The following is a 72,089-nucleotide window of genomic DNA, read 5'->3' as shown; positions in this document are numbered from 1 at the left end:
ACTTAATTTATTATTAATTTATATAAGTGAAGATTTCCAACACATTGATCTTTGAAATTTTGTATTTATATTTGTTGATCCTCAAACTTACAGGAAAAATAAGTGCCATACTGTTACAAATCGTTTGACTTTCGCTATTTTCCGACGAGTTCGACTAACGCCCACGCGACTAAGCCGCCGGTACCAGCGTTCACGCCATCGTTTTTCTTTTTGTCATTGCGTACTAAGACCCCTGTAGAACCGCCATCCTGTTACAAATGACTCGAAATTTTGTGTCAGTATCTCCCGGTCTATGTACATTACCAGTTATAAGAATAGAACAGAGAAATTGTACAATAGGCGGCCTTATTGCTTAAAACAATCTCTTCCAGGCAACCTAAAAATAAAGAACATGTACGATGTTTGTTTACTTGTAATAAGGGTGATATAAACGACTAAACGTGATTTTGTATTATACAGACGGAACGGGATTATTAAAATTAATAAAGTCGTCCTTTTGTTATCATATTATTTTTAAGCTATTGCATAGCTTCTATCGCGGGCCTTAGGCGCGGGGACCGAATCCAGAAATTGTGTAACGAAAAACCTCACGCTCCCCACTCCGACGGGCGCGGAGGTGTGGCTTGAATGCATAGCATACAATAGCCTTACTGCGGCAGTCCCCGAGTGCCACACGTCTTTTTTTTTATTAATCTGTGAATGCAAAACTAAAAGGCCCTTTCGGCTTAGTACACCGATGCTTTATGAAAAGGAGCTAAATCTTTAATTAAAAGTTAGGTACTTACTAATAATATCTACTTCAATTATTTTCAATACCTTGCAGAGTACACAAATTATTCTGGCCATAGGTACATCGAATGGTGACATATTATTACCTATGAAATCTTATAGCCTATTTTAAACTAAAATACGAAAATACAAATAATATTCACCATATCGAATGTGAAAATGTTAAAAAGTAATAAAGAGTTTAACAAATTCTGTAAACGGCGACCTTCTGCCCTATTTTCATGTAATGAAGTATTCATCACTTGCTCGGAGGATATTAACTTTTGGTCTAAGTTATGGACTTATTTTCATAGCCAGAGGTAATATAGTAGGATGAGACAGAAAATACATTAGGTATATATACTGACATGAAATTACTTTTGTCTCATAAATGGTAATTTTTTATTAAAATAAGTACATAAGTAATTATTTTTGACAAACAACTAAATTGTCAGAATAAGAACAAGTCGCATATTACAGCAGCTTTTTGATAAAAAAAGAATCATCAAAATCGGTTCGCCCAGTCCAAAGTTCTGGTGTAACAAACCCAAAGATAAATACATTCATATTGAGAGCCTCTTCATTTTTTAATGGAGTTGTATAATATATATCTTGTATAAAATTCTATCTACATAAACCTACATGTTTTAACGTTCCACAAAACGTCGAAATATATAAAATTATTTCCCATCCATACTAATATTATAAATGCGAAAGTAACTCTGTCTGTCTGTCTGTTACTCAATCACGCCTAAACTACTGAACCAATTTGCATGAAATTTGGTATGGAGATATTTTGATACCCGAGAAAGGACATAGGCTACTTTTTATTCCGGGAAAATGACGCAATCCCGGAAATCCCGCGGGAAGGGGAACTATGCGGGTTTTTCTTAGACTGCGCGGGCGAAGCCGCGGGCGGGTCCCCCGGTGCGGGTCAAGCTCGCACCGGGGAAGTTACCACACCCTCACAGAAAACCGGCGTGAAATGGTGGCATATTAACAGTATGCTACCGTGTTTCGTACGGTGAGTGAGGGGTCCGGAGGCCCAAAAACAACCCCCAAATATGAACGCGGTATTATCAGGCAGAATACCCCAGGAGGGTACCGGCACCTGCGGTGCCGGAGAATCCCTCCCGCAGCGCCTGCGCTGCGGCAGCCCGTCGTATTCTGGGGCGGGCATAATTCCGCTCGGTCATGTGCCAAGGGGTTCGCAGAGCAAGCGAAGAAAATCACCCCCCTCCACTCTCACGGTGGACTTTTGTAACATCCGGGGGCTGCACACTAATTTAAACGCCGTCCACTACCATCTTGAGACGGCTAAGCCGGCCTTGCTCTTCCTGACTGAGACTCAGATATCAACTCCGGCCGACGTATCTTATCTCACATACCCTGGTTTTAAGCTGGAGCATACTTTTGCACCGCGTGCCGGGGTATGCGCATACGTTAGGGAGGATATCTGTTGTCGACGTCTTGGCACCCTTGAAGGTGAGGATCTGTCCATTATCTGGCTGCATATTGACTGCGGCGACCACCCTCGCGTCTATGCTTGCCTGTACAGATCCCACAGCGGGAATACTGGTACCGACCGTTTATTTGAGCACATCCAAGAGATGATCGACACTTTGCTTGTACAGTTCCCTTCTGCAGAGCTTGTGGTTTTAGGCGATTTCAATGCCCACCACGTTGAATGGCTCGGGTCGCGTACAACTGACCACGCGGGACGAACTGTGCACGATTTTGCTCTAGCCTATGGCCTAACACAGCTGGTTTCATCGCCTACGCGAATACCGGATGTGGAGGGCCATACTCCCTCTCTTCTGGATCTTCTGCTGACCACACACCCCGAAAACTATCAGGTCTCCGTCGTGGCCCCTCTGGGGTCATCAGACCATTGCCTGATACGGAGTATGGTGCCACTTATGGGTTCGAAACAGCAGACACCTGCAGCTCGACGCCGTGTGTGGCACTACAGGTCGGCAGACTGGGACGGAATGCGTGGTTTTTTCGCTTCCTACCCATGGGGGCCTGTTTGCTTCTCCTCGGAAGATCCCAACGCTTGTGCTGAGTCTGTCACTGACGTGGTGCTGCAGGGTATGGAACTTTTTGTGCCATACTCTGTTGTGCCCGTCGGTGGCAGATCCAAGCCTTGGTTTGGACGTTCCTGTAACATGGCGTCTCGCCAGAAACAGGAACTTTTTCAAGCCTGGGTTGCAGCAACGGCGTGTCGCGATACAAGCGTTGGTCTCATCAGGAAGAAGTACAACTCTGCCTCCAGATCCTACAAGAGAGAAATCGCTAGGGCTAAATCTAGTTACATTGGTGCACTTGGCGATAGACTGACGCGACTTCCTTCGGGAACACGGGCGTTTTGGTCCCTCGCCAAGGCCATCCAAGGTAACTTCTGTCGTTCATCCTTTCCACCTTTGCACAAGGACGAAGACTCTCTGGCCCATTCCGCTAAAGAGAAAGCCGAACTCTTGGGCGCTCTCTTTGCTAGGAACTCGACTCTTGATGACAGGGGAAAGACACCGCCGACCATCCCGCGGTGCAACCATTCAATGGCGGATATACGTTTCACACAACGTGCCGTTCGAAATGCTCTCTTTTCCCTTGACATCCATAAGTCGACAGGGCCGGATGGAGTCTCCCCTATTGTGCTCAGGACATGTGCTCCTGAGTTGGCACCGGTTGTAACGCGTCTTTTTCGGCTTTCTTACGCCAAAGGCATTGTTCCGAATTCGTGGAAGACTGCTCTTGTCCACCCAATCCCTAAAAAAGGGGATCGCTCAAATCCGTCTAACTACAGACCGATCGCCATCACTTCTTTACTCTCCAAAATAATGGAATCCATTATTAACTGCCAGCTCATGAGGTACCTGGAGGAGAACCAGCTGTTAAGCGACCGGCAATACGGTTTCCGTAGTGGTCGCTCGACTGGTGATCTTTTGGTGTACCTCACTCACAGATGGGCGGAGGCGGTTGAGAGTAAAGGGGAGGCATTGGCTGTAAGTTTGGATGTAGCGAAAGCCTTCGATCGGGTCTGGCACAAGGCACTTCTAGCGAAATTACCATCTTTCGGACTTCCTGCGAGGTTATGCGATTGGGTTGCCAGCTTCCTGGAAGAGAGGAGCATTAAGGTCGTTATCGACGGTTCTTGCTCTAAGCCTCTTCATGTGAATGCTGGTGTCCCACAAGGCTGCGTGCTATCTCCTACACTGTTTCTTCTGCATATCAATGATTTGTTACAAATCAGTAACATTCATTGCTATGCAGACGACAGTACGGGGGATGCTCTTTATCCCGGCCGTGCAAACACCTCAAAGGAAAGCCTCAATGAGAGTCGAAACAAACTTGTGTCTGAAGTTGAGTCTTCTCTCCAAGAAGTCTCGGATTGGGGCGAACTTAATCTTGTCGAGTTCAATCCCCTAAAGACACAGGTTTGCGCGTTCACCGCTAAAAAGACCCCATTTGTCGTAGAACCTCGGTTTAAGAGTACTCCCCTTAGTATATCGCCGAAAATCGGAATCCTCGGAGTCGAAATCTCGAGTGACGTTCAATTCCGCAGTCATTTGGAAGCGAAGGCTAAATTAGCCTCGAAAAAACTTGGTGTGCTCAGTAGATCGAGACAGTACTTCAAGCCGGCCCACCGACTTCAGCTTTACAAGGCTCAGGTGCGACCGCATATGGAGTACTGTTCTCATCTCTGGGCCGGAGCCCCACAGTATCAACTCCTTCCTCTTGACCGCATCCAACGTCGAGCAGCTCGAATTGTCGATGACCGTAGGCTTTCCGATAGGCTCGATCCTCTGTCAGTGCGAAGAGACGTTGCGTCTCTCTGTATACTGTACAGAATCTACTATGGGGAGTGCTCTGAGGAATTGTTCCACCTACTACCAGCCGCACAGTTCCACCACCGGACCACACGCCGTAAAAACCAGTTCCATCCGCACCATCTGGATGGTTGGCGCTCCACCACTGTCCGCTTCACCCGCAACTTCCTTCCGCGTACGGTGAAACTGTGGAACAATTTGCCACCTGCGGTGTTCCCGAACAACTACGACATTGGGGCCTTCAAGAAAAGAGCTTATTTGTCCATGAAAGGCCGGCAAAGCACCTGTAACACTCCTAGTGTTACAAGTGTTTATGGGCGGTGGTGACCACTTAACATCAGGTGGCCCATCTGCTCCTTTGCTTGCTCTAACATAAAAAAAAAAAAAAAAAAAAAAAAAAAAGTTTGTGAGATTAGCGCATTCAAACAAACAAACTCTTCAGCTTTATAATATTAGTATGGATGACCCATACGCCACTAATAAAATATTATATTGATTCTTCTAGGTCATATATTTATCGTGTAAAAAGTAACAAATAAATCTAAACTTTAATGATCAATCAATACAGTCTTAATTTGATTACCTTGAAAGTTAAGTACCTTATTAAATTAGTAGTTCCAAACATATCAATCTCTTAAAGATTCAAATCGATAGAGCACTTAGTTGTAAACTAAAATTTACTTTGACAAAGTTACTTAATAAATAGAAGCGTGTTAATACTAAAGTTGTGTTCCTTTAATATAATTAATGTCACACTGTTATAAATCTAACTAATAGGTATTGGTGAAAGTAGGTTAGTTTATGTAGTGTCACTTTTTACTTGCTACATAACACAAGTATTAAATAATATTGTTTGTTGTATTATATATCGGTACCTAAATCAATATAGTAGTATGTATTTATAAATTAAAATGTTTGTTAGATACCTACATAGGTATTTCTCAAAATATTATTTTAGCTACCATACTTCACTGTGGCAAATTATGATTGCTTGATGCGGATCAGAGATCAAAACAAATCAAAATCAAATTCATATTCCTTCTATTAGACTTATTTTATATGTGCTTTTCAATCGTCAATTAAAGTTATCATTAAATAATATTATAAATTACAGAAATATATTATGACATTAGACACTTACCCCGTCTCCACTTGATTATCCGGAACAAAAGCTGAAAAAAGCCTATAGAGTACGTATAGACAAAAGCTGAAAAAAGCCTATACAGTACGTATAGACAAATTTTGTAGCTTACAAATGTTAAATCACCACGTTGAACCAAACAAGCCAACTTTTCAGCATTGCAACATAGGTACTAGCTTTACGCCCGCGGCTTCGCCCACTTTGTCAAAAATGAATAAATTATATACTAGAACTTTCCTCTCGAATCACTCTATGTATTAAAAAAACCCATTCCATCCCAAAATCTGTTGCGCAATTTTAAAGATAGCGACTTTGTTTTAAACTGCGTATGTGTAGATAAATTATCTACTCAATTGTTTATTATGAAACCTACTGATAAACAAATTGCTATACAAACTAAACTATTAAAGCATAACATTGTCAGTCCCCATGTTCTGCACGTTTCAAACTTAAAGGCCCCGGGGGTGTCGAATTTCGTGAGTCAGGTCTGATCTTAATTAATTAATCTGTTGTCCTAACTCCGTGTAATCATGGGTAACTTCGTTTATTTGCTGGCACGAGTAATACCCTGCCTTCAATATTAGGTTATATCATAACTAGATGTAGATGGACCCTTGATATTTTGACTTAAAACTATTGTTTAATCTGTTTATGTCTGGGTAAGAATTGTACCTATCGTTTAAATAATATTAATTATCGGTGATGATTTTAGATTTATATTTTTATAATTCACGTTCGTTATTACTTACATTTATTGTTAGTTGTCTTCTTTTTTTAAAAGACATTGGTATTTGAAGCCGTTTATAATCTTCGTAAAATTCTTAAAACTCTTACTAAACGACGTTCTAATAAGATATAATTTTAATGACACCTAACTTTATCAAACCTCGTCATATTATATTTTATATTTATTATTTATTTGTTAAAATAACTCATGATTTGTCTTTCCAAAATGCTCCTCAAATAGCAAACAGAGAACACCGTATTTTCTTCCAAAAACTATCCAACACCTTACTTAACACCAGTTCATTCTACTATTCTAACAATTTCAATACTTGAACAGAATTTATTCCACGTAAAATAAAACCCTAATTCCTTTGGTTCAACCGACGCGTTAATTGTTCCAAAAAGGTTTTACCTGAGGGCTAGACTTTGTAGAGGCTTGATGTATTTAATGAAATAAATTGGTTGTAATTTAGCCGTTTGATTTTAATTCGGAAACGTAATTAATCTTGGTCAAGTTGTTTTTTGGTGATTTAGACATAGGTTGGATAGATATGGGTCAAATTAAAAAAGTTTATGTCTTTGACCAAGATCTATTCTGTACCAAATTTGATCAAAATTCGTTCTGTGTTAAGAGCAGTTACTATCGTAATTTTTATTATCTATTAGTATGTATGTATTATAAAATATTATGATATATTTTGATTATTTAGCATCCTGGATTGGCTATGCGTCGTGTTATTAAAAAAAAATAACGCAAAGAGAATAGAGAATGGTCCAGTCTTAATCGATATTGACCATATTTGGAATGTTATCATAATATAATTGTAATAAAACGAATTAATGAAGCTCCCTTTTACGGGGAAATTACAGTTTTTATAAAATTACAGCATTAAAGCTATAGGTAGTTAAAAAAAGGGCTCTGAGGAAGTCGAAAATAATCGTATCAAATAGGTATAAAATATATTTAAATTAAGCACTTTAAATTCTATAGGACAAAGTTCTCGATTAATTCTTTAGTATCAAGTTGATTAATTGCAGTTACAATTTCAGGTTAGTTCTCTTATTAATCAATGTAAGTGGGGTAGGTACGAGAGAGATGGCAAGAACTAATATTAAAAAACTTAAAATACATCCTTCTTATCTCATAAAAGTTTTATAAAAATGTCAAGTTTTACTTATTAATAATTATTATATGTAATGTAGGGATGCATTTCTGTTTTATTCACAGCAATTAAGTCGATAAAGCTTCCGTGAATTGCTAACTGAAACCCTAATAAATGTTTTTGAGAATTAAAGTTAAACCTCGTTGCTAACGTTTCTTTAAATTCGACCAAGATGAACGTATTATAATTGCAAAAGAAAAAGGCTACTTGGAAATATACGTGATTTTATACCATACCTTGGTCATTGGGATATTTCTCTGATACTATCAAATATAAAGACAAACAGTTTATCAAATAAAATACATATTAATATAAAAACAAAACGCAAAATCCTCAATATTCGTAGCTAGTCACGTATTTCTATTGAACGTGGCATTCAATTCAATACTATAGAAAATTTTCTACTGAAAGCTTAACAGCTTGACTTTGTAACTAATGGCTTAGAAAATGCATGCTGTTACCATTTGTCGTTATGATAAATACAATTATTGCGTATTTGTTATATTTTACAAGCTTTGAGAGTCGTACGTAAAGTTTTTAAGCTATTGCATAGCTTTTATCTCAGACTTTGAGCGACCGAATGTAAAAATTCCGTAACGAAAAGACCTAACACCCCCACTCCAACTAGCACAGCGATGCGATGCTATGCAATAGCTTTACCGCGGCATCCTCGCGCTTATCCTCGAGTGCCACACGTATTTTTTTATTTATTTATGTAGCATAAATGAAATAATAATTTGAAACAAAATTATCGCTAACTAACATAATGCCTTAACTATTTTTAATACGACACTTGAATAAATGGATCATACATACTTAGAATTTTAATATTATTTCCTGCTATTTGGCATAGATTTTTTCTCATAAGTTTTCATATACATATTGTAATACTAGCGGTCCGCCCCGGCTTCGCCCGTGGTACATATTTCGCAATAAAAGGTAGCCTATGTTCTCAGGGTCTAAAGATTGTCTGTGCCAAATTTCATCAAAATCGGTTGAGGGGTTTAAGCGGGAAAGCGTAACAGAAAGACAGACCGAGTTACTTTCGCATTTATAATATTAGTAGGGATAATGCTTACATAAAACATAATATAATTGCTACTGACAATAAAATTCAACTTATTAAACAATAAAATTAAATCGTTAATTTCCTTATTCCTTATTAAGAGATCATACGATAAAACTCGACTGCCCACATAAATAGAAACCACTGTAATTTGTAAATTTCATTTCCTTATTAAATTCGAGCGTTGGTTATAATTTAAACAAGCAAGTGAAATTATTATTATACGCCTGAAGGCTTAACCGTTAGAGCATTAGAGGATCCTTTAACTGTAACAGTTTAAGCTTAATTAATTTGTTGAGGACAGTTTTCTTCATAATTCATTTATATAGAATAATGATGATGATCATCGAACCTAAGATGGATTTGATTGTATTTATAATCTGTAAGTCAATCAAATAAAATTGAAATAAGTGATAAATCTATATGTACCTACCTAACCAAAAGTGTAATTTTATATCAGCTGCCTTACTATACTGCTGTTGTATTTATACGACAAATGCTGAGGAATATATCAAGAAAATAATAAAAATATTATAGGTCGTAAAAATATCTGGTCGTCTCTACTTTTTTATAAAAAGGTACTATTAATACATGATTAATACCTATGGTGAAAATTCTGTTTCACTATGTCATTCACTTCAACATAGGAAACAATAACAATAATTCATACTTTAGATTGATCCAAAACATTGTTACGTTTAAAATTCTATTTTATTTATTACGTGAAGTAAAGTTCTCTCTATTATTAACCCTTAGTCAAAGAGTAGACTATATTCTTTAATAAGTACTATACCTTATATTGATCGTATAGCAGTAGATAATTTTAAACGAAGCTTCCACTGTACTTTGGCACAAAGGTTTCCTCTTCCTGTGCAGACTTAATTAAACCTCACACATTTAAACGTTATACCCATTGATTTTTCACAGTTTTGCTACCAACGCTTAATATCGGTTTAGAGCTATCTAGTATTAAAAATTAAAGAGAAGATACGTTTTTGAATGCCGAAAAAGCAAATCTTTTTATAAACTCAAAGTTACGGGATTATATTGTGCGAATTAAGTACATACTTTTGGTGTGGACGAAAATAAAATATTTGATTTCTAGAAATTGCATAGATAGGTGTATTTCTGAACGATTTGTAAGAAAATAGGTAGTTAATATAACATTAATAATGTTATTTTTTTACGATAATCATTCCACCATTTAAGAAACACAAATATCACCATAATGAAAACACAAACCAAATTATTCCATACTAAATGTATCAGCAAAAGCATGCAAGTTATGTACACTATACAACACAAGTTGCGATATTTTCACGTTGTATAGCCGTTCTAAACCACAAAGGAAGTCGAGGTATGCAAGAAGGAATTACATCTTGTCGGGCGAGTGTCACAACCGTCTTTGGGAATTCCGATTTGTACACGAATATTTTGTTTTATTTGGCAGTGTTTTTTTATATTTTACTATTGATTTGGTCAATTTTGAGGGACAAGTTGGGATGTCCTTTCTCATATAGAGTGATTTGTTGTAACTGCTGTGAATTTTTTTTATCATTTACAGGAAGATTTTCTGTTTGTAAAAAACTTGTACAATCTACATTTTTTTTACAACTAAAATATAAACTACAGACGCAAAATATGTACGTATATCGCTAAATCAAAAATTAATAAATTACAAAACAATGAAATGTTTCCTAACATGGATACTTTATATTCTACTGACCTTTTATACTTTTTTTTCAGCTTCCACGTCTACTAAATTAAGAAAGGATGCTTGTATATTTGCTTTTATTAAGCAAATTTAAACTAACTCTAAAATTTTACACCAGAATATTATGTCATACTTGACCCATATTCAGATAATATTTACCAGGCATGACATAACTCTGTTAGGCTTCTCTCCCCGAGGTAATTTTAGAAGCAGAAAGTGTGTCAATAATTATTATGAGTAGTTTTATCCCTGCATATAAAGAGTTATTTATCGTCTAGCATTATCAAGCAATATAGATTACTAGCTTTCTGCCCGCGGCTTCGCCCGTGTTTTCAAAGAAAAACCCGCATAGTTCCCGTTCCCGTGAGATTTCCGAGATCAAACCTACCATATGTGTTAATCCAAGTAAACCTCTATATGTATGTTAAATTTCATTGTAATCGGTTCAGAACTTTTGCGTGAAAGAGTAACAAACATACACATACACCCATCCCAAACTTTCGCATTTATAATATTATTAGTAGGGTAGGATAATCGGATAGCACTGAAAAAGCACGTATAAACTATAAAATTATTATGAATGAATTTTAGAAATCGGTTGGTGTAATATCAATATTATCAAATATCTATAATTTTTCGTAAAAAATTGCATTAGTTTTGAACTCGTTACAGAAACACTTACATACCTAGAGCTATATTATTATGTAGTACATCTTGTGTTACTCTTGAATTTTTGTGTTTATTTTTATCCAAAAACTGTGCTAGTATGTCAATATATTAAAATGCAGAAGATCCATTGAAAAATATTACAAGAGCAGTTTTTAAACGGTTTTTTTATGCACCATAATTCAAGTAAAAATATTATATTACGACAATAAAACATTGATTGACAACCCATGAAAACATTCATAATATATGCAATATGCATGTGTCTCTCCACGTATACATATTTGTCTTAAGTCTATTTTCGTATTTAAATCCAGATTAATCTAATGTAGAGTCATCACTATTAATTATTGAAACTCTAGCTTATTTCTTCACTAACAAGGTCGAATTTCGCGAGCATGCGACCATATTTCAATACAGTCAATTAACGGTTGATAAAAGAAAACAAATTACCAACGAACAATACTTTTTCGATTGCAATGCCGTTGGATATGTCAATCTGTCTCTGACATATGTCATCGAGTGAACGAGGTACGCGACGGTTTAGATTGCAATTTTGTTTCTAGTTTTTAACTATTGAATAAATTTAATTTATGTTGAATTTTGTTCGGGAGTTTTTGTTTTTTTGTGTGCAATTTATTTTTACCTTTGTAGGGATAAAATTAATGAGTTCCCAAGTGTTAATTTGACAAGACTTGTCATATCTGTAAATTATTCATTGTGAATTTATAACATGACGTCGTTGCATACAACCTTGGATAGACGCTCTCGTCTCGTTTAGGAATAATAGACGTAAAACAATTTTTTTTCAAATATTTTCATAAATAATCTAGAGCCTTACTTAAAATACCATTCATCACTTTGATACGACTTTTTGTCCTTTTTTGATATCGTGATTTTAACTGTTTATTTAATTAGTATACACATAAATAAATTATAACATAATACAATCCATTCACATAACATCGTACTGAGAAATCGAATTTTAATACTGCTACCATACCACACGTATACCACTGAACCAAATCGCACTTAACACGTCCATAAAACTTCCAGAACATTCCAGACAATGCAGTTTAAATATTAAATAAAATGTTGAACAAAGACTGCGCTGAAATAAATCATCTTGCATAATATTCCGTCGAGAACGCAATTTCACGGCCGTATTCAGAAAACGATATACACTTGTTCTACAACTATTGCCGTGTCATAGATTATTTGGTAGATGCGACAAAAGTTTTGATTTATTCGCGTTTATGTTTGTTTATGGACTGATAAAATGTGAATGCGGGAAACTGCATTTGGAACAGAACTTATTTAACTGTGTGTTATATTATTGTTAAATTATTTGCTTTATAACGTAGACTGGATATTATTTTATATTAAATAGTACGTTATATTTTTGTGTTATAATTTTGATAGTTATGTAATATGGAACATATTTTGGCTTTTTCCAAGGTACACCATACATTAAAAGTAGTGATATAACGTATATTTTTTTAATTTAATTACAAAATTAGAAATGTATTTTATTTCATTGAACGGCCTAAACTCGATTCTTTCAAAATTTTACATGTACATTTTCCCCATATATTCATAGGTTAATAAAAAGTTTCTTTCTTTCATAATAAAATAACATGTATATTATAATAGTTATTGAACTCAGTGCAACTTTTAGCAAGGTATAATTATTTATATCTTTAAAGTATAGTTATATTTCATCCCATTTCAACCGAAACCTAATCTTTGACACAATCCATTGCAACCATTCACAGCTTTACGTTTGCTATGTGCGATTGAATTTTGAAGAATAGTCATAGTTTAAAGGAATTTTTCTATTACCACAACACCCGGTTGTAAAATGAAACTATTTTTGGCGCTCAAAATATAAAAGCAATTCCGTTGCTTTGTTACACAGAAATAAATATGTTTTTAAGTATTTTTATACTTTTATTCCCATAGAAATATGTAATAATATCTTATCACTGCATAGTACAAAGTCCCTATATTATCCCTGTGTCTTGTTTGTCACGCTAAAAAATAAATAAATCTTTAAAACTACGCAACGGATTGTGATGAGTTTTTATAATAGATAGAGTGATTCAAGAGGAAGGTTTTAGCATATAATTTATTAGGTTTTAGTCAAAGTAGGCGAACCCGCGGGTGAAAAGCTAGTTATAAAATATATTAAAGTTCATACAGGAGTACAATTTTATAATATGTTGAATGATGAATATCTTTTACACAGTGTGTAATAGATGTCTATCCTAAAAATATTATAAACCTAAAAGTTTCTGAAGATGGATGGCTCCATCCATTAGTGAATACATAGGTTTATTCACAGAAAAACAGTTGTTCAAGTGTGTATCAAAACATGAGACCAACCAACAACGCTTACAGCTTCTAGGAAATATAAATACACTAGCAGTGCTCCGCGGTTTCACCCGCAGTGCTCCGCTCCTGTTGGTTTTAGCACAATGATATATTGCCTATAATCTTCCTCGGTAAATGGGCTATCTAACACCGAAAGAATTTTTCAAATCGGACCAGTAGTTCCCGAGATTAGCGTGTTAAAACAAACAAATCTTAGGCCGTATCCGCACTTCGGATATTTTCCGCGCGAATAAAATCCGCGCAATTTTTATTCCACGGTCAAAACGCACTGCGGATAAAATTCCGCGCGGAAAATATCCGCAGTGCTTACACGGCCTTAAGTTTTATAGTATTAGTATAGATTATAAGGAATACCTCAAACGAACTTCAACGTATACCTAACCACACTAAGTTTTCGAATTGTAAACCATTTATTTCAAGCGCAGAAAAAGTTCCTGCTGATATATCGTACTCGCTAACGGACAGGCGCCCAATTATTGAGATGGATAGCGCCTCCGGGTGCAACTTATAATAGCCACTGAATTTTACATTATCACCGACGCTTGGTATTTAGTTCCTTTCATCATTTGTATCAATATTTTTCAGGAAGGAACTATTTATACTAAGGATTCTATCTGTAGAAGGGTCTGTACAAAACTCTGGGGTTACCATGACGTCTTAGAGGAGTGTTTATACCAGTAAGGGGGAGGGAAGGCGCTAGACGATCTATATAGCTCTGCTCTTATTTTTCCAAACTAGAATTAATACGGCTTTAAAACGTCATTTAGTTCCTTCCATAATTTGTATCAATATTTTTCAGGAAAGAACTGTCACAATGATGTATATAGTAGTATTAATAATTGTAGTGAGGGAAAGTGATGGCACTAGATGACATAGATAGCTCTGTCATTTTTCCACACTGGAATTAATATTGCTATAAGACATCATGGTAAGCCTGGTATTCTTCTCAACTAGTAATATCAAGACATTACACCTTGAGACTTGAGACTGGACTTTGATTATTGGAAAAGTTATACAATGCTTATGACTTTATCCTGCATTTTAAGATCTTATAACAATCATAATACTTCAAAGGAAACTCCATAATGGTTTATTCCTCGTTAAGGTGTTACAAATCGTTTTGCATACACAAGCACAAATTTTCTGATACAATATGGCATATTATATGCATTTAAATGGAATTTGTATCAATAGCTGAGGTTTGATTCAGTTCGTAGAAATTGTAGGAATAGGTATGCTACTGTATGCAGCTCTGTAACAGACTAATACTGCGTAAGGAATGGGAATGCATGGTTTTGTTTAGAATAAACCGATGTAGGAAGGAAATTAATTAGAAAAACTTATTTCGTTGAGTAATCAAGTCGGTATATTTTAACATCAAAACGATCGTATTTGCTCTATCAGGTAGAGCAAGAAATATTATCACATTTAGTGATCATGACTGTATAAAATATGAATTCTCACGCAGATACTGTGGTATTACAACTACTTAATAGTTATAAGGCACTAGCTTTCCACCCGCGGCATCGCCCGCGCAGTCAAAGAAAAACCCGCATAGTTCCCTCTCCCGTGGGATTTCCGGGATAAAACCTATCCTATTTCCTTTCTCGGGTATCAAAATATCTCTACACCGAATTTCATGCAAATTGATTCAGTAGTTAAGGCGTGATTGAGTAACAGACAGACAGACAGAGTTACTTTCGCATTTATAATATTACTAGCGGTCCGCCCCGGCTTCGCCCGTGGTACATAATATTTACGTTTTCTCTACATAAGAACCATCCTCGTACTTCAAGGAATATAATAAAAAAAGAATTATCGAAATCGGTTCAGCCGTTCTCGAGTTATGCGCTTACCAACACATTTTGCGATTCATTTTTATATATAAGAAGAAGAAGATTAAGTATGGATAGTATATTTTCATTGTTTTGGAAAGCGGGCTAGGTACTAATTTATTTTTTTTCAAAATTGTGAATTAAACTCACTATTGTAAACTATACCTACTATATAAAGCATTTATTATTTTTGTTTGAAACCTGTTAAATAGTTGTTCTATACTTCTGTCATTTATTTATAGAGAAATGCGAAATCAATGCTTAAATACATTGTAAAGTGTACATTAATGTATAATTGGTGGGCTCATACTATAAATAAGTATGCCGACGAAATTGTTTAACTATTTCCCACTTTTATAAGACCATGATTGACAATACTATAGCAGCTGTATAGAACTCAGACTGACGAAGATTAAAAATTAAAATATAAACAACTACTTATATTCCCTCAAGTCTTCTTTCTTAGACCACAGTCCCATGTTAATTTCAAAGAAACCGCTGCAGAGAAACAAATGATCTTCGTTTATTTAAATTCTTCACTGCTACTTTATTCACAGGTTTTCTTGTAGACAAGTTGTTCTCAGTATATTTGAAAGAATTTAAAATTCTTGGAACATAAATCGAAACGCTCTTGTTTTGAAGGTAACACGGATGGATAGATGTTTGTTACTCTTTACGTAAAAGCGGATTAAATATGTATGAAATTTGGTACAGAGATAAATTATTTTTAAGCTATTGCATAGCTTCTATCGCGGGCCTTGAGCGCGGGGACCGAATCCAAAAATTTAGTAACGAAAAACCTCACGCTCCCCACTCCGACGGGCGTGGAGGTGTGGCTTGAAGGCATAGCTTGCAATAGCTTTACCGCGGCAGTCCCCGAGTGCCACACGTCTTTTTTTATAATGTTAGCACCTAGCTCCAAGTCCGGCTAATATACGATATTGGTATTTTTTGATTTAGTAATTTAAATAACTAAAGCATCATAAAAAAGATTTATCATATAGATAATAATATGTTAAGTATCTCTAATAGGGATTAGATTAGTCTCTGGTAAGTTATAGCACAGAATAATAACTAACTATCCATAGTTATAGTTTTAAGTAAATGTGCGCAGGCGTCTTTGGTCACAATTAATATGTTATTCATGTTACTTTTTCATCTTATAATCTCGTGTCACAATGTTTGTCCTCAATGGACTCCTAAACCACTTAACCGATTATAATAAAATTCGCACACCATGTGCAGTTCGATCCAACTTGAGAGATAGGATAGTTTAAACATGTAGGTACCACGGGCGAAGCCGGGGGAACCACTAGTAGTATAGTATATTTCTTCTGTTTTGCCCTTAATATTCTCCATAAGGGACCAATAAGACAATTTAACTTCACATTTAGTATGTTATAATTATTTTTGTAGGTGATATACCTAATTAATCGTCATCAATAGGCAAGAATAATTAGTATTTACGAAACGATAAAAAGTTCAATGACCTAGGTAGAATATTATAAAAAATACATCACAACGAGAAATATAATTTAAATTTATTCATTTGTGTACAAAGTTCTCGATATGAAATAACTCTATGAAGTCAATAATATACTTTTCATACTGTAAGGATATTTGCGTTTAAAAAAGGTTCAAAGTATCAATTTGTATTGGATAAAATATTTTATTTTACTGAAATAGCATCAAAGGGATATAATAATATTGCCGTGTCGATATTATTACAAATGTGAGAAGACAATAATATAAATTTATAAAATGTAACACCACTGAAATAAGTTTTCATTTGTTTCTTAGAAGATCAAAAATTACTGAACTATTTTATACATTACTAGCGGTCCGCCCCGGCTTCGCCCGTGGTACATATGAAAAATAGATGTTGGCCGATTCTCAGACAGACACAGAAAATTTCATGAGAATCGGTCCACCCGTTTCGGAGGAGTATGCAGACTAACATTGTGACACGAGAATTTTATATATAAGATATTTTCACAAATAATAAGCTTTATTATATGGTATTTTTTCCATTTATCGTATTAAAAACACTTATTAAATAACATTTTCAGCCACAAAAGCTGAAAGAAATTGCCATAACGAACCTGTAAAACTTGCATGTAATTTTTTGCCAGACTGTACACACTGTAAATTATACACATATCGACATTTCCCTTCAGGGCCTTTATTGATGTGGACAAACCCGAGTACGTCATGTCTGGAATATATAATGCACTTACTATGAAGAATAGTGAATACTTAAAGCACTTCGTTTTTATTAGTGGCTTCAGGTCTGTGCATTATGTAGTCTGTACGCCAAGGTGCTCTGTTTCATTATTTATCTGTTATAGAGCATATTCACTATTCAGTAGTTCTATTATCATTTGAAAAGTAAAAAAAAATGTTTAAAAATATTCATGACATACAATCTTTAGCAAGCTTGATATATTTCTATTAATAGGAATTTACACAAGATCTAAAAAATTCAAACCTTCAAACGATAATTCCAGTCATAAACCTTTGCTCTAATAGAGCCACCAAATACTTATTACTATGAAATTTTATAAAACTGCATATATATTGTACAATCTTTAACAAAATATATTATGTATATTGTAGGTACATAACTACGTTTAAAAACAATCGAATCCCTCAATCACAAGCCAATTAACTAATTGCCCAACTCTATAAAAGAAAGACTCAAAACTACACAATAAAATATATTCCCCAAGTTCACTAAACCGCTTTAGCGCATACAATTTTAAACAAAATAAATCCAAAGATTGCCCTGCGGGTATAAATAATCTAATCCATTGCATGATTTGTGAGGATTCCCGCTCGAAAAATATTTTATTCCCGACTAGCGTGAGTGTTACTCCACTGTATCGGACGCGTTACTGACCAGAATCTAAAATGGCTTCCACGGGATAAGCGAAACGCAATTTATTGAACTTTTAAATAACCTATTTTACTTTTCAAACCACCAATGGTTGTGGATTAGTATTTCCGTAAAGATTAGAGCATCATGTGGCATATGTTCGTTAACTGCAAAATATAATTAGGCTTTAGAAAGCCCCATGAAAATTTAGGAGCGTAATTAAAAGTTTACAGCTAGTTTTATCTTAATGTTCAAATACTGTACAACATAATATAGAGCCATGAACAAGATGTACGCACATTTATAAATTGCGTGAAATACTATAAAATTAATTGGTCATTTGAATAAAATCTCATTCTTAATATTTTGTGTTCTATTAAATACGAGTTTTCTCTTATAAGATAAAAAAGAAAATCGAAATAAATCGTTAGCTGCGTTCAATTTTAAAATTTTAAAACCTATTCAAAAAAATTCAAAATTATTTCTTTCTTTCCTTTACATCCTAAACAAATTTGTGATTGGAACACTCCTTGCTTGTGTCAGGAGGTATAATATTTAAGGTAATTAAAATAGTGAATAACTTCTCTTTTAAAATATCCTCAAGATAAATATAAGTATTACGTATGAACATTATTAATTTTTAACTATTAAAATATCGCTAAAGCTTATAATTCACACCACAGAAGCACTGAAAGTACACAAACAATATTTTGCGAAATATTTTACGCTCTAATAGAGTACTATTCGAGTTCACATCCCAGACATTTTAGGTGCATTGAAAGATTTTTACTGTAAAAACTTTTTCATATTTTATATCGAAAACGTATTTTGAGTCGGGATATGTAATGATATGAGTATTAACCATTCTAAATAATGTTTTATGACAAAATACAATGTAGAGTCATTTTAATTACTACTTGTAGATTATCAGTCTTACTAATAAAATGTTACCCATTCGCTTTGCAATGGATTAGTTATTTCAATAACCTGTCTTGTTTTTATGATTGACGTTTCATGTGAGCAAGAGCAGGACACAGCTATGGTAGAAAATGGTAGAAATTTATCCATGTTTAACTTTTTATTAATAAGGCCGTATAAAGATAATATTATATGGAAATAAAAAGAACCAATTAGTAAAAAAAATTATCAAAATATGTTATTTTTTTGTTATGATTCCAAATTTTAATACTAAATATTTTTTAACTTAAATTTTAATAAAGCATTATGTATGTTTAGTTTTATTCGATAATCGTGATAACTATGAACTCATAAATGTATCATTTTGCGATAAATAGAACATGACGCAATCGTCATGTCAATGATCGTCAATCGTAAAAAAGAGCGGGTGTGCCAAGCACATGTGTCAGAAATGAAACTTCTTTAGCAAGATTCAAAGATAACAAAATTGTCGCCTTAATTCATTACGTTACGGTATCGCCATGACGCGACCTTAAAATTTTGCTCTCAACGCGCCTAAAAGAGTTTCACTTCAAAAATTATTTGTAAGAATATTTGGGTTTATATCAGTTATTGCCATTTTAAATATTCTTGTAAGAAATGAACTAAATGTAATAAGGAAATAAGCTTCTAAATTTTCTCCTAAATGGATGTTAATTTTCCCTGCCTTTAGAAAAATAATAATCCTAAGTAAACGACTTAACTGAATCTCAAATTAAAGCCTTAACAAAACTTTAGTTAAACTTCCGATGAGCGTTGAAAGGGCAATATTAATTAGATTTCAAACCCCTAATTTATGGATTTTCTTCGACACGCCACGTTTTTCAGTGATTTCTTTACCTTAGTTTACAAAAGAACTTGTTTAAGTAAAATGAGAACGAATACATCTAATAATGCAAAGAATGCTAATAACATTAAAATATATAACAGAATTATCACGTCACGTCTTCTACCAAAGTACTGGGTGTAATCCTTATTATTTTGTACTAGCAGTCCGCCCCGGCTTCGCCTGAAGTACCTACATACACTCGTACTTCAAGGAATATAATAAAAAAAGAATTATCGAAATCGGTTCAGCTGTTCTCGAGTTATACGCTTACCAACACATTTTGCGATTCATTTTTATATATAAGAAGATAAGATGAAAATTTCAAATGTTGTGTTTGTATGCAAATTTAAATCTCAACGCAAGTCATTTTGAAACATTTGCAATTTGAGAAGAACAACCACAGAGTTTTTGCCGACTTTTCTCTGTACAAACTGCTCTCTGAACCAAGGGTAAAATAAGTAATGTGTCTATGCGTTATGATCAACGAAAATAATAGATGAATAATTATTACACATTTGAATATTTGCTTGTACAATTTTAGAAGCTAAATCAGTGGTCAATGTTTTCATTTTCAATCATAAGGTTTGATCGGGTACTAGAACATGCTAAACATTAAGATTAACCACAATGTAAGTTATGATAGTACCAACACATACATAAAAGGCCACACTCAGTACTTTGATTTTAAGCCTAGGCCCATACACACAAACCTCGGTTTGGGCAGCGAATCCATACCAACATCACCGCAGCATCAGAATTTATGACTTCCAGTGCTGCCAACATTTTAAATTTAATTGTAGTTCTCAAAAACTAGCACACAACAAGTATTTAGAAAACTTTATATCAATAAGTTTACCGATAATTAGAAATTCTATATGCTTTTAAAATATACAATACCTTATGATTATATTATGATACCTTCAGTGAAAACCTAGTTCATTTCAAGATTGGATTTCATTTAAACAAAAAATCATGAGTATATTTTAAGATAGAGATTAAAATAACATATTTAAATAGGATCATCCATTACGAAGGTTTTATACCACACACACACATACAATTATTATTTATATAATTATTGTAACTTTTCTTATTTACGTCATTGCAAAAAGCATTATACAGGGTGTAATCGTTAAGTGTGCACAGGCGATTATTCCGTAATTATTACAGATATCAAAAAACTTTAAACTGATATCGAAAGTACTTAACTATATAATTTTTTAAAAATAAAACGAGAAATATCTAAAAAATTAACTTGAAACCCTCCCATACATTTAGTATGAGATACGAATATCCCATGTACATTTAATATGAAAGATTTTAGCTTTTTCTTTCTGTTTTGGTTTTCTGCTTTAATTACTTCGCAAATTTGAAGGGAAGTTCATTTAGAAACTATAAATAGAGCTCCTCATTGTATTGCAAAATGAGGACATCACTTCGAAAATCTGAATACAAAATGTATGGGAAATAAAATGTATGGGAGCATTCAATGTAACATTTTTCGATATTTCTCGTTTTATTTTTAAAAATATATTATTATGGCCATTTTACTCATTAGGTTAAGTACTTTCGATATTAGTTTAATGTTTTTTGATATCTGCAATAGTTTCGGAATAATCGCTTGTGCACACTTAACAATTACACCCTGTATAAAAACTCAATTTATCACCTCATTAAGAATAAATTGTCTGAATAAATTTTCCCATTATCTTGTTTTTTATGTGTTAATTAACAGTTTTCCAAGTTATCTCAAAATGTCGTCACTTTGTGACTTAAAAATTATATTACCTTCTAGAATAATATCCGAAAACATTTTAAAAATTATATTAACCTGATCACTACTAGGATCTTCTAATTACATGTAAGCCAAGCACAGTGAAAAAATTGCTACCTATACTATACTTGGAAACTGCGGCTTATACTCGTGTAAAAAGTGCTAATCCAAAGTATAATATATCTGTAGACCTTTATAAAATTCAAGTCCAAATTTTATACAGATTCGATCAGCTGATTTGGGTGAACGAGTAACAAATATCCCGCATCCTTACAAAAGAACATATTTACTTTTTCGTTTATAATACTGCACGGTAGAATAAATAGCATTAAAAAGAATAACAGTTAGACGTTTGGTTAGTGAGAGAAGAAGATGATGACAGACGGATTACAGAAATCTTCCAGCTCTTTCGATACGTCGTTACAACTTACAAACATTTGTTTGCCCTACTCTATCCACGGTATATTTGGATACACATAATCTCCTTTCAAATACAGCTTGTCCATGTTTAACATATCCGCAAACATTTTTCCCCTCCACAATATTGGGATACATGACATACATTTGAGGCGAAAGCATAATTCGTAATCCCATACTTTGCATCACGTCGGATCAAACGCGAAGAAATGTACGGAAATCCTTGGATAATCTTGTACAATATTGCAAAATTGCGTATCACCAACATATATAACACTTCATACATAAACATGTATGTTAACACGGTATATTTGACCTTATCGCTAGTACTTATCCGAATTAACTCGTGACGGTCCTTTCTTCATTTTGCACCCTATTTCCTTTAGGGTTGTGACTCGCTTCTTAGTTTATTTGGTTGAATCCGTAATGAAGAATGGAGTATTGGTTTTGTTAACAAATTAGGCACTACCTTTAATATGGGTATACATCGAATATTAAGATGCATCTCATTTAGTAGAGCAGTCATCTATATCATTTTTATTGCCATAAAATATTCATTTTCAAATTGAACTATTGCTTCCGGAGATTAGCGCTTTCCACCAAGTTATATAAGTAGTTACATAATTAATAAAACAAACTTTTCATATTGTATAATTCTATTAGAGAAAATAAATATTTTACTGTAACTCTATTTATAATTAGATGAATTATTTCACGATTCACAAAACACATATTTACAAATTGTTATTTATTATAAAACTTATCCTATACCACGATAATAAAGACTATTGACAACCCTAGCCATCCTAACGAGGCGTTCAATAAAATAAAGAAAAGGAGGGAGTGAAAAAAGTAATCTACTCGCTCATCTCTATACAAACAGCCGACCATTTCCTATATTTACGAGCAACTCAGTGAATCGTATATTACGTAACAATGTACAGTGCCCAGCAAGATTTTCACAATTAAGGTCAAATAGTGCTATTAAGGAAACTGGTCTAGTGTCACGAGGATTGCCTGGTAAGACTAAAGTAAGTAATAGGTGACCTAGAACAGATTATTCAATCGTAAAATAATTCTGTACTTGTTACAATATAATTTCAGTGACAGATGTTATAAAGAAAACAATCGAATCAGCAACACGTATTTATTATTAAAAATCTTTTCTTAGGTATTTACTCCACATTTCAATCAGCACGGTCCTGTTTAATCATGTCGCTAGCTTTTTCTGCTATCATTATTGTTGGGGCATTCAAATTACCTCTGACAATTTTTGGTATGATAGCAGAATCAACCACTCTCAATTTATCGATACCGTACACTCTCAGCCTTGGATCTACAACAGCGTCTGGATCTTCAGCTGGCCCCATTTTACAAGTTCCAACTGGATGGTAAATAGTCGCCGTACGGTGTGTTAATATACAAACAAAATATTCATATGTACCCCATTCATAATCAGTACAACCTTCTACTGGTACTTTAACATATCTAGCACCACATTCCCTGAAACTTTCTGTATCTTCTAAACCTAATAAGAATCTTATAGCCTCGACTAATCTATCTATATCTTCTTGCTCTTTAAGGTAACCTGGGTAAATCAGTGGTGCCCCAAATGTGGGATCTGTCTTATTTAGCAAAATATAACCTCTACTTTTTGGAGTAAGAAGCAATGGTCTAGGTGCAATGCCATCATAGAAAGATAAGGGGAAAACATTTGTTGCCATATATGTACTAGGATCTGCGATATATTCAGCCACATTTCTACCATCACAATGAATTTGAATATCTGGTGCATTTTCCTTTTCATAGCTTGTCTTTATAAATGCAACACTATTAATAATCGATGTTGTAGACAAGGGACCATCTTTAGTTTCATTTTGAGAATAATAATTGTATATTTCACTTAGCAATTCTTCTTGATTTTTTAATGTTTCACATTCGTTGGATAGTGCAACTGTGAGACCATCAGTTGTGACATGATCATGAAGATTATATCCAACTTTCAAATCGGCTAAAACTGGAATGTTAAGACTTTCTAGTTCCGCTTTCGGTCCTATGCCAGATAATTTAAGTAATTTTGGTGAATTAATTGAACCAGCACTAACTATGACTTCCTTTTCAGCAAAAACTTTATGAAATGATCCATTTTTATAATATTCTATTCCAATCGCCGTTTTTGTAAACTCATCTATAATTACTTTAGTAGCAAATGCATCTGTTATTATTTGTAAGTTCTCTCTCTTATTCCTGATCGGCTTTATAAATGCAACATTAGCTGATTGTCGTTTACCGTCTTTAGATGTAGACAGATTTATATCTACGCCAACTTTGCTGTCTTTACTCAAATCAATAATTGGTAAACCCTTTTCATTATAAGCGTTTACAAGCATAACAGATACTTCATCAACGTAAGAAAATCTTTCGACGTTCAATAGACCACCAATTCCATGATATTCGGTATCGATGGTTTCAGCGTATCGATAATTTTCAGATTTTTTAAAGTATGGTAAGACCTGTAAAATAATCATAACATAATTTCATTATTTGATGGCAAACTATTGCCACTTTTCTTGATAGGAAAAGTACAGATTTTACAATGTGTTTTTATAATTTTAATATTAAACTTACCTCGTCAAAGCTCCAACCTTCGTTACCATCTTTTGCCCAATTATCATAATCTATCTTACTACCTCTCATATAGACCATATAATTTACAGCACTAGACCCACCCATTGTTTTGCCTCTGTAAAAGTATCAATATCATGTAAATGAATAATGCTAATTGCTTGCTATTGTCGTTAAATAGGTTTGGAGGTGGAAAATTTGAACGAAAAAATTTTTAGATAAGCTATAATATATATCTACTTATCTTTTCATATTAAATTTCCTTTTGATGGTTATATCTTTAGTACTGAATTATGTAAGACAGAATACCTTAATGTAGGACAAGATTGACCTTTTTGCGACAAACAGTTAGTTTCTTCTGGCTGAGTTTTATACATCCAGTCGATCTTGGAATTAGCCAATAATCCTGGAAGGGCTGGCACCATTGTAACATCTGGTTCTTCCAACCCGGCTTCCAGAAGTAAAATCTGTAAGGAATATCATAACATATTACATAACTTATTCATTATTTAGGGGGACGATGACAGCTGTCATTCAAGTATCAGTGAGCTCCGCTAATTAATTAAATTAAAAATAGTTCTAGTTAAATAATACGAGTGAAAAGTGCTTCAAAATATATCTATACGTATAAAATACCAGTGTAAATGTTATCTCGATAATTAGTCAAACAGTTCCTGTGATATATAAAAATTTTAAATCGTGCCTTGATACAAAGATTATTCAAAATACCAGTGAAGTTTCTATCGGCAAAATATACATAAACTATTGTGAATAAACATAGAATCAAGTAATTAATCATTGCAGTGATAATAAGTGGCAAAAAAGTATTATTTTTGTTTTGTCAATATAAAAACCGTTAACAGTGTTCAAGTGTATCAACAGCTGTCAGAACAAAAGAAGATGACTCACTTATGTCATGAATCAACATCGTAAAGTATAAACTACACTAACAATTCGAAAATAACTAATAAGCACTGATAGCTCTGTACAGTCAGTTAGAAAAAACTACAAACAAGATTCCTGTAAAGGACATGCCTCCCGTATAAGATGAAATGATCAGAGAAATTAATTGTTTGGATATAAACCTAACTGAGAAAGAGCCCAGCAAAGAATAGTGCACTTGTCGATGTGAGAACGTGTAATATACCTGCTGCTAAGTCCTTGCTAAATATCTAGAGACTAAGTGTTTCCATAAACCGGATTTTTTGAGTGGTGTAAGAGTTCTTGAAGGAAGGTTCGGGAAGAAGGGCGCTACTGCGACACAGTAACAATATACTCCGTATTAAAACTACATTTAAAATCAAATTAAACGCCATCTACCAAAAAAGGTGCACACTATTTTCAACTTAAGATCTACAGAAAAATCAATCGTGCTATTGCCGTAGCAGTACAATCTACCGCACAGAGAGGGCGTAACGAGTACCAAAACAAACCAGACACAATGGAGGAGATTATGAAAGCACTACAAAACATCCAAAAAGAACTGAACGACCAAAAAATAGAAATTCAGAAAAACGGAGAAAGGGTAACAGAACAAGTTACACAAAACATAACAAATAAATTGGAAGAAAAATTCGCCATATGGGAAGAAAAACACCAAACTTTAAAAGAAAAAGTAGAAAATCAAGAAAGGAGACTTCAATTCATGGAAAAACAAGCAAGGGCAAGAAACATTATATTCTTTGGCATAGAGGAGGGCGAGTCATCGTATAAAAACCTTGAAAATAATATAATTAAATTCATCAACGAATATCTATCTGTAAAACTAGAATACAGAGATATCCAGGAGGTAAAAAGATTAGGAAAAATAGGTGATAAACCGCGTCCCATACTTGTAACTTTTACTACCCTGGGCCTAAAGATCAACATTCTCAAGCAAAAAAATTTATTAAAAGACACCCAATACTACTTGAAAGAAGACTATCCTAAATATATTTTAGAAAAAAGAAAGGAACTACAAAAGGAAGCAAACAAAGAGCGCGAGAAAGGCAATAGAGTCACGATAAAATACGATAAATTAGTTGTTTTAAAATCAAACAACAAAAGAGCATTACCAACCTCACCTGAGCCTCAAAACTATCAACCGCAACAAACACGTATTTCACAAACCACCAAAAAGAATAAAACAAAAAATCCAAACTCTCCAATACGCAGATCAAACAGTGTGTCGGAAGGCTTCGTAAGACCAGGCTTACTAAACTACTTAGTTAACAAAAACGACAAGAATACTTTGCAGCACCAAAACAACGAAAATGTGAATAAAAACAACCAATAGCAATTACCGCCCCCCTCCCAAACAAATGTACCACTCAAACATAATCAACAAAGAAACAAAAACCATCTTCCAACACGGCTGGTCACCGAGGAAGATAACGACCAAAACCCTCCAACGATCTTAGCAAATAACAATAACAAAACACAAAAAGAGACAACCGTGATTCCTGAAACACTACAAAAGCTATACATATTAACATACAATGTAAGAACACTGTCGACTTACAGTCACCTGATTGAACTTAAGGAAGCACTAAACAATGTTAAATTTGATATAATTGGATTGGCTGAAATTCGACGTACCGGGACAAAAATCGAAGAATATGAAGACTTCATTCTCTGCTACACGGGGCTTACGCAAGGGCTCTACGGAGTGGGCTTTCTAATTAACAAACGCCACAAAGAAAGTATAGAAAGTTTTACAAGTATCAGTGAAAGAGTCGCTCTATTAAACTTAAATCTACATGGTAGCAAATTATCACTTATACAAGCGTACGCGCCCACAGAATCAGCAAAAGAAGAAGAGATTGAAAACTTTTACGCTGACATATACAAAGCACTCGACTTGTCTTACCAAGTTTACATAATCATGGGAGATTTTAACGCTAAAATTGGCCAACCAAAACCAGCAGAATATCTGATAATGAAACAACATGGATATGGTATTAGAAACCAAAGAGGACAAACACTGATTGACTTCGCTCTCGAAAACAAAATCTCGATCTTAAATACCTTTTTTAAAAAGAAACCAAATCGCAGGTGGACTTGGCGTTCGCCAAATACTAAACACAAAAATGAGATCGATTTTATTTTATCTAACAAACCAAGCATGATAAAAAATATCGAAGTTCTAAATCTCAGCTACTCCTCAGACCATAGACCAATTAGAGCGACATTTACGTGGACAAAACAAACAAAGAGTAGAAGCAGCTACACATCTTACCCAAACTCTAAGTTGACAACCGAAGAAGAAATCAAGAAATATAGAGAATGCGTCGCCCACCACCTACCAGATTTATTATGCATTGACGAAAACACTCCAATTCAAACACACTACGACAAAATAGTTAGCATCATAACCCAGAGTCTTCAAAAAGCTAGACAAAACACAAACATAAAGAATAACATCCTATCAGAAAGTACTAGAACACTTATAGCAAGAAGACGAATACTACAACAAAACAAAAATAAAACAAGAACTATTAAAAATGAAATTGCTGCGTTATACAAACTTATAAGCAAACGAATAAAACAAGACTACGCAAGCTACAGATCAAATACTATAGAAAAACATCTTAAACTAACAGGCAGCACAAAAAGAGCTTTCAAACAGTTAAAAACCAACAAAACTTGGGTGGAAGGTTTAAAAAAATGGGAACAAATATCAAATAAGCGTAGGGACGTTCTACATATAGCAACAAGCTTTTACGAAACCCTCTACAGCAACCAGAACCAGACGTCCGCTTATCAAAACATAGAATGCAACACTAACATAAAGTGCCTGACAACAACTGATAACATAGTAAAACCATTAGATAACAAGGAGGTAGCTGATACGATAAACAAGCTAAAAGTTGAAAAAAGCCCCGGCCCAGACCATATCACAAATGAGGCCATAAAAACAGCGTGTTCCTTATTGACTACACCACTAACACAATTGTTTAACCGCATACTGAAATCAGCCAATATACCTACACAATGGTCTGAATCAAATATAATATTGATTTATAAAAAAGGAGCACCATATGACATCGCCAACTACAGACCAATAAGCTTACTGCCGTGCTTATACAAGATCTTTTCGTCTATTATAAATCGAAGAATAAGTGTCATTTTAGAACCCGAACAACCAATAGAACAAGCAGGCTTTAGGAAAAGCTTCTCTACCATTGACCACATTTATACTATAGACCTACTGATTGAAAAGTACCAAGAGAAACAAAGAAATCTACATATTGCCTTCATAGACTACAAAAAAGCTTTCGATACCGTAGCACATTCAAGTATCTGGAACGCTCTAGAAGAACAGGGGGTCAATTTTGAGTACATACAGATAATTAAAAGCATTTACAATAACAGTTCAGGAAGAGTAAAACTGGAAAAAATCGGCCCAAGATTTCCCATACAAAGAGGAGTAAGACAGGGCGATCCGATGTCCCCGACACTGTTCATCGCTATCTTGGAGTATATAATAAGGAAGCTTGACTGGGGAAACTGCGGCCTATATATTGGTGGAAAGTACTTGTGTCATCTCCGTTTCGCGGACGATATAGTTCTTCTCTCTGAATCAAGTACCCAACTACAGTACATGCTACAAACACTAAATGAATACAGCAAACAAATCGGCTTAGAGATGAATCTAACTAAAACGATGTTAATGACAAACAGTAGAGTAAAACCCAAAATTTCAGTTGACAACAAAACATTAAATTATACAGATACATACATTTACTTGGGTAAACAAATCAGCTTTGACAAAACAAACAACGACCGAGAGGTAGAAAGACGGATACAACTCGCCTGGAATAAATATTGGAGCCTGAAAGAAATATTCAAAAGCAATATGGCGATACAAATTAAATCTAAGGTCATGACGTCTTGCCTCCTACCATGTTTAACGTACGCCTGTCAAACCTGGAAATTTACAAACAGTATAAGACAGAAAATATCTACATGTCAACGAGGCATGGAGCGCAGTATGCTCAACATAAGAAAGATACAAAAAATAAGACATACTAAAATCAGACAAACAACAAAAGCTACTGACGCACTAAACCAGTCTCTAAAACTCAAATGGAAGTGGGCGGGACATGTAGCGCGACTTCAGGACCAGAGATGGACAAGGAGAGTAACGTCATGGACCGGCCCTCTGGGCAAGCGCTGCAGAGGAAGGCCGCTTACGAGATGGCAGGACGAGATTGTCAGGACGGCTGGCCACGACTGGATACATAAAGCCCTGAATAGGGAAGAATGGAAAACGTTGGAGGAGGCCTTCACCCGAGGAGGGGTTCTGGAAAACGAACCAAAATACTGAACAAAACACTAAAAACTACAAATATATTTAAATTAATATAAACAAGGCAAATATAGGTTAAGTTTAGTAAAAACAAAAAACAAATGTTATTTAAGTTTCTTTTTTCTGGAAATATAAGGCTTTTTTTATTTTTTATTTTTTTATTTTATTTTATTCATTATTTAATAACTAGCAAGATAAAAAAACAACGTTCTAAATGAATATTTTAAAGACTAAAGTTTCACCTCTTGATCATCTTCAGATAGTCTGTTAGCAAGTACACAGCCCGCGGAACCCGCTCCAACAATTATATAATCGTATTTCTTATTTCCATCATCAATGTTCTTAATATTATCTTCTTCAGCATTATTTGTGTCTTTGTTTTCTTTACACATCTGTGCATCATCTTGGTTGTATTCGGGATAGCTATTATATGTAGTATTACCAAAGAGTTGAGTCACTAGAGCCAAATAAAGATAGCCTGTTGGAGAGCACTGCGTCAAATTTGCATGTGCAGTTGCACAGATTGGGGCTATATCTGGTGGTAACCATAAACTCATTTTGTTAACTTGTTGTAAAGTACTTTAAAACCAGTCACTTAACTGTCGCTTTAATAGTCTAATTTTATGCATAAATTTTTTCACTAGTACACCAGTTACACGTGTTTCTTCCACGGTAGTTGATACATAAAATAATTTTATTTTATTGTTATATTAAATACAAGTGTGTATTGTTTTGTTGTGCATTTAAATTTTCGTTAAATATTTATTTAAGAAAGGCTGATTACATACATCATATTTTGAAACGCAATTATGTAAACTACATATTGAAATATCAAGACTAAGATTATTTTTTAAATTGCTTTGTTCATGGTATTTATGGCTTTTTTCAGGTACTCTCCCGCGTGGGTAAATCTTATCACAAAGCCTTCTCCTGGAAGACTCTATCAGCAGATTACAACTTTAAAAATTTTCGGAAGCAAAACTACCTACGCAATACGCATGTATTCTACAGCGATTCTTTATTCTTTTGACGACCTTTTAAGAGGCGAATATGATTCTGGTTGTTGTATAGAACGTGATCGTGAGTCGTGACAGTCTTCCATGGGCACCTGTGTTTATATAGTTTACTGTGTAAACAAATTGTGAATATCTCATGCGCAATTGGTTAATTATTATCTAAATTACACTAAGCCAAATGTGTAATATTATATGAAAGAAATAACATTTTCAACAGTTCTTACAGTTTATTATAAATATTCCAGCGCTGCATATGAATGCAAATTTACATTTCCATTAAAATTCGGCTGCTCAAAATGTGTTCAAATGTACACTGTGTCACATCGTCGATGATAGTAATGCTCAAAGGGATTGTATGTTGTGTATACAATTCTTTATTTCAGTATAATGTGATGTGTGTGTGTGTGTGATGTAAAGTATGTAAATATAAAACGTAAACACAATGTATTAATATCTTTACCTGTGTCTTTACCTGTATGTTATGCAAACAATAATATCTTTGGTATTTATTTTCTAATGTAAATAAAATACAGATGTTCAAAAGTTGTTTCTATTTTTAAGGTTCGACGAGAAAACGATAGACGTGTCTCTGTATGTGTGTCTATTTGTGACATCGTAGCTCCCGAACGGATGAACCGATTTCGATTATATTTTAATATTAATTGTGCTGAATTATAGTCAATTTATAGAGAAAATAAGAGTAATTATGCTACGGCTAAAAGAAGTGGAACAGTAACGAAAAATACGAAAAATAATCTTGAAATATATTTCTTTTGAAGCCATGATGTAGTTTCATGTGGTTGTATTTAAAGGTATGGACACAAGTGATACATCTCTATGAACGCACCTAATATTTTAGATATAAGATAAATGTAATAACAAAGCTATAATTTATGAGTTTTTCTATCATATTTCTCTATAATATAAAATCTATGAGGTTTCGGACAAACAAGGCTTAATAAGAAAACTTTTATTAAGAAAACGTTTCTCACTTGTTCGCACTTTCGCAAAGTATTTAAAGAATATTGGATTGTTATGCAAAAATACGAAAAACAATATGAAGCACCGATTTGCCAATAAAATTAACTTCTGAAAGACTTCTAAGGTTCCTTACAAAATTTTAATCGAAACTTTTAAAACAAATTTATACCAGTTTTTACTCATTTGGTTTCTTACTTTATTTGTGTAAAATATTTTATATGCGGGTCCATTGTTAATTTTCTTCTTGCTTATAATGTTTTGCTGACACCTTTGTAATTGGATTTTGAAAACTTGTAAAGGGTTAAAAGTTTAAATTAAATTATACTTTTATCAGATATCAAAAACGATGGTTCACAAGACCTCGGCATCAATTCAGTGGTAAATATTAAAAATATGTTATGATGATTCAAAGTGCTTTTAGAAGAAGTCTAATTGAATAAATAAATGTTTGAGTTTGAACTATTTTTTTTTTTGGTTTGTTCTAAACCTAAAGAATTAAGTACTATACAATAAAAATAAAAATAAAAAAGAATTACTATATACTGACATTTTAAAGCGTAAGTGTAAAGTGTTTGTTTGGTTGAACGCGCTAATTCTTAGAACTGTGGAGTTTGAGTATGATTTTAAAAATTGTTTGTGTTGGATAGATCATTTATCGAGAAAGGCTCTTTAATAATAATAATATATCATCAAGCCAATGGGACCGGAGAATAATTTACGGCTAGTTCCCAATATTATGATATTATATACTTATAGACATCTAATACAAAATGAATTGAGTTTTAGTTATAATTTATTAATATCATAGTATCGTAGTCTTTTATATGGTTAAATTTTACTTTACTTACCTCTAGTTCAAGGATCAATAGCCTCTAAATCGATTCTACACGTCCACACTTGCAATAAAAATGTTTTCTTTGTACTGTTTAGTTCAATTCCATTTTGCGCCAAGAAATATTCATGTGTAGACAACCGTATATTTTCAGTGCTTCCAAAACTTTGAAAATACGACGTGATACACCAGTCTTAATGTGTCCTTGTGAACTGGAAGATGTTTTTATTATTCTGCATTTATATTTGTTTGGAAAATTTCATTTTAAATTTATAATTTTTGTTATTCGAAAAGAATAATCGAACTTTTGAAGTGAAATTTCTTTAGGCGCGTTGAGAGTAAAACTTCAAGGTCGCATCAGGGCTATTGCCCTGCCCGTCACGTCATGGAGTAAGGAGATGATTTTGGTATCTTTGAATATTCAAAAGAAGTTTCACTTCTGACACGTGTGCTCGGCATGCACGCTCTTTTTTGTACAATTAAATCTAAACACACAAAGACAAAAATCTTTCTTCTTTATCATACGAGTTTATACATAAAGTTCACTCGTTCTAACAGACGATAGCATTATAAGAAACTTGCTTAAGTTTCGCGCTTCGCATAAATCGCAAACTAAAATATATCGACATGAAAAATCACTCAATTCCATACATTATTTTCCACCGTGACGTCATCACATTGACTAAGAAAGCGTATCTGTATCTAATGTAATATGTCGTCTAAAAGCAATTTGCTTCACTACATGCGGTCTTCCCTTCATTACACACAACTTTACACTGTTAACAGAAACTGCGATAATAGTTTTTAACAATTCCTGCCTTATAACCTATGTGAGAAAGCTCATATTCTATTACATGGTCGAGTAATTAAGCCCTTTCGCTATTGAAAGCGTGGCTACTTACGGGTCTTCGTTTAAGAGTTTGAAATAAGTACGCTTTTGAAGCGGAACGTGTTAATAAAATAAGAAAGTAAAGAATATGAGCAAAATTATACGTTTTCATATGCTTCGGCCACAGCTGGTTTTAATGTGGTTGTACCACTTTATAGCGAGCAGTCAACTAGAGTGCTTTTAATTTACGAATATTATATCGCGCATTTCTTGAACTGTGTACAATAAAAAAATGTTTAATAACTTCTTTAACGTACAAATTTTTATTATTATTTGGGAAATTAAAATTTTATATTGCTTTTCATAATTTTACGGAAAATAAGTTTACCTTAAAAGCTCTACTTTATTCGGTAAAGCTTGTACAGTGAAACTAATTACTTCTATCTAAAAAGTGAATATTTAAGGAGTTTGAATTTTTGCAATTTATGACAATGTTTTAAGATATAAATTCTAATTTTCTACTTATATTAAAAGGTAAATTTCCAATTTATTAGGTACTTCCATTCAAAACGTAACTCAGATTTTCATTTTATGGTACTCACAAATAATAATATTTTACTTATTTTATTTATTTATTTATTTAGACATACCAACAGAGTACACATAAAAATTATAACAATTAGATCTTAACAACTAACGAATATTAATGTGATGTATACACCAATTACAGGTATGCACAAGAAAACTTATACATATAATTACGTTACTGTTATTTTAAGTGCTTAAATAAATTTAATTACAAAAATAAAAATAAATATGTTAATCGATAAACATTTTTTTTTACTGAATTTTTGTACCAAACAAGAATTTAGCAATTTTTTTGCGAAAAACTACAAGTGAATCAAAATTTATGTCTATTATACCACCCAACGATTATATTATATGTAATTTTAAATCAAACATTTTCAATGTCCCATAATACTCATCTTATACAGTCATTCCTATTCAAAAGTATTTGAAACTTTCATGTTAAATAACTTCGGCCTTTGACCTTAATTTATCATCAAAGACCAAAGTACTTAAGTACTCTACTTAGTAGTAGTCTACTAGTAAATACTATTGAATTGTGTATCTGTAAATGAACTATGTATGTATAGGTATTATAAGTTCATTGTGAAACAAAAATGACTAAACCAACGTTAGATTTGAAATGAAATTAATATATTTTTCTATAAGTGGTTACATAATATTACATTAGTATAATGGTATAAGATAGTGTATATTATGTGTGCTTTCTTTTTTCAGAACGAGCAATCGAGCTGGTCGCTTGGTGGTAAATGATAAAAACGCCACGCCACGCCCTTATTTTGATTATCAAATGACTCTCCTTAATGTCTTGTTATTAAATAACATATTAGATTCACGTTCCAAGCAATATACATTGAATAAACTGTCACTGAAATTAAAATATAGCTGCCTGAAAGCTGACGCGTGTTAATTAGGAGAATCCAATAGGTTGTCAATGTTTTGCTCGCAAATTTATGGTTACTGTGACTCGATTGTACAAGGTGCGGTATTTGCAATTAGGCCCTTTTCAATCAGCACAAAAAACAATAGCCTATTTTATTGGTTTCGCGTGGATTCGTATCAATGTAACTCTAGGTGATATTTAAATTGAAAGGATTTTTACGTTGCAAGGTAAATTTTTATTCTTATATTATGTAACTAGTTAACCGCCCGAGGCTTCGTCCGCTTTGTCAAAAACCTAATAAATTATATAGTAAAACTCATGTAAAACTACCTCTTAAATCATTCTATCTATTAAATAAACCGCATCATAATCTCTTGCGTACCTAGTTTTAAAGATTTAAGAATACATAGGAACATAGCGACAAAGTCGATTTATCCGTCCCAATGTAAGGACATAAAGCGACTTTGTTTAATACTATGTCGTGATAAGTTGATACATTATTTTTTTATAATCCATACTAATATTATAAATGTCTGTCTGTCTGTCTGTTACTCAATCACGCCTAAACTACTGAACCAATTTGCATGAAATTTGGTATAGAGATATTTTGATACCCGAGAAAGGACATAGGATAGGTTTTATCCCGGGAATCCTACGGGAACGGGTTTTTCTTTGAAAACGCGGGCGAAGCCGCGGGCGGAAAGCTAGTTATTGATATAATTTACTTTCAATCTAAGTTTTCTCTTAAATTGAACTCTCAGTCTTCTAAATATGCAGTTAATTGATTTATATTCCAACAAATTTGACACACACATTATACAATGTTTTGTGTTTAACTTAAAATTAATTCAGAGTTACGTTATCCTGCATACATTATTAAATACACATGACAAGGTAATAGGTATTATAATGTCTATCAACTAATCATCACCTTGGGTAAGCTTTTTGATTGACACATTAAATAAGATGCAAATTCTCTTGTTCACTGTTTATTGTATTTATCTATGTAGGTATACTTAAATATTAAAATACATAGTCACACGACAGAAGCATTACATATCACAAGGAATAAAGCTCAGGTCTAAAGCTATCTTTGTGCCAAATTTCATACAAATCGGTTCATTGGTTGAGGATGCGTGAAGAAGAATCACGCAGACAAATAGACAGAGCTACTTTTACACTTATAATATTATAGTTAGGATGTAGTGATAGATTTTTTATTATTATTACTTGGTTATGAATTTCTTTTACAAGTAATTTCCAATATTATTTTCCAAATACGTAATTTGTTTACACGCTTTAATTAGCTTCACCTGTATACAGGGTGTCCCACTATTGGTATACTAAGCGCGAAGGGATTTGTAGTTTTGCATACACTGATCACGTAAAAAATACTTAAACAACAAAATTACGTCAAAAATTTTTTGCAAAATTTTTCCTTAAAATCCATGTTTTCTTCTCTAACTTCGCGCAGCCCTAGCCGGCATATATACCGCTTCGCTAATGTGAGCATTTTGTCTATGAAAACATAATTTTAAACGATAGCTCACGTGCGGGTGGAAAAGTTAGGCGGGTTGCTTGTTAGGGGTGTACACAAAGAGTTCTAAAAATTCATCTATATGAAAAAAGAATGCGTCTGGAATTTTTTAAGTATTTTTTACGTACTCAGCGTATGCAAAACTATAATCTCCTTTGAGCTTAGTATACCAACGGTGGGACACCCTGTATATTTATGTAAACTTATCAAGGATCAATAACAATACGATTATTTAGTGTTTTAGTATTTTTAACTATATAATTATTATGGTAAGTTCTATGTGATGTAAAGAAATAAATAAATATAATATTCTATAACACATTCGGCGCTAAACATAGCCAAAGTCTATTATCGTTCCATTACATTTTGGTTGTTCGATATCAATATTAGAATCAACAGTAATTTTATTCACATCAGCTACTAACGAGCTTTCGCAAGGAAATTACGCGCAAGGGAAAATTATGTTTGGATTTGTTTACTTTCTATGTCAATAGATGCGAATTTCCTTCGTATAAATTATTTAACTGGGGCCTTTAATGTTTATTATGTTATTTGCTACCGAATTGACTTTCTCTGAATTTTGTTTTGTTCATTTTAATGTACGGAGTGAGAGGACGAAGTATTTCATTTGAATGGATTTATATCCGAAAATGGAGTAGATTTATTTTTAAATTAATTTTTCAAATTAAATAGGTAATAATATTATACCTTTGATGTCAATACTAGATTAGGCAGGTAATTTAAAAGTAATCGGAAAATATACAGAAGGCTGTGAAATGTATTTCTGTCCAGATACAAACTGAAACAGATGACATCTCATATTTTTCAACCGCCTTCGTAAAAAGCTAGTTCTTTTATTTATCTGAAATGATGACGGCTGTTCAGTGTTTGTTTTTATTTATAAAAATTCTGATTACATTACTAATCTAAAAAAAAATAAGAAGTAGTCCAATTTTATACGCTACTCAGAGATATTTTTATTCCAATAATCTGAACATTCTACTTTCTTCTAATCGAATAAAATAATTTACTACCTATAAATCAACAAGTTTAAAAATACGATCCTAAGGAAATATTTTCTATATTTCCTCATTTTCTCGGAAAGCCATAAAAAGGCATCATTGAAAAAGTTGAAAACGAAAATACGGAAAATTTAACACACTTAAAAATAAGTAGGCAATCTCGCTCTAATCATCATAATAATTCTTTAGAAATTTTCAGCCGTCTTCAAAAAAAGGTTTTCAATTCGACAGTATTGTTTTGTGTTTGTTATCTCAGAACTTTCGGCTGGATGAACCGGTTTCGATGAATCTTATTTTATTTCAAAGCTAGTGCCTTCCAGTTCCTCCCATTTAAAGGTAGTTTATTTTTTTTTTATTAATAAAATTTCTTGACTTCTTTTATTAAAAAAAATAATGAAAAATCCAACCTTACACTTCAATGCGGAAGAAAAAATAAAAATATTCACAATAGCCCACCTTACTGTTAAACTAAGTGCCTAGTAAAAAAGTTTTTACGAGCTCTCTGAAAAACTACACGTAAGTATTAACTTTTTACGATATGAGCTTTAACTATAACAAGTACATGGCTATTGTTTATCGGATATAAGTGCAAATGATTTATTTTGTACTAGCTTTCCGCCCGCGGCTTCGCCCGCTTCGTCTAAAACATAATAAATTATATACTAAAACCTTCCTCTTGAATCACTCCATCTATTAAAAAAAAGCACATCAAAATCCGTTGCGTTGTTTTAAAGATTTAAGCATACATAGGGACATAGGGACAGAGACGGCGACTTTGTTTTATACTATGTAGTGATTGGTTTACTTGTGTGTTATTATTTGTTTTCAATTTATGTTACTAGTAATGCCTGCAATGAAAAGGATTTTTTTTTTTAGTTTTGCAACATTTTTGAAGGGAAAAGGTTTATATTATTTAATTTTCATTATTAGTACCGGATAACCTTACGTTAGTTCATCAAACAAAGAAAGTCTTATATGCTTTATAAATTATCCAATCAAAAGTTACAACCCGGTAATAATATAATAAACTAGCGGTCCGCCCCGGCTTCACCCGTGGTTCATATTTACGTTTTCTCTACATAAAAACCATTCTCGTACTTCAAGGAATATTATAAAAAAAAATTGGTTGTCTGTAAAGTCGGTTTACTGACGATAGTTGAACGTGACAACGATTGTGCTTCTTTGTCGCTCGTTCCGCGCTCTCGCTTGCACTTTAAGCCTTACATCGAACGCCTCAGATGAGTCAGAGCGAGGTAACGCCGCATGAGTCATGTTTTTTCGTGCGTGCAGCCGGCTCTATCGAATTATAAGACGTTGTCACGTCAAAAAAAAGAATTAACGAAATCGGTAAAACCGAAATAAATATTTTTATCTTTATAAAAATTTCATACTAAAAACTTCGCTCTATTGAACTAGCTAAATTGCGATTAAATAGCTGGCTAGATATTTTTATGACTATAATCATTAATTGTAGGTATATTTTTTACGGGATGCGTAATTCTGTCCATATTTCTCTGAATCAGAAAAATGTGCTCTTTTGTGAATGCAAAATTCTTTGTAATAATATTTTTATTGACGAACATTTCGTTTGAATTTTAAATTTCATTTTAATTTTTTTTTATGTATGATTTATTTTTAAGTAAATCATCTATATTATGTCTATTTGCATACATTTTACGTTTTGACATAGGTAGGTACTGCTTTCGACTACCACGTATTCAATTTATCAGAACGATATCATTTAACAAAGTGACATGAAAATAAAATAAAAAATAGCACAAAGTGACATGAAAATAAAATAATAATACACAGGCTTCAACCGATATGTTACCTTGCTTCACGCATGAAGATTCTCAATTCCTGAATAGCGCAAATACTTTATTTTCAAGAATACCTATACGATTATTTATATTTATTTAACTTCTCAAAAATCCGTCCTATCAACTAGTTTGGAACCCTCCCGTTTGCTACGATGCTATGGTTTTTCTTCAGGCCGTTATTTAAATACCAGATTAAGCTATAATATATTATAGGATTCTATAATATCTACAAAATAAAAACGAATCGTTTAGCGAAAAACACGAGAACGGCTGAACTTATTTCGTCAATTCTTTTGTTATAGGTATTATTCCTTGAAGTACGAGTATGGTTCTAATGGAGAGAAAACGTAAGCATGTACCACGGGCGAAGCCGGGGCGGACCCCTATTTATACAATATGTTCTACATAGTATGTGTAGGAGCTTATTAGCAAATTCTGAATTCATCTAGTGCTTTTATAATGTTGCAATTGCTCTACAAAATGTACACAATATTACACAAACCAACATAATGTTGAATTACACAGCACCTGCCATAAAATACATATTGAATTTAAATTCAATTGTAGATGTAACATTTGAATCTGTCTTAACATTGTACAACGTGACAATGTGTAGCGAATCAAAGTTAGGACATATAATATTTGTAGTTGCAAAATTCAGGCAATAAAGCTTTTAGAGCTTGTGTACACTATTCTAGCACTTTACGACGGTTGTATTGTCACTGTCAATTGATAATATGTATTGGATTTATTTTGCAGATACTACAGTTTTCAAAGGAGTTATATTTTGGTCTGCTTTGATCAGATTTTTACACGAGAAGAGGTTTGCTTCGTGAAATCTTATAAGGTTACATGATACATTGTACATGGCATGAACAATATATATATTGGTTTTCAGACCAAATCAGTATGAAAGCAACCAGATCGACTACGGGTATTTCTTAGTTGATAATATTATGACAAAATGCTATTTACTGCTTATCCAAATTCTTTTATTCATGCAGATGTAATCTGTAATTTCGATACAATAAAGTATCAAACATCCATCCAATATCACTTGATTGCATAACAAACTTTCGTATTGGTAATCGTTTGTAAAAATTTTCAAGGAATATCAGACACTATTTTGTAGCATATGCAATTCCACGAATCGCTACAAACTGTTCCTTTAAAATCCCAACCATTACACTAAAGCTCAAATCAAAGAACCTCTGGGATAAGAAACGCTAACGACAGCGAACTTTTCCACGATCCAAACCGTTCCAATGTACTTAACATACTCTGTTTATTGGTGCAGAAACTGAACGTCTTTGGTTTTAATTCTTTTGTTTCATTTGATCCTTTAATGACGTCCTTTACAAGATGGGATTTGATCTATCATATCATGTGGTGATTGCTGTTAGGCTCAGTTGCCTGATCAACAATGAAAAATTGCGATAAAATCTATAAGAGTTACTTAATATTATATTTACATGCGTAAACATAGCACGTCTTTTGATTAAATGATTTAATTATTTCAAAAGACGATTTAAACGACGTCAACTCATTTGATCCTGCCTCTGCAAAGTACCATGGACAGCTGTGGTGATCACTTACCAGTTGCAGTTGCTCGCTCTAACAAAAAAAAGTATATTCTTTAGTATCCACAGAAAAATAACCTTTAGCCTACAGCGTTATATTTTCAAATATTTTTAGAAGCAATTTCTACTTGATGCTTAAAGTAAAATAAAATATTCACAAATCTAGAGTTTTCTAACGTATACATAATATATTTTTAATTTTGAAGTGCGAATTAAAAAGTCTGCGGTCATTCCCCTTCGAACTTGTAAACTGATAGAAAAAAGCTTTTAGTAATATGCGCATTTTAAAATTAAATTCTAACATTATATCTTACAGTATAAAGAACAAGGTATTAGATTAGATATTATCACAACATAATTTTGAATAAAGCGACACTTAATTTATGTAAGCCCTACAGGAATGTGTAAGCCAATGTTTCTTGTAATATTGGTAAAAAAAATACATTTGAAAACCGTTGAATTATGGTTAGGTACTTCAACGTAACAAACGAAGTAACATGGGTTCTATTCCCGGGAGATACTATACATATTATAGTCTACTTGAATCTCAATAGCGTATACACGACTATACACTTATTTGCTCTGAATTTTAGGAAGGAAATTTGTTTTAATTAAAGACATTTCAATTCAAGCGTAAATGCTCGACTTCTATTTTAAGAACCACTTCTCTGATGAATTAAGACGTTCTTATTTCGTAACTAAATGCACATATATTCTGCTATACAGAATCCACACAAACTGACGCAAACTGAAAAACTTTTAATTTAGACATGCGAGCTTGAAAGCCCCTAAACTCGCGAAGTTGCCAATGCCTTACTTATTTATAGTACTTTGATGAAGTTTAAATTCTAGGTTGTAAAATTTATGAAGCATTCGCTAAAAGCCTGTCGATTGTGGTGCCGTCTCGCTCGTTTGGTATGGGATAGAGAGGGACGTGAGAGCCTCTTTATTGTGTGGTGATTTTAAAGTGAGGACTCGTAGATTGTTTGCGTCTTGTCGGTTTATGGAGGCAAATAATGGAGCTGTACGTACGGCAGATGGGACTCAAATGGGGCCATAAAAAGTGCGGTTTATTGGATGATTAGCTTTATTGGTGGTGATAAATATACTCAAATACTTAACTACATAATTTTACAGGAATATTTCGGTGTAGTATATGAAAATTATATGAACTATGAATGTAAATGCACCATAAACTAGCTTAATAACCTCTTTGTATGTAAATTTTCATGCCTTATTTCAAGTTCAAAGTACCTACACAAGTAAAAGACATTTTGTGTAGTAAATTTTTAATCGTGTAAATATATTAATAAATAATACTAATAGAGCAGGCTCCAAGGAGATGTTCTTTTGCAAAAATAGCGGACCTAAATCTGACTTCTGATATATATTGTATAGATCCCAGACATCCTATAGACAGATGTTGCCAACCAGTTTTGTTGTCCCCCTCCCCCCACCCCGGTAATTAAATATGGCATACAAAGAAAAAAATAAAAATTTCCAAAACATTCCGTGTGGGGTATCAAATAAAAGAACTTATTGAGTAGATGGTACGTAAAAAAATTCTATTGGCTATATAAAATATTCAGGACAAAAAAGAAAACTTTTTTATCAAAATTATAACCTAAATAATTATCACAACCGCCATGTTAAATAATATTATTACTACATTATTCTTAGGACTTAAAATTCTAGAATTATGTAGTTTCATAGTGATTGTTGTCTGTATATGGCAGTTTTGTTTAATTTTATTCTCCCCCTAAGTCCCCTTTTTGATTACTTAAATAAATGTATTCTTTAAAGTGAAACTTTTATTACATCGTCTCAAACTTTTTGGTCTGTGTAGCGCATGTCGCGTGTATCGCGGTCGGCTGCCTAGTAGGTATACCTACTCGGCAGCCGACCGTCACGCGACATGCGCTACACAAAGTAGTGTTCGGAACCGTTCGAACAGTTTCACTTTTACCGTGGTTTCATAAAACCACACATTTATTTTAATAACAAGCATTTTTGTTTTACATGTATTATATTAAGATGTTTGCTGTTCCGTCCGCGCAGAAATACGAAAAATATGTTATATAGTTTAGACCCAGTAATAATTATTCAGCTTTGAGCCGTTAAAACTGAAGTTTTTCCGACCATCAAGTAAATAGTTCCTCTTTATAATATAAATGTAAATAAATAAATCGCCATGCTAGTGGCTTCATTTAAAATCTTCCTTGTAGATGACTCAGCGCGATATTATTCCGTTGGTCTTTGTCTGAAACTTTCTTTTTCGTTGCGTTTACAATGAGTGTGGGATTTCGAATACTCACAATTTTCCTGTATACTCGACTTAATTACATTTACTATGTAAATACATAATATAAATCGCAGAGTTTCTTTATTGATATGAGCATAATATAAAACACTATAATATTGCTTTATACTATTAAATTATACCCCTTATAATATTATCATATTACAGAATTAAATTCAATAGATGTCCTGCGAAGTGAGTAAGTAAAATCGCATTTTTAGTGAGAATGAAGTACTTTTAAAACATTTATTGATTATACAAATTTCCTATCATTCTCTCAATTTAGTATAACAATTAATATTATTGCTATATTTGCTCTCTATAATACGATTTACGTTGTAAAATCCTAATATTTGTATCACAATCAGAAAATCAAATTAAAATGTAGGCATTTAACAATAGACGCTGTTATTGTCAAGAAATAACTTGTGTAATGTGATTCGTAATAAGAGGCCTTGTAAAAACAGGAAAATTACAAGGAAATGTTTAAAAATATACTTCCAAAGTATTGTAACCTACCCTACGGAGTGCCATTTTATGAAATGTTTAGTTGTTCTTTGTAGTAACTGAATAAATGATAAAACAATATGCGTCAGAAAAATATTTATAAAATATTCAATCTAATTATATAAAATACTAACCAACTAGTGAAATTTCACAACCGTTAGCAAACATAATTCATCGCAATCTCATTACATAAATATAATATTTTTATTAAACAAACAAATCACACAGACATGAATACAATTCATTCTAAAAAATAAATGTTCTTAATTAAATATGGGCTCAATTTACAATTCATATTTGCAATAACTTCTAAACTCTTTTTAGATCGGATTCATCGAAGTAAAGCCATAAAACTTATGACTCATATTAAATTACAATCTCTAATGAATTTACAGAAACCTGACTACTTTGAACTAATTGATGTCTATTATTTTATTGGTATTTATGCGATATCCATTCTTCTTTAATCATATCACAAGCCTTTTCAGCAATCATAATTGTCGGTGCATTGGTATTACCTCTAACTATTTTAGGCATAATAGAAGAATCTATAACTCTCAATTTCTTTATTCCATATACTCGTAATCTTGGATCAACAACAGCATCTCTATCCCACGCTGGACCCATCTTACAAGTCCCTACTGGATGATAAATTGTAGACGTATAATGAGTCAATAAACAGACAAAATATTCATACGTTCCCCACAAGTACTGAGAACAACCTTCTACTGGTATTTTTACGAACGAAGCGCCGCTTAGTTTAAATGCTTCTGTTTCTTCGAGACTAACAGCGAACTTCATTCCTTCAACTAAAGCGTCTACATCTTCTTGTACTTGAAAGAAACCGGGATAAATTAAAGGTGATCCAAATGTGGGGTCTGTTTGGTTAAGCAAAATAACTCCTCTGCTTTTTGGTGTTAGAAGTAAAGGTCTTGCTGCCATACCATCATAGAATGCTAAAGGAAATACATTTGATGCTATGTATGAAGTGGGATCTGAATAAAACTGAGCAACATTACGCCCATCAAAATGAAATTGAATATCTGGCGCGTTCTCTCTAGAAACACTCGTTTTGATAAATCCTATACTATTCAATGTAGCAGTAGTAGCTAATGGACCGCTTTTCTTTGGATGTTGATCATGATATTTGTAAAGTTCATTCAACATTTTCTCACTATTGACTAAAGTGGATGTCTTATTTGTTAGCGAGACAATTAAAGCATCAGTTGTGACATGATCTTGTAGATTATATCCAACCTTTAAATCTGATAATACAGGGATGTGAAGACTTTCTAGCTCATGTTTAGGACCTATACCTGATAGTTTAAGAATCTTTGGTGAGTTTATAGAACCAGCACTCATTATGACTTCTTTTTTGGCGAATACTTTGTAGAAAACACCGTTTTTGTAATATTCGACTCCTTGAGCAGTTTTTGTTACTGGATCTATGATAACCTTAGTAGTAAATGCGTGTGTGATTATATGTAAGTTTGGTCTTTTTTGACGTATGGGTCGTATAAATGCTACATTGGTAGATTGTCTTTGGCCATCTTTGGAAGTTGAAACATTAATATCTGTTCCGAAATTGCTTTCTCTGTTCAGATCTGTGACAGGGAGGCCTTTTTCTTTGAAAGCTTCGAGAAGCATAAGTGTTGGAACGTCAACATACGGGAACCTTTCGACGTTCAGTGGACCGCCAACAGCGTGATAGTATCTGTCGTGAGCTTCTATATCTCTGTTGTTTTCTGACTTCTTAAAATACGGTAGGACCTGTTTAAGATAAAGGATTGTAGCAAAATGTATTCCATTCTTATAATATTTTGTTTCGATGCAAACTGACTACTTAATGATCACTATTTTCCCCAAATAAATAGCAAAGATATATTTCCCCAAATAAAGACCCAGCCTATCAATTTATACTTCATTTTTAATATAAATTCAATCACAAACAAAGAGCATATTTTCAGACAGGATAAACCATTTATACCTCGGGATAGCTCCATCCATGATTGCCAGCTGCAGCCCATTCGTCATAATCCAATCGATTTCCCCTAATGTATACCATGTAGTTAGTTGCGCTTGAACCTCCCATTGTTTTACCTCTGAAAAAATATTTTAGTTAATGTTATTCAAGTGAAACTTTATAGAAACAATTATTAAAATGGTCATGGCAGACTTATTAAAAATTCATGTAAAACCTAACTGCCAATTATTTATGTAGCCTATGTTACTAAAACAATTATTATTCTGATGATTGTCTGTTATATGAAATAAATGTTATAAATAGGGCGTATCAAAGAAATACAAACACTCGCAATAACATAACTGTTCTTCTTTCGCAGTCTAGTAAAAAATGCATTGAATATTTATTGAACAACTAGTAATTTATTGAAAATATAAATTAAAACTATAATAATTTCAAAATGAATTCAAGGTATGTAAATGATTCTGAGATATAAAATATTCTTCTTCTTCATCCCAATCTATAAACTATCATAATTAAAACTTTTCAAATAGAATTTTGTATATTAAATGTGACTTAATTTTATATGAAGAAATTTAGCGGAAAACTGAAGTGAAAAATCAATTTTATTTCAATCATACTTCTGAAGTTAAAAATTATTTGCTATTTCATAATATGTGAGCGTAAAATTTTATTTACGGTCATTAAAATAAAAATGAAACCTTAACTTAACGCCTGCGATTTATTACTCTACATTTAAGTGCTTGCTTATATTTTTAGAAACCTATAAATTAAGTATTATATTTTATTTGAGTTAAAAAAATTGAATAATGTTAATAAAAGCACTGAATTAAAACTTAGAACATGAGAAATTATAAAAAAAATAGAAAAATTCAACAAGGCGGCATTCAAACCGCGTCTTCCGTAATCAACTATGTTTTTCTTTAAAAATGTCTCATTTATAAAACATTTAAATGCTGTAAAACTATCAAACTTAGAACATTACAAACACTACAACCAACCTACTCGTATTATGAAACTATAACCAAAAGATTAAGTCCACAAGCAAATATTTTCATACGACCCTCTCATCCATTACCTCTTAAGGAGTTGAAACTAGTATCAAATAGTTTATGGCCTCAGATCCGCCCATAAGGCCCGTTGAAATGTATAAACGTTGGTGTAATTTATTTGGCCCTTTGCGCTAGCAGGGTCTTGTAATGTCAACAGCTTCGTATTGTATTGTTTAGAAAGTTTTGGCTAGTTGATTCTTGTTTTATTGTGTTAGAGGAATTTATATGTGAGTGGTATGTAAATAAATTAAGATTAGTAGGATTAAAAAGTATAAAAGAAAGGAAAAAAACCACTATACCTACTATGCTACGATATGTCAGTAGTAGATGTGTCGGTATACCGGCATTTAATGTTATTTGACCGGCATGTAGTTGAGATATCATTACGGGACTATTTCCGAGAATTCTTTAATCCTCTTATATTATCTCTTATATTATATAAAAATGAATCGCAAAATGTGTTGGTAAGCGCATAACTCGAGAACGGCTGAACCGATTTCGATAATTCTTTTTTTATTATATTCCTTGAAGTACGATGGTTCTTATGTAGAGAAAACGTAAACATGTACCACGGGCGAAGCCGGGGCGGACCGCTAGTATACTATATAATATAATATAGCTATAATATAATATTATAAAGCTAAAGATTTTTTTTTGTGTGTGTGGTCCGATTTGAAAAATTATTTCGGTGTTAGATAGCCCATTTATCAAGGAAGGCTATATATCATCACGCTAAGACCAATAGGAGCGGAGCAATGTGGGTAAAACAGCTAGTCCTATATATTATATTAACAGTTTCAATTTTGCGTGATCATATTACATATTTGAATACTTATAGTACATCCATCGCTCTATCTTCTTTTAGTTTATATCTAATTTCCTAAACTATTACTATAATATTATTACTCCATTCAAATGCTTCCGAAATAGGTCGTATTAAATTTAAATCCGTAACTTTTAGCACTTCTAGTTTTAAATATTTAATTCCCAAACACTACTTTCTCGTTCCAGCATTCAAATACTGAAATACGTCATATTAAAATCACAATCCACACTCAAACCACAACATGAAACTAGTGCAAACCAAAACTTCCCGACCATTTATATCTTGGCAAACTTCAATACTGAAAACTCACTAAATTTATCCATTTTCAACTGACATGCACAAATGTTTGAGAATTCGCCGCGATATATTTGGCTTATTACCTGAACCAGGCGCAAGTTTGGCCTCTCTGTGCGAGACAGGTCAATTTTTCTGGCTGGGTTCTGTACATCCAATCTATGTTGGAATTGCCCAGGGTGGGTGCTAGGGACGGTACGCTGGTAACATCTGGTTCTTCTGGACCGGCTTCGAGGAGAAGAATCTGGAAGTAAAGAAGAATTTTTGAGTTTTTTTTTTGCTTGATGACGTAATAGTGTATCGAAAAGTGGTGGTCTGTATTGTAGGTACATATTGTATTTTGATGAATGAATAAAAAAATGGAACGGATGAATGTTTTTTATTTAGTATCTAACGGTTTATTATCTTTAACATTTTAATGTATAGTTAGTAGTAGTAGTTAGTTCTATCTACAAGTGATAGTAATGTTATTTTTGGATGATAGTGATTATAATATCTATTAATATTAAATACTAGATTTCCGCCCGCGGCTTCGCCCGCGTTTTCAAAGGAAAACCCGCATAGTTCCCGTTCCCGTGGGATTTCCGGGATAAAACCTATCCTATGTGTTAATCCAAGTTACCCTCTATATGTGTGCTAAATTTCATTGTAATCGGTTCAGTAGTTTTTACGTGAAAGAGTAACAAACATCCATACATCCATACAAACTTTCGCCTTTATAATAGTATTAAGATTAAGATAATAAAAACCACAGATACAACAATGATAATATGAGATTGAGGTTTAGGGCACTTAAAATAATTATGATTCGTGTAAATATTTTAAACCACGTTGTTACCTAACAATTAACATTACCTGTTTTAATAAAATGTTCTTTTACGAAACGCTTCATTTGTAAACGTCATTAAAAAGACTAATTTTAGGAAAGTAAAATTATTTTTTCACGATGACTAAAATTGTAAGTTTATTTAACCCTGCATAAAACTCGATTCTATTATTTTGCAGAAACACAACATACAAAAGCAGTTATATCACCCAAAAGTTTATATACCGGCAAGTTTCAGGTGTAGCAAGTTTGTAAACTACGGCCAGAGCAATTAATATGAAAAATGATAGTCGACCTTCCCGCTCTCAAGTTTGATTGGGTTTTAACTGCCAAATGAATCACCGGTGACCCAGGCTCTTTATTGATTACTATGTGCTGCTCGTGACTTTGTCCATGTCATATTATTATATTACTAGTAACTATCTTAGGAGCCTGGGTAGCTCTAATTTGTAAAATGTTTTAAGTGGAATAAATAATTTATTTATTTCACCGCGTGTGGTCATAATAAATTGCCATACTTCACTGTCTAGTCTCCTATTTCCAGACAAAAAAATCATATTATTTAATTGCCCCCTTGCGATGTGAAAGAAAAACTAACAAAAAAACATACCTTGGCATTAAAATAATTTAATTGTTTCACATGCAACAAAACTATAAGCGACTTAAAATGAATGTAGTAAAGTTGTGTTGAATGTTCGAGAATATTGCATGAAAATACCAAATATAATATTTGCTTTTTAAATAAAAATTAAAACAAAAGCAAGCTTATTTATAGCCAGTCATAATTCCGATCATTTTTAAATTCTTTTTAACCTGTGCTCCATGAGAAGCGCGCGACCGGCGTCAATAAAAAATTCATGTTTTCGGCGACGCGCACCATATTTCAATTCATTCTTTTTTAAAAGTTCAAAGCGCCGGTGACAATGCCAGTGTGTAGTGGCCAGTTTGAATATTTAAGTTTCTTTTAGTTGCTGTCAAAAATTTTAAAAAAGTTTTTTTGAAAATAGAATAGATTTGAAATTGACATTTAGCGAAAATAATACGTCAAAAGCGAGATACAAAATGCTTTTTGTAGGTTTTTTTTCAGTTAAAGAATATCGGTTGTTCCGAGTATTATAATATTTTGTCGGTCATAGTTATATTTCAAACTAGCGGTCCGCCCCGGTTTCACCCGTGGTTCATGTTTACCTTTTCTCTCCATAATTACTATCCTCGTACTTCAAGGAATATTATAAAAAAAGAATTATCGGAATCGGGTCAGCCGGTCTCGAGTTGTGCGCTTACCAACATATTTTGCGATTCATTTTTATATATTAGATTATTATTCTACAGTGACACTTAATTTATATTACCTGTGTAAATTCCTAGTATTCCATAACTCATTTCAGCTACTATGTACATTACTACTTTACACTTACACATAATCGGTACTACGGTTTCACGCAACAAACTTAATCCAAAGCCAATTTGTTTATTTCGCGTTGAATCAAACAACATTATCCAGTAAACATTTTCCTACAAAAAACTAAAAAACAAGAACAAATGAATACATTTCATCTGTTAGCTCGTTGCTGCCACGATTCCCAGCACTTTACGATAACGGGGTAAACAAGCGATATTCCATTTTTATACCATTTTACACATTTTTACATGCACTTGGGGCATAACGTTCAGGATCGCGATATAAAATGGAAACAATGCTGCGAGTGGTGTTTTAGTGCGAAAATTTTGAAGGGGTTTTGTTTTGAATAATGTAATTTATCTTGTACTAGCTACGCTCCGCGGTTTTACCCGCATTGCTTCGCTCCTGTTGATCTTAGCGTAATGATATATTATAGCCTATAGCTTTCTTCGATGAATGGGCTATCTAACACTGAAATAATTTTTCAAATCGGACCAGTAGTTCCTGAGATTAGCGCGTTCAAACAAACAAATGTATAAATTTACTGAATCACAGAATACTTAATAGTACCTACTAAGGTAGGTAACTAAAATTCTGTAATGGTTTTGCTTGTAACCTAATAATATACAACTTTTCCTATGTACATATAAAAACTTTAAATGAGACTCGGATCGCTCTATTGTAGTTGCATACTACATAGTATAGAAACAATGTATTATGGGAAATGTACATGACATCGTAACGATTACATAATACTAATTGTAATTATCACGTGGGAATATCGGCTCATTACAATTATTACATGCCTTGTTGACATTACAATATAGAGTTTGCATTTGATTCTCAATTGGTTATTTTTATTTTTCATATTATACAAATGTTATTTATTCAAAATATTAAACACTAGCTGTGTCCGCGGTGCGGCACCCGCATTACTCTGCTCTTACTGGTCTTAGCGTGATGATAATTACATAGGTGAAATAATTTTTCATTTCGGGCCCGTTGTTCCTGAGATTAGCGCGTGCAAAAAAAATATCTTCGACTTTATAATATTAGTATAGACTAATAAAATTAAAAACCTTAGTTATGTATGTATGTGTGTTAGTAATAAAGATTATTAATTTCAGAACTACTGGACAATCAGGCCGTATGCAGTGACCATAAAGTGAAGTAATATGGGAGTGACTTTGTGAAACTTAGTCGTCGTTTAGAAACATGGTTATTTGTTTAGTATTCAATCCCAATGGAATGTGTGGTGTAGTGTTTATTAAAGTGGAACATAGAAGCTTTGTAGATTAGGAACTACACTATATTCTATCTTATGTAAAACTTATTTTTGTTCTGATTAGAAATTATTGTCTAGGAATTTAATGAATGATGCAATTTTAATTTCAGATTTTTCGCAAAAAGTATTTTGATCATTTAAAAACTTATGTTACATATTACTTAAAAGTTTCAATTCTGAAATGTACTTGCAACAAAAAAAATTCTTTCATCAGATATCAAATATAACGATAAGATGATAAAACCATAACTCAATAATTATATTGTTATAATCACTGAAAAAAAATACACTAAGGGTGCTTTTCCACTAATAATGTTCGTACTATTGGTTATTTTCAAACACATTCCTCGCACATTATTGGTGTAAAGGCACCCTAAAATTTGTTTTTCTGAAAGAATTACTGTGAAAATTTTGTTTATAACGATTGTTTTAACAACGGGTAGTAAATGTTATTTTCACATGCATTCTAGTCCGGGATCCATCGCCCATTTTTGCAAGTGATTACTATCAAGCTAATTATTCGTGAGTAGCTTTATTTTGATGAGATGCCCAATAATTTCATGTACGAAACTCTCGATTGTGGTAGCTTACAGAGGTGACAAGGATAAAAATTTTTGATTTGACGGTTCTCAAATATTTATTACGCAATTTGTAGGACAATATGTCTGTTGAATTATATAAGTATTTAATAAGTGAAAATAAAAAAATCAGCTGGTTAGTAATCATTTATGATGACTTCGTTATCGATACACATTGGAAAGGGGGACTCTTTGATCAAACCATAGATTTTGTAGGACATATATTTTTTCGAATAATTTAGATAATTATCTTGAGATTGAACAAAAAAACCATTCAGTTAGTAATTAATATTTGAGAACCATCAAATCAAAATATTTTATCCTTGTTTCCTCTGGTAGCTACCACAATCGAGAGTTTCGTACATGAAATTATTGGGCATCTCATCAAAATAAAGCTACTCACGAAAAATTAGCTTGATAGTAATCACTTGCAAAAATGGGCGATGGATCCCGGACTATTCAATAAAATTTATATTGACATTACACTTTAATATATTTATTTGTATTGTTAATTACACTTATTTGTAAACACTGCATTATTATGATGATAAATAGAGGATGTCTTAGATTACAAAATAAAAGACAGATGGAGCGATGCCGAACTAAACCGAAAGATTTATCGTCATTTCCATAAAGCTATGTGTGCTGTCATTTCGCCGCTGCACTGTACGAACACGGTGCTTCTGTGTGCGTGTTATGTTACCAGATAATGAAAAATTTCCCAAATTTTTGCCCGACTACGGAAGAAAGAGGGTTATGTTTTTCGAGTGTAGGTATGTACGTATAATATTTCTTTGACACGCCCTGCAGTATAAACTGTTGGATCGATTTTGAGTTGTGACTTGTGAGGTGTCATTGCAATCATCTGAATTATGAAGGTAGCTGTGGTGGTAGTGACGTAGGCTACATAAATTATTAGCAGTCATGTTTTAATTTTTATTATAATATATAAAGCTACACTACCACTGACTGACTGATTGACATCGGGTTTCTCGGAAACTACGGGGAAAGTTGGGGGGATTTCGACGTGGACGTGTAGAGGTGCTCCCAGTGACCACCGGAAAAATATTGACATCTCCAACACCCTGGACAAGAGAGTGGACCCCTGGAGGTGCGCAAAAACGGTGGTACCTGGAGGGGGGGTGTCTGAACAAAAAATGCTCGGAACTGGTGGCGATTACCAGGGGTGGTGGAAAAATGGGGATTTTCGCGAAAACAAGATGGCCGCCGTACTTTGCCAAAATCGCCGTTTATGAATCCTTACGTCTCAAATTTGGCACACGTGCTCTGTTCGAGCCGGCGAATCGATCGGTGCCCCGTTCGAGTGGCTCCGGGCCCCCGTTTCCAACTTCCATACAACGTAAAATCCAACGGCCCGCGGAAACGGTGCGAGTTGGGTGGGGGGTGTCGGAACTAAAAATGATCACCACCCTGGGACGCTACCAGGGAGCCATAGTGGGACGCTCGATTTTGGATTTTTTCCATTTTTGGCGCAAACATAAAAACGTAAATTTAGACGAGGTGGCGCAACGGAGAAATACACCAATGATGCATTCGTACTCGCCCAGCTCCCAGGATATCCAGAAAAATACGAAATCTTAAACTTTCCCTCATCTCTCGAAGACGGTCAACGGCCCGCGCAAACGGTAGCAGCTACATCTGGGGTGCTCAAACTAAACTTGTAGTAGACCTCGAGCAATTACCACAGATAGTGAAAAAAATTCAAAATCGCGGAAAAAATGGCCGCCGCCATACAATTTCTAAAACGGCCATTGCTGGGCCGATCGCGCTGAAACTTGGCACAGGGGCTTTAATCGAGCCGCACATTAAGGTGGGATACTCATAATTGAATTTCCACCGCTGGTTTCCGAGTTTCATACAACGCGAAATTCGACGGCTCTCGGAAACGGCGCGAGATAGGTGGGGGGTGTAGAACTAAAAAATGATCAGGAAGATGGGGCGCTACCAGGGCAATGGAGAAATTTCAAATTGGACGCCATTTTTTTTTTCAAAAATGGCCAATTTTTCAAAGCAAGATGGTGGCGCCGGTTACTTTACGATCGGTCTGAAAATTGACTTCTGTGCTCTAATCGGCCAGATATACAAAACTGCATACTCAGAATTTCTCTCCGACCCCCGGTTTCCATTTTCCATACATCACGAAATTCAATGGTTCTCTGAACTGGTGGCAGGTAGGTCGGGGTCGCGGAAGTAAAAAATGCTTCAAAACCTGGTCCGCTTCCAGGCACATCAAAATTTTTGGTAAAAAGCGAATTCTTTTTTTTCGAAAATTTTGTATGGAAATTTCCATAGTAGGAAGGGAAATTGAATAGCAACGGCAAAGGACGGCGCCGCAGGCAGCTTGCTGCCCGCACACGGCGCAACCGCGAAGGTCGACAGCCTCCCGGAGTAGAAAATATTTATTAACTTTTGAATTACCGCACGAGCCAAGCGAGCGAAGCGAGCGAATCACGGCAGCGGCTGTCGTAAATATTCAAATAGGTAGCGAGGAGCGAAGCGACGAGCGAGTTAGGTTAACTTTTGAACTACCGCACTAGCCAAGCGAGCGAAGCGAGCAAGTCACGTTAGCGGCCTGCGTAAATATTCAAAGAAGTAGCGAGGAGCGAAGCAACGAGCGAGTTAGGTTAACTTTTTAACTACCAAACTAGCCAAGCGAGCGAAGCGAGCAAGTCACGTCAGCGGCCGGCGTCAATATTCAAAGAAGTAGCGAGGAGCGAAGCGACGAGCGAGTTAGGTTAACTTTTGAACTACCGCACTAGCCAAGCGAGCGAAGCGAGCAAGTCACGTCAGCGGCCGGCGTAAATATTCAAATAGGTAGCGAGGAGCGAAGCGACGAGCGAGTTAGGTTAACTTTTGAACTTCCGCCAGAAGCGAGTTTAGGGCGATTCCCACTCAAACAAAAAAAATCTTGATAGGTTTAAACAACTTGTATTTTATTTATGTATCGTAAATTTTTTATTATTATCATCAAATGCTTTCTAAGTTGAAATGATTTTTAACACGTTCATTTTAAAAACCACTTTATTTTATTTATTTATTTATTTATTTATCATTACATCAATTACCTTTACAAGCTTAACCTAATGCGGTATTGACTTACACTAAAACTTTACACAAAAACTAAACTAATAATAAAACAACTTAAACTAACAAACTAGATATTTTGATCTAAGAAATAAATTAACACAATAAAAATACAATTAATAGCTAATAATATACAGAAGAACCTTTGCTAATTCACCCAACGGGCACGTAAAAATGTCCACTTTGCCATGGACGTCATTGAGAATGCGTAGTGCTCGCACGAGAGGAGACTTCGCTAGCAGCATAGCTTATAATTATGTATATTATTATCTATAATAAATAATCTAAAATAAAAAACAAGCGTAGTTCTTGCATTAAAAGGAGCGTAGTTCTTATATTGAAAGAAGCGTGGTTCTTGTATTGAAAGAAGAGTTCTTGTATCGAAAGAAGCGTAGTTCTTGTATCAAACAATAGCGTAGTTCTTGTATAAAAAAATAGTTCTTATATCAAACAAGCCTGTGTAAAACTAAGGTAAAACTTATGTATGATTTTTATAATAGCCGATTTACACGGGTTTAATACTAAGTGCTTATATTTTCTTGGCACCGACTACAAACCTATTTATTTAGTAAATAGCACAATCAAATATTATATATTATAGTAATTAAGTATGTCAAAACTTTTTATTTTTTACTTTTCCGTTTTTGAAGTCGGTTTTTTAACGTAGTTATTTTTATATTTTAATACTTGTATTTTTCATCACGAATCAATGATTTTGTATCATTGACTGGAGATTGTAGAGTCGCTGTTTTTTTTATTAGCATATAGTAACAAATGGACAGGAAATTCGAATGCATTTTCAATTGATTGTAGATTTCTGGCCCGGGTTGAGACACACCACGCACCTTCGAAAGTGGAAAGCCCCCCGGAGTAGAAAATATTTGAATGGGGAATTTATAAACACTTCCGATTGACAGTGGAATCGCAGTTAGCAGAAAATTACAAATGGACTTGGAATTCTAACACATTTTCTAATGGCTGCTATTATTTATTTGCTTCAACCCAAGGGCAAAAGGGGCTCGCGGGCTGCTTGCAGCCCGCGCACAACGCACCCTCGAAGGTCGACAGCATTTCAAAATAGAAAATATTTGAATTGGGAATTAATAAGCACTTCCGATTGACTGTGGAATCGCTGTTGGCAAATAATAACAAATTGACGGGGGATTTTGATGCATTTTCAAAAGACTGCCCTATTGCTTCAACCCAGGGGCAAAAGGGGCTCGCGGGCTGCTTGCAGCCCGCGCACAACGCACCAGCTAGTTTTAATATAAATTCGGGTTTTTGATATTATTTTATAATATTGTAAAAATTATTTTGTTATATAAAGCACCTATCTACTAAAGTTATACATGGATAAAATAATTTTATTCAATTTTTATTAAATAAATTACATTAAATTGATTAAATAAATTACATTAAAAAAAGTTTTTATTTTTCAAAACATATGAATGCGAATAGCGGTAGTTTTTAGTCGAGAATGCGGGACATTTTATTTTCATCATATCCATCATGGAGTTCACATGAATTAAATCGCAAGCGAAAACCATTGAGATAATATTACTACGTATGGAGGAGACACCACGAACAAAATCTGTGCGCCATTTTTTTGCTCTAACTAAGTTTTAAAAATTATTATCTAGTTAGGTACTTAACGATGAAAGTTATTCCTTTGCACTTTTCCGTATTATTTGTATTATTTGTGCAATATCGTAACACACACGAAGGCATGTTTGATGCGTTTCACTTTAAAACCATTAAAAAATACCGCTCAACATACGTCACATGACGTATGTTGAGTGGAACATAAGTGATGTAGGCGGTGTCGTCTCCATATTAATATTATCTCAATGGCGAAAACGACGCTTTTTATAAAAGTAACAAAAAATGTATAATGCTTTTTAAAATAATCTAATAATGACCATGAACTTTTATTGCACTATACAAATAATCACATTCACGATCGAAAAATCCAACATCACTACCCCGAATATCTTTTAACCATTTTACCCCTAAAAATGGCAAATTCATTTTCAAAATACTGGCAGCATACGTTGAAGTTTTGAATTCCTTCGTATTTGTAAAATTATTATTTGTATACAAAATTAAATAAGCCAAATAATCTACAGAAAATCTGTAAAACGATGTTTTATCTTTTTGTTTGTTTTCGGGAACAAGTTTTACAGCGTTTTAATATCACAAGACAGCATTTTTTTACTAAAATATCAAACCCCTTTTGACGTATTGCATGACACTAGAATCGCTATAGCACTAGCGGAGGAACGTATTCGTTTTTGATTTCGTATTTTCTTTGACAAGGGCGATGAATGATTGACATGCTCTATCTGTATTTTATTTTGTAATCTAAGGAGGATGTATATAATTGTAACAAATTATGTTCAGTGGTGCATGAAATTTCAATTGGCTGTATTACATAAGTAGCAATTAAACTGCAATGTGTAACATTCTGCATAAACATTGTTTTACAAACTATGATTATGTGCATTTTTATGAATTTATATTAGGTTAGAATTTATGAGAAATGTCAAAAAAATGGTCTGTTTTAAATGCGTATTGGTAATAAAGAATTTTCTATTAAATCTTTTTCAAATCACCACACAAATCACTTTAGGTAGTTTACGTTATTGTCACCTTATTAGTATTAGATACTAAGAATATTATTTAAAAACTATTAGCGGATTTTTCTCTATTGATTTATTTTTTCTGAATACAATTTTTATTAGAATAATATAAGTCCTATATCTAGTAGATTATTAAAAACTATTTTTTATAAAGTTAATTTATTAGTTACTAGCTTTCCGCCCGCGGCTTCGCCCGCGCAGTCAAAGAAAAACCCGCATAGTTCCCGTTCCCGTGGGATTTCCGGGATTGCGTCATTTTCCCGGGATAAAAAGTAGCCTATGTCCGTTCTTGAGTATCAAAATATGTCCATACAAAATTTCATGAAAATTGGTTCAGTAGTTTAGGCGTGATTGAGTAACAGACAGACAGACAGAGTTACTTTCGCATTTATAATATTAAGTATGGATTTAAATTAAATGACTTAAATATAAAAATAAGAAAATAATACCTTATTTTTTTTTTAATTAAACATATCAAATACATACAAAATAAAATACACAGAATTTGTGCCATTTTCTTACAGCCCGAAAGAGAGATAAAGTAAAATCAATGTCAAGTTCAATAATTTAGGTTTGGGACCTTGAACTTTCTCGCTCATTGCCTCCGATGGTTACGTAAAGCAGTGCCAAAAATATTGATGTGGAAATATAAATTCCCAAAGGTCATTGTCAAAGTAATTGGATTTGATTGGAGAGGTAGGTAACTAGGTAATGGGTAGGTAAGTGGGACATATTTTGAACGTAATTTGTCTGGTATAAAATAGACAGGCGAAAACAAATACTTACACATATTTAACGAAAATAGTAGCTTTCTTCCCGCGGCTTCACCCGTACAGGATTGGGATTTCCGGGATAAAACCTAACCTCTTTTCTCAGGTATCAAATTAATATTGTTATACGGAAAGCTAGTTTATATATTTATTCTATTTTCCACTAGCGGCTCGCCCCAGCTTGGTTTTGGCCCGTGGTACATGTTTACATTTTCTCTCCATAAGAACCATCCTCGCATTAATTAACGAAATCAGTTCAGCCGTTCTCGAGTTACGCGCTTACCAACACATTTTGCGATTAATTTTTTTATTATAGAGATTACATAGAAAGCCAAGAAATGAAACTCATTTAATTAAACTAGAGGCAGTCTTAGCGCAACAAGCAATCTCTATCAGGCAACACTTAAAACACATTTAATTCTAACCGAAAATCGATCAAACATCACCTTAATTCAAGTTCTTTCAGGCGAATAATTATTTTCAAAATGGCCACCCATTGTATCGATACTATAATGTTGCAAGTATCATTAACTCGCTAGGTCGTGGGATTTATGCAATAAGAAAATGTTTGAGAAATCATGATTAGTGTTTTTTGTATAATATTGTAGTTGATGTTTGCGGTAAACGCCCTTAATTGGAATGTTTACAGTTGATTTAATAAAAGTTAATTATTATTATTTATATTTAGGTGTAAAAACTGCTCTACTAGGCGTTTTTCATATTACGAAAATAGATTTCCAATTAAATATTTTTCTTGACCTTTTTAGAATTAGAATCATTAACAATTCCAATATTGAAGTAAAAAAATAAAAGAAAAAGGTGCTTCACTTTTTCTCAAACATTTCAATTTTCAAGGACTAATTCAGTAAATCAAGAAATCATAGTATAAAGCCCAGGCTCAATCATATAAAGTATGAATCATTTACAGTTACAATATAAAGGGAAAAACAAAAGTATTAAAAAGAAATACTGAAGCCCTTGAACATTTCAAGGAATTACTTAGTAACTCAATATAGGTAAACTCATAGAAAAAATCAGGCATCAGCTAGTATAAAAATCTCTACCGATTTTAACATACATTCGAGGCTTAACCTGTCAGTACCGTAACATTTTAAAAACATTTATACGAAGGCTTTTCATATTTATTTAGAGCAAATAAATGAATATCATATCTGAGATAACTTTCCCGTCGAGTCGTGACGTCTGGACAGACAACCGACATACCTATTATAACTTCATTTTTTCACTTGGGTACCGTTTTGTATTTTGACGGCTTTTTTGTAGGAGGTAAAAGACCACATGATAAATAAGATTTGGTGTGTGTTCTTAAACTATACAGAGATACATGAATTTATTAATATATCACTGATTACTGATACATATAGGTACATTATATTTTATATTAGGTTCTGAAACTGTGATAGGAGAGAGATGATGCATGAAACAAAAAGGTATCATAAACTCAATATTTAGTAGGTATACTCCATAGATGTTTCTTAGATTTTTCTTCAGAACCTTATTTGATAATTCTGATTTATCTCAACATGAAGATGTAGTTATAAGTATTCTAAATACATCTACTTATCACAGTACTTATCGTGTAAAATCTCTTCAGAGAATAACAGAGATACGGCAGAATTAAAACAGATATTTAAAAGAACCTTCGACCTTTAAAATCTTAACCACTGAACCGTTAAATATTGAGGAAGAATTGCTACCTATATATATAACTAGCGGTCCGCCCCGGCTTCGCCCGTGGTACATATGAAAAATAGATGTTGGCCGATTCTCAGACTTACCCGATATGCACAGACATGAGAATCGGTCCACCCGTTTCGGAGGAGTATGCAGACTAACATTGTGACACGAGAATTTTATATATAAGAATTATATTCCAAAGAAATTCTTCCTTATCTAAATGATAGGAATCTCTGCGTGACTTCATTGTTTTGCAAACTAACATTGTAGCGCAGTAATAATTGTTTTTTTCCTTTCAAATATCAAGGTTGATTACTGATACTGATATAGGTGACGCGTGTTTGGAAATATTTAGATTATTGGAAAGTTTTTTTTGAAGTGAAAACTTCTTTAGCGGCGTTGAGCACTTTTTCTGTAATGGGTATAAAATCTTAAACTCGCGTCAGGACACGTGACCTGATCGAAAAAGCGTAAGACGGAGTTTTCACTTCTGCCGGCACTCCCGGAGTGCAACCCGTCTTTTTTTTTTCGAAAAAACCACTATGGTCATGTTGTCATACAATCTAGTTATTTCTCTGAATTACCTAAATTAATTATATTATACTATAAGTGACATTTCGATATATATTTACGACAATTTGGAGAAATAGTTACACAAGCTCAAATAAATTACAAAAAAAAAATGTTTTTTATTTACAGTGACAGTTTTTTTTTATTTAATTTTAATTTAATATTAGGTATATTGTTACTCAGCAGTGTGTTAAAAATAATGTTATACCATTTTCTTTCCTCTTAAAAGACTAACATAATAAAGGAGAATACTAAGTACCAACCACACCAAAAAGACTAAAACTTTCTTCAACCATATTTTGCATTTAATGTACCTAAGTAATACATATAACAAGTAATTTAATGTAAGTAATTTGTAAAATATGCTCTTAATAATAACCTACAAGGTAGGTATAAAGACTCAACAATCATAATTTTCTCAAGAAAAGAATCAATATTACGTGACTAATGCCGTAAGTAATTGCCTGAGAATTTTATAGTAACATTATATTTTATCTTCTTCCTGACTTTACACTACTAATTTAACTTCCTGTTCTTATATTATTCCAGTTATAAAAATAAATATTATTTCACGTAAAATTTTAAAAGCATTCAGAGTATTAGTTAGTCCAAAATGAAATATTAAAAGATTACTGCGAAAAAACAAAAAACATTTTTTTAACTTTGAGGGAAAAGAGCACAAAATTTTAGTTGAAAATATGATATTTCGAGTAATGAATCCCTTTGTAAAAGAGTCATGGAATATACTAAAATATTATAATATAGCTGTTCCTAGAATTCAGTAATACAGTACTACGTTTTAAATTCTTACTATAATAATAACTTATTTAAAATATTGGTATGAATAATGAATATCTCTTAGTACCTACTGTAATACATATTATGTATCTTCGCTTGAACTCGGCTTGACAAAGCGTGTCTAGATAATATTAATTATGTATTAATATTATTATGTATATAACTCTAATATATCTTTAAATATAAGAATCACTCTAGGCACTTATATTTGATTGAATAATATCTATAGAAGTGGTTTAATATTAATACAAATATATTAAATTGCACATTACCTTCCATTTCTTCACTTCAGATAATCTGTTCGCGATAACACAGCCAGCGGACCCCGCACCAACAATTATAAAATCATAATCACCGATATCCCTTTTCCTTCTATCCTTTTTAATTTTCTCTTTTTTAATCTCCTTAACTTCAACTTTCTTAGAACCCGCCAAATCCGAATCATACGGCCTTTCAAAATTAAATTCGAAAATCGGCTCCTTATTCGAATACCGTCCGTTGTAAGAATCTTCAAAATCGAATTTCGGAAAATTTAAACTTGAATAGTGATTTCCCAATGTCGAACCTATATGCGGTGGGTGAAGGTCGAAATTCGATTGCCGCGTCGAGTACGGAATTCGAAATGTTTCGGAAACAGGCGGGTGCGATGGGAACCGTACATTCGAGTAATATGTATCATGTGAACTCGAATATGGGTTAACCTTTGAATATATATCGTCAATAGATTTTCCGAATAACTGCGTCACTAAAGCGAGGAACACGTATCCAGTGTGGGAGCATTGGGTTAAAGGAGCTTGCGTTGTAGCACAAACTGGTGCCACATCCGGAGGGATCCATGTTGTAGACATTTTAATTCACACACAGGCAAGCACTAGAACATTTTAAGCGAATAATCGATTAATCGTTACGGTTCCTGGCTGTCAATAAAATTTTGAAAAAAAAAAGAACACTAAAAATAGAACGCGGCGCGGTCAATTCAAATTTCGTACAAAGGAGTTTATTACAAAACAGTTCTATATGTTTTTTTTTTTTTTAGTTTTAAACTTTTTTTAATTTTATTAGTGACAGATCGGGTGAACGTTCTACAAGCGACTGATTGCTAGCATAATGCGCGGGTGGTAATAATTTCTTCTAAGCTTGATATGAACTGATTAACATTTTCAATGCGCCCTGGTTTATGTTTTTTTTAGATTCAATGACGCTCGATAGTTGCAGGCTAATTGCATAATGCAAGTTAGTAATTTGATTGAATTTGTTGCCGAAAATTGAATAATGGTCGTCTTAGATGGTCGTAATGCTTGCATAGTGTTGAAGATTGATTTTATTGTCTGTATAATAATTGTAGAAACGGCTTCAGTGACATTCACCTAATTGGTTTTTAGTTACAAGGTTACTATTGCATTTTTTGCAAAATAGTATGCAATTTGTGTATACCTTCGATTGATAGCTGAATAGGCTAATTAGGTACAGTAAAATTTGTTGGAATTTGTGTGATAAGTGAAACCCATTTTTTTATTAATAATAATAGGAGCTTGTTTCTGGCTAGTTAGCCGTTTGAATCACAATAGCACACAAAATAGAGCTTTAAATAAGATCTTTCAGTAGGCAACTCGTTAAAAGGAAAAACCGCGTCAGACAAGGAAACAAATAGATGATAATGAGGCTAAAGAGCGAAATACTCGAATCGAAATTACTTAATACTTTTGAAAAAATTGTTGCTATTTTAGGATTGAAGAAATTTCATGTTTGTGTTTAATCAATGAATAATAATGATCAATATTCATTGATTAAACACATACATGTACAATTTATTTTATTTAATAGGTATGGGATCAATTATTTATTCATGTTATCTAGTGCGATTTATTCTGCAGTTCCACTAACACTAACAGATAAATTCTTTAACATTCCTAGTAAACTTACAAGCAGTTTTAATTAAGGATTTTACTAAAGACCTTTTCGCAATACACAAATACTCAAATGATAGCATACTTTGTTATATTCAAGTCCATATTCAGGATAAAAGCGATCAAATGAACATTGATATCGCGAATTCACAGAGAATTAATTCTAGGAAGTTCCATAAGTTTTGCTCCAACTTTATCTATCACTATGATTTTCGATACAGAGGTTAGATCTAATATGAGCCTTAATACAGTAGCTATAGATTCATTTTTGTGTGGATCTAATTCTGAATTGTGAATCCATTGTTTTGAAGTTATTTGTAGTGCGCCACAATTAAATTTCAGAATAACGCCTTTTGATTGCGCGTTAGGAAGTGGAATGCGAGTTGTTATTGTGTATCTCACTTCCGCGGCTTGTTATAATCTGTAATTGTCTTGTTAATGTGTAATCACACCTTTAGATGAATAAATTTGTGCAATAGTACTTAATTAGCGAATATTGCTTTAATTTCATCTAATCCAATATTGTCTGTTTGTTTCGTTCACAGGTTACGTTAGATTAGTTGTAAGTACTGTACTATTAATAGAAGTACTGCATTATCATCCCAGTTAAATTCTGTCATTTCGTTATTTACTAATATAAAATTATGTTTGTTATATTTAAGTATATGAATACGACAACACTACCAATCCGTATCGAAACCGCTAGCAAGCTGCTGCTGCGACAACCAAAAGCCGCGCGTGCCGCAGGTAAAAGAGGCAAATGCCATGGCATTTCCGTGGCATTTCCGTGTCATTTCCGTGGCATTTCCGTGGCATATCCGTGGCATTTCCGTGGCATTTCCGTGGCATTTCAGTGGCATTTTCGTGGCATTTATGTGGCATATCCGTGGCATTTCCGTGGCATTTCCGAGGCATTTCCGTGGCATTTCCGTGGCACTTCCGTGGCACTTCCGTGGCACTTCCGTCGCATTTCCGTGGCATTTCCGTGGCATTTCCGTGGCATTTCCGAAGCATTTCCGTGGCATTTCCGTGGCATTTCCGTGGCATTTGCATGGCACTTGCATGTCCTGTTTTTACCTACAAATATTAATAAATAATTACAAATATTAAAAATTTATAATTTATAAGTCTGTCACATTATTTTTAAAATCACAATATATTATTTGTAAATAATAAATAAAACAGTCACAAAAAAACTTACGTAGTTGGTTGCGCGGCATACATACGTAGACCGCGAATATTGCAGAGCTCCTGTTGCACATCCACGCGCACCTGACTCTCCACGCTGCACTAAGTGCATGCGGCAATTATTTAACTCAGAGTACACGAAGGATGAAATAAATGGAACTATTAGATTTTTAGAGATTTGCCATTTTGTATCACTGGATTACACGTGTAGACAACGCGACTACTGTAGGGTTAATTCAAAAAAGGCTCCAACTAGTATGCTCCTCACAATTAAATTTGAATATGGTAAAATAAATATATAGGTATTTTATAAAATTCTTCCTTTTTCTTTTTATTTCACCCGCTTTAATTTATACACACTTAATAGTTAATACACACCCTTTAAAATTCTTTTTTTTTTTAATTTTGTGTTATTTTAAATTAGAACACCACCTTAAGATATACTTTCTTCAGTTATTTGCAAAGATGACTTCGAAAGCAAACTCAATCAAAAGCAAATATTCCTCAATCTGTAAAAATGCAAAAATAAAAAGGAAATTTCAAACAAAAAGGAAGTTATCAAAGTATTTCACGAGCGTCGAAATTAGCAAAAATACTCTCTGCATGCGTATTACAAAACAACGAGTAAATATAATTGTTTTTATTACATTGCTCTTTAGCTATATGACTATTCGAACAAACTTCTTCATGAAGCAGTAATGTATTGCGTATTAGTCTACAGATATAATTCGTCATTGTATTAATCAAAGGATTTCTTGCCTACGGGTGAAAGCTATAATTTATTTCTTGTCAACTTGGTACAACCTTGCCTCACTTATCAAATCGGAATATTTCCTTAGACGCCTGTGTTTAAAACAGATTTCTTTTGACATAGCACAAAAGAAAGGATTAACTTTTTTGCTGCCGAATTTTTTCTAGAGATTAAGGTTCAAAGATTGCGAAATGACTGGGCTAAATAGGCTGTCTTTTATTTTGATAAATATACTTCTTAAAACAATATAAAAAAATAGCAATTATTTGCTTAGATGTGACAAAATTAAGTTTCATTATTTAAAAAGACAGGAAAGGCGAAAAAAATTGTGATATATATTATAAGCTTGCTTATAAATTATAATGTGTTCATGATGTTATATTATAAAGTTGAGTATGAACTTAATTGTCTCATTTTTATTTAAAACATAACATTTATTACATGGCATACAACTTTTACAGAAAGTTTTTATTTTCCTTTCCTGTACAAAAAGTCTTGTTAATTTATTGTTCATAAATATTATATAGTTTCACAAGTGCTTAATAAAACTTAATTATTTCGTAGATAATTAATTGAACCCTTGTTTATACTAATTGAACGTTAGTTAGCATCTCCATTATTGATGATATTATGTAATCAAAATATTGAATCTTGTACCAGGGACGGAATCGAACTCGTTTAGGCTCCATGTTAATGAATTGTTCACTTTATTCAATACTAACTTTCCACCCGCAGCTTCGCCTTCTTTCTCTAAATTCTAAAACTTAACAAATTATAAACTAAAATATTAAAAATAAAGCCTTTCTCAAGAACAACTCTATCTATTAAAAATATTGCATCACATTTGTTTTATACTATGTAGTGATTTTTCTCTCTAGTTACATAAGTAATATAATATATAATATTTCATATTCAGAATTTCCAGTAGGTAATCATAATTTTACTTTACATAACACAAATTGACTAATTAGGCAATACCTGTGCTGGGGCAAAAGAGGAAATTTAATATGAAGTAAATGCTTTTTTGAGGCGCCAGCTACCGAGGCAACACTACTCAGGACTTCATATATTATTAAAAAGAGGAAATTTAATATTCGTTCATTTATTCAATATTAATTCAACTTTACCTCATTAAAATGTGCAATCATTATTCGTTAATTACATAACAGTATTATTTTAAAATTTTAAATTAATGAACGTTTGATTCAGCGTTTTATGATGTATGATATTTTACAGTGATTTAAAAATATGTATTTGTTTAATTTTTCTTAGTTATATTGACATCACATGTCCCCTATTCGATTTTCTTTAGGTACAAGGTGATCAGCGTTCTGTGACCTGCCAGATTGAGACATTTTTTCTTCGTCCCCACCGGGAATCGAATGTAGGACCCCTCGGTTCTGTATTAGGGTGCACTCACACACATCAGTCACCGTCAAGTCACCGATGACTGATCGGTGACGGTTTGTGTACGTATCCACAAACACCAGTCACCGTCATGTTGTCCGTCAGTCACGTCACCGGTTTGACTGAATCATTGAACACATACATCAGGTTAGTCAGTGATTAGACGTGTGTCACGCTAGAGAACATGTAGCAATTGACGGTAGCACGACGCTGACTGAACTGAGACGTGACGGCACCGGGTGAGTGGGGATAAAAGTATGATACATGTATGGAAAGATTATTTGACGTGCCTGACCGGTGACGTCACTGATAGATTTCGTGCCGGCGACTGTCGTGTGGGAACAGAGTCATACTAGAACTATTGATACATATTTGTTTTAATCCTGTCCGGTGACGTGCCGTGACGGTGACTGATGTGTGTGAGTGCACCCTTATAGGTATAGTAGGTATATTATAAATAGATGAATTATTTTTCTTTATAAAATATGTCAATAAATATTTTTTCTTACAGTAATAGATTATACCTACCCATAATGTTTATTAATTAAGAGTGATTTTACTACAAACGATAATTATCTACTCAAGTTAGCAGATCGAATTATCTAATGAAATCTTGAAGGTTAGGTAATTGAGGAAAGAAGTAATAAAAACAATTATTGACATTTTATTCGACATGAGATAATTTGAGCATATTTTCCTTATTTTTTTCACAATAATTGTCAAGTTAATTGATCACCGTTTTTTTTAATGAGGTGCTATGTAATATTCTAACATTATTAAATACTTGCTGCGCTTCGCGGGTTCAGCCGCGTGGCTCCGCTTCTGTTGATTTTAGCCTAATGATAAATTGGCCTTCCTCGATAAATGGGCTATCAAACACCGAAATAATTTTTCAAATCGGACCAGTAGTTCCTGAGATTAGCGCGTTCAAACATACCAACAAACTCTTCAGCTTTATTATTAGTATAGATAACATATTTTTGATTAATAATAATATTTTTGTTTAATAGAACAAGATCAACTGTTTTTGGTAGAGCAGCAAACAATTAATCCATCCTTACAAAATGCACATAATAATACTAACTTTCCGCCCGTGACTTCAATATAAAAATCAATCTAAATCAATTTCATCAAGTACTATCGGCCCGTCCCAGCTTCTTCCGTGGTACATATTTACGTTTTCCTCGTACCACAAGGAATATTATAAAAAAAGAACTAAGGAAATCTGTTCAGCTGTTCTCGAGTTTTGCGCTCACCAACACATTTAGTGATTCATTTTTACTATCTAGCCTTTCCTAAAGTCAAGATTGTATCTCATCAAAAACGGTTTCCTCGATTCCATTAAAAAAAGACGTGTGGCACTCGGGGACTGCCGCGGTAAAGCTATTGCATAGCATGCCTTCAAGCCACACCTCCGAGCCCGTCGGAGTGAGGAGCGTGAGGTTTTTTCGTTACGGAATTTCTCGATTCGGTCCCCGCGCTCAAGGTCCGCGATAGAAGCTATGCAATAGAATAAAAGATACGTTTGTTAAGAAAATATTAGTACAATTTGCTAACAGCCAATGACGTATGCAACATATATTTATGAATACGATCGTGCTATACGTGTAATCCTGGACTCTGCTGAATATTCATCCCAACGTGTCGGATATTGTGCTCTGCGTGGATTGACTCGGATAAATTAGATATGAGTGTTCTATGTATGTATGTATCATTAGCATTTGCATCGACAATTGGTGTGAATATCATGGTAATAAATCATAGATGGGTGAAGTAAATTAAGCACTTTCTTGTGGATTTGTTCTGTAGAAACTGTTTTAGGAAATGGTAGATATAAATCATACATAGGTAAAGTAAATTAAGTACAGCGTATCTTGTCGGTTCGTTTCAAACTCAAACATTTATTTATTCAATTAGACTTCTTCTAGGCTTTTCCGTCGAAATGGTTAGTATTCATCTATGTATATCTACTTATGACAATTCAAAAGAAACAAGCGTCAGAATAATGCTTACGGGCATGTATTACGTATAAAAACTCAACTTATTTAGTTTTTATCACCGCCAAGTTTATATTAGTTTAGGTGTATTGTAGTATAAGATTAAATAGGTACCTAAATCCAGAATTTAATATCATCTTATACAAATTGATGAATTTATAGCGAACCATGCGACATTGTACTTATCTATACATATAATAAATCTGTAGAAGGGTCAATTCTGTACATTGAAAATATTGAAAAAATAAATAGTAGGGGGTGTTACTGGATCGATACCAAACCCAAATATGTGATAAAAAAAAATTTTGTCTGTCTGTCTGTCTGTCTGTCTGTATGTGAAGGCATCACGTGAAAACTAACGGTTCGATTTCGACGAAACTTGGTATAATTATACCTTATTATCCTGGGCATAAAATAGGATACTTTTTATCCCGGAAAAATACATAGAAAAAAAATAAATCTTAATTTTTCCGCGCGGACGGAGTCGCGGGCGGAAGCTAGTACTTACTATATACGTTTATACTTACTATAAATAAAATCGAACAATACAATCAAAATCATAAATGTATTTTAGTCAAAAAGTATTTCATGCCCTGCTCTATTCTGAGAGACATTTTCAATAATGGTATGAAACCTAAGTTCATAAAGAGCATTCATAAAAAAAATATAACAAAGATTAAATTCAGTAAGGTTAAACTAATATCCTTAAGTACAGGCCGTAAAAATGATATACAGCTGAATTACACTATATTTGCTTTCACATTAATGGTGATTTGAAGGAAGTTTCTTTTACATTTCTTCTGCCTTCAGGCCAAAATACGAATACTAAATTGTTTCTTAGGGGTTAAGAAAGCAGGTATTGATAAAATTGGAATAGATTCCAATTGTGTTGTGGAATATTTAAAAAAAAATCAAGAAAATCCTTTACTTTTCTATACTAATATTATAAAGAGGAAAGGTTTGTATGTATGTATGTATTCCTTTTATTGCGAAATATGTACCTCGGGCGAAGCCGGGGCGGACCGCTAGTCTTTTATAAAATAAAAAGTTGTTTGACATCAAGCAAAACAATACCTTTCAACTAGCTACTAGAAAGTTTTTATTTAAATTTTTTCCGGCAATTGAACAACTAACGCCCAATGTTTTTTATCGATGCCACTGCACTGTACCTTAGAGGTAATGAGCTTTTTATTGAAAATCCAAAATTACTTACGACATTCTAAAATATTAACACCACTATAATATTTCACAATGTAAAAATTTTCAACTATTAGTCGTATGCCGGACGAACTGTGGGCCAAGATAACGACTTTGTGGAGACCAGACACAGCTAGAAGGCGCCGCGGCAGGCCGAAGAAAAGATGGCGGGATGAACTGGACCAATTTTATAGAGACTGGTCTACAATAGCACAAGATCGTGATTCATGGAAGAGCTTTGGGGAGGCCTTTGCTCAGCATTGGGACACAACAGGCTAATATAATACAATACAATACAATACAATACAATACAATACAATACAATACAATACAATACAATACAATACAATACAATACAATACAATACAATACATAGTACATAAACCTATTTTAATATTTATTCTTTCCATTCCATCTGCAGCAGTAATTATTAATTATGTAATATTTAAAGTGGAATTTAACTTGTTCTTCATGAACGTGTAAAAATCCTCTTATTTCCTATATATTCACAGAATTTTATCAAATTCAAATTATTATCCACACGTGTGTAAATATGTAAATATAATGGCCCTTTATTAAAATCCCTTGTTAATATTTGCTTCGAGTTCTAGAGTTTCAACCTTTATGTTTAATATCGTGCCATCAGTATTAGAAATTATGCTTTTGATTTAATATAACTTATATAGATTTTAAGATTAATATTTAGTTAATTTTCCAAAACAATAGATGCGACAAATGACTATCGTCATATTATTTGTAACTATGAGCCGACGGACGAACTTCCGCTTCGTACAAAGTAATCATTAATTATTGTTTTCTGTAGTTTCCCTTTGAGATAATAACTCTATAAAGAAATAAAAAAACACGAAAATCAGGTTAGCAGTTTTTTTTTAATTTTATTATGTTTAATTACTTCTACTGTCTTTAAATTACAATGATTATAATACACTAGCTGTGCCCTGCGGTTTTACCCGCATTGCTCGGCTCCTGTTGGTCTTAGCGTGATGATATATAGCCTATAGCCTTCCTCGATGAATGGGCTATCTAACACCGAAAGAATTTTTCAAATTGGACCAGGAGTTCCTGAGATTAGCGCGTTCAAACAAACAAACAAACAAACTCTTCAACTTTATAATATTAGTATAGATTATGACGAAACTTTGATCAGTTTAGATTACCGCCCTAAAATATGCGTTTAAACATGCGCTGATATAAGAGTAAATTCTATACATATAATACGAGTAAAAGTAAAATTAAAACATCCTTTCAACCTCGTAAGTCGTACCTTAGTAGTTTAGAATACTTTTCTTCTACTATCAACCAAAATCTTTCATCCCTCTTATTTACGTATAATCCGAGTGAGCTAAACAATATCTTGGTAAATAACAGCATCCTTGAAACTCATGTGAACAAGATCTACCAGTCTCGATAAACTTTAAGTGTAGCGAGTGACGAAAGAAAACTTACACCAGCAAGTTTTAAGTGCATTCAACTTAAGAGGTCTTAGAACTTCCCGGACTGTACTTTTTGTAAATAATACGTTTTGACAAAATAGGTTACGGAAGTTTGTAAGAAGACTGGTGTTGAAGCTAGCTAAATTGTAATTAAGTTGTAACGTGGTAGGATAATAGTTTATAAACTGACACTGAATTTATTTCAAAAAATCCTTCATATACAATGTGTTTGTTTTTTTAATAATATCGCTACTGCAATACTTACTGCTACAATAAATTTCCTTAGCTAAAAAAATATTTCAGGACAATTTCTCACACGGCACGATCTGATCCCATACTAAGCTTTCGCTTGTGTTATGCATACCAGATGGCTGATAAACATACATATATAATTTTA

General features: G+C 33.4%; 3 protein-coding genes across 3 annotated transcripts; 1 reads left to right on the top strand and 2 right to left on the bottom strand.

The window, feature by feature from the left end:
* Positions 1 to 23,301: 23,301 nt before the first annotated feature.
* LOC149898604 (glucose dehydrogenase [FAD, quinone]-like) lies at positions 23,302 to 30,743 on the bottom strand. Its single transcript, XM_090115062.1, has 4 exons — positions 30,313 to 30,743; positions 25,090 to 25,247; positions 24,784 to 24,898; positions 23,302 to 24,668 (listed from the first exon to the last, which is right to left on the bottom strand). The coding sequence occupies exons 1-4, from the start codon at positions 30,625 to 30,627 to the stop codon at positions 23,343 to 23,345; spliced, it is 1,914 nt and encodes a 637-aa protein (XP_089971188.1). The 5' UTR covers positions 30,628 to 30,743; the 3' UTR covers positions 23,302 to 23,342.
* On the top strand, positions 26,222 to 27,168 carry LOC149898605 (uncharacterized). Its single transcript, XM_090115185.1, has one exon. It carries the CDS (start codon positions 26,222 to 26,224, stop codon positions 27,053 to 27,055), a length of 834 nt encoding a protein of 277 aa, XP_089971311.1. The 3' UTR covers positions 27,056 to 27,168.
* A 13,077-nt stretch (positions 30,744 to 43,820) lies between the features above and the next one.
* On the bottom strand, positions 43,821 to 62,755 carry LOC149898603 (glucose dehydrogenase [FAD, quinone]-like). Its single transcript, XM_090114896.1, has 4 exons — positions 62,064 to 62,755; positions 48,207 to 48,364; positions 45,952 to 46,066; positions 43,821 to 45,734 (listed from the first exon to the last, which is right to left on the bottom strand). Exons 1-4 carry the CDS (start codon positions 62,637 to 62,639, stop codon positions 44,397 to 44,399), a joined length of 2,187 nt encoding a protein of 728 aa, XP_089971022.1. The 5' UTR covers positions 62,640 to 62,755; the 3' UTR covers positions 43,821 to 44,396.
* Positions 62,756 to 72,089: the final 9,334 nt, after the last annotated feature.

This window comes from Colias eurytheme, chromosome 22, assembly GCF_061535395.1.
Source record: "Colias eurytheme isolate Ceu_HAF_F1 chromosome 22, ilColEury1 Martin Lab GWU primary, whole genome shotgun sequence".
Lineage (NCBI taxonomy): Eukaryota > Metazoa > Arthropoda > Insecta > Lepidoptera > Pieridae > Colias > Colias eurytheme.
Note: the sequence above shows the minus strand (reverse complement) of the source record. Positions and strands in the feature narration are given on the sequence as shown.

Bases quoted from the DNA above. Each gene is read 5' to 3' on its own strand.
- LOC149898604 (XM_090115062.1), bottom strand. From the start codon at position 30,627: ATGAGTTTATGGTTACCACCAGATATAGCCCCAATCTGTGCAACTGCA. The intron at 25,248-30,312 runs GTGAAACTTTAG...TATTCCTTACAG, and splicing joins TATCTGAAGATGATCAAGAG to ATTTTACTTCTGGAAGCCGG. The intron at 24,669-24,783 runs GTAAGTTTAATA...ATTATTTTACAG, and splicing joins AAGGTTGGAGCTTTGACGAG to GTCTTACCATACTTTAAAAA.
- LOC149898603 (XM_090114896.1), bottom strand. From the start codon at position 62,639: ATGTCTACAACATGGATCCCTCCGGATGTGGCACCAGTTTGTGCTACA. The intron at 46,067-48,206 runs GTAATAAGCCAA...ATATTTTTTCAG, and splicing joins CAAACTTGCGCCTGGTTCAG to AGGTAAAACAATGGGAGGTT. The intron at 45,735-45,951 runs GTATAAATGGTT...TATCTTAAACAG, and splicing joins ATGGATGGAGCTATCCCGAG to GTCCTACCGTATTTTAAGAA.
- LOC149898605 (XM_090115185.1), top strand. From the start codon at position 26,222: ATGGAGGAGATTATGAAAGCACTACAAAACATCCAAAAAGAACTGAAC.